The 60,998-nt window shown below is 36.3% G+C and overlaps 3 protein-coding genes across 3 annotated transcripts; 2 read left to right on the plus strand and 1 right to left on the minus strand.

Moving 5' to 3' along the window:
- The first annotated feature begins 10,026 nt into the window (after positions 1–10,026).
- Positions 10,027–20,252, plus strand: LOC146137003 (uncharacterized). The gene is made up of 10 exons (XM_083396312.1): positions 10,027–10,170; positions 11,481–11,571; positions 12,387–12,533; positions 12,938–13,118; positions 13,977–14,063; positions 15,035–15,203; positions 17,292–17,408; positions 18,075–18,211; positions 18,860–18,936; positions 20,026–20,252. The coding sequence occupies exons 1-10, from the start codon at positions 10,027–10,029 to the stop codon at positions 20,250–20,252; spliced, it is 1,377 nt and encodes a 458-aa protein (XP_083252438.1).
- Positions 20,253–29,994: 9,742 nt separating this feature from the next.
- Positions 29,995–49,873, plus strand: LOC146137004 (interleukin-1 receptor-like 1). Its single transcript, XM_083395534.1, has 16 exons — positions 29,995–30,100; positions 34,470–34,609; positions 35,736–35,876; positions 36,513–36,687; positions 37,169–37,308; positions 38,202–38,301; positions 39,926–40,070; positions 41,020–41,088; positions 41,516–41,620; positions 42,781–42,923; positions 43,807–43,905; positions 44,259–44,408; positions 45,820–45,929; positions 46,432–46,566; positions 47,321–47,450; positions 48,190–49,873. Exons 1-16 carry the CDS (start codon positions 30,019–30,021, stop codon positions 48,255–48,257), a joined length of 1,932 nt encoding a protein of 643 aa, XP_083251660.1. The 5' UTR covers positions 29,995–30,018; the 3' UTR covers positions 48,258–49,873.
- A 3,264-nt stretch (positions 49,874–53,137) lies between these two features.
- Positions 53,138–58,097, minus strand: LOC146137005 (uncharacterized). Its single transcript, XM_083395995.1, has 4 exons — positions 58,065–58,097; positions 56,587–56,742; positions 54,431–54,569; positions 53,138–53,289 (listed from the first exon to the last, which is right to left on the minus strand). Exons 2-4 carry the CDS (start codon positions 56,695–56,697, stop codon positions 53,138–53,140), a joined length of 402 nt encoding a protein of 133 aa, XP_083252121.1. The 5' UTR covers positions 56,698–56,742; positions 58,065–58,097.
- Between the last annotated feature and the right edge of the window lie 2,901 nt (positions 58,098–60,998).

Consider the following 60,998-nt stretch of genomic DNA (forward strand, 5'->3'; position numbering starts at 1 on the left):
CCGATGTATCACCTCAAGAAGTGGAAAGAATTTATTCTATAGCTGCAAAAATGGCTAAAAATGTAATGATAGATGTACCAGACGTATGCACTGATGTCTGCAAATTGTTTATCCAATCAACTATAGAGGAATTTGTACTTAACCCCAAACCAGAATTGCTGTACAAAAAATATGCACATGTTTGCAAAAATGCATGCGACTTTCTGGGAATGCAACAAGTTGTTGCAGCTCAGTTCTTGATCAAAATCTTCGATGCCATTATTGTAAATCAAGAAGGAAAAAGGCAAAGCACGCGGTGGCAGGTGTTACTACACGTGAAACAGGTAAAGTTGTATGGTTTTTGCACATGTGTTATTATATGTAGATGCTAAAATTGTACAAATTTATTTCAGAAATTTTGGAGTATGTTGGTAGATACGTAATGCGAAAAGCTTTTGTTAAATATGGAAAAGCAGTCCCTGATCTTCTGAATGGATTTTGCCAAGATGCACCTCAGGGAGAGTTTTCCATGTCAATGCAAAAACCTGGATGTATGTTACTCTACCCTTCTACCAGAATGTTAGGACTACTTTTGAGAGTCTACTACTTGCACAATAGAGAAATAGCTAATAAAGTGAAAGATATTAATTTTTTTAACATTTATAAACAACTGAACAGTGACCCATTTTACAATCGATTTGTTGAAACACAAAGTACCAAATTCGACACTTGTCAAACAAAAACAGAGGAAGTTGTAAGATATATAATGCAAGTCCTTGGACATAATTTTGCTAAACACTTACTTCAAAAGTACACGAAACAGTCAGCAAAACTTACACGTGGCTTAAGAGGGGACCTTAAAGTTCCCCAAAAATAAAGCATTTGTTTCAACATTGTACGTTTTATGTGTTTGTAACTCGAGTATAATAAATGCAGCAATATTTTATTCATTTTCTAATCTCTGGTGTTTGGGAAGAGGTTCATCACATACTGATGTCCATGCATTGAGTTTACCATAAGCAGTGATTTACTGCAGATATGTGATGCTATAGTTTCTTCACAAGCTCTGTGACCATAATCTGTAAATCCAACCAATTTTCCATACTGGTAAACCAAATTTTCCTTTACTGCATGTCAAAATGAGTAAAAATTAGCTTTTTAAGATTTAAAAAACACAAAACTTAGAAAAGTACCTTTCATTTCATCAATAGTAATGAATGCATCAACAGGTATAGTTAGCTTTGCTAGTTCCAAAAATATTTGTTTGTTTATACCAGCTGAACCCGTTCCAGAGATCCTAAAATAATAAACCAATTATGGTATATATTATACAGTTTAATTTTTGAAAAAATACCTATAATGGCGTAAAGTCTTTGCTGATGGAAGTACAAGTACTTCAGTCGTTGATAGATGTCTGTACGCAGCTGGAGATCGAGCATAAAGTTCAATTGCCCATCTGATAACATCAGGGTGATATCGATGACCATTTATTGTTCGGTTTGCATTGTTGTGTTGGATTTCCAAAAAACATTTTTTGCCATGCATTCATTTCTCCCACTTCTTTTTTTGATTAAGTCCTACAAATCATTTAACGTTTGATTTCATGCTTTTATAAATCTTAATGATACAGATCATTTTAGGAAACACAGAAGTGTTTTACCCCTATATCAGCATGAAGATCTTCAGTCACTACTACACCATTCTCGTAACTTTCATCTGGCACATCTGTTTTTGTTGCATATTTCCGGTTATATGCTGTCTTTACATCATACCTCATACAGTTAAAGCAGTTTTCCCCGAATTTTACTACATAAATACATGCTAAAAATATTTACAGTGTAAGAAGAACACAACAAATGCTTTACCGTAAACATCACAGTTTGGAGATCTAATAATCTTTTCTGATGCCAAGTGGTTTTCTTCCCACCATTGAAGTACTTGTTTAGATGTATTTTTTGTTGCCTGATTTACACCTTTGCATATGCTCATTTCTTCAAGCTTAACTGTACAAGTTGTAACGTTGTTGTTTGCAAATAAGGGTCATTCAAAACTTTAGTTATTTTAAGATAATACGCTGTTAAATGTCATGTATACCTACCCAGGAAAGAATTTAGGGTGGAATATTTAATGTCCAGCTTGGGAGAAACCAATCTTCACCCATGATATGCAATCCAATTTACTTATTTGATGGTGATATACAGACACTGAACAAAATCATTAAAATAAATTAAGTATGCGGTGAAGTAATATACAATTACAAATTCAGTGGACCTCACAAACCTAACACTGGGATGAATGTAAGTTTTTTCATGAAGTTCAATAAAAAAACATTCCTGTCGTGTTGTAAAATAATACTGCAAATAAACTTATATATTTGGGAGGTTTAAATTTACCTACCTCTAAATGCTTTTCCAATTTTTTTTGCTTGATAAATCTAAGTCATTTAAATTTGAGTGCCTAATCTTAGCTGAAGGAGGCTGTCTGTCTGTTGGTGGTTTTCTGGCTGACTAAGATTAATAAAAAAATAAAAGTTATAGACTACAACATTCAGAAGCACTTACAAAATATATTTCGTTATAAAACTTACCTTTCTTTATTGCAATAAGATTTTGTAGGCAGGAGCAATGTTGGAAGTGCCCCAATCGCTAATCGTTTTCTTGTTCCATGTGCAATAATTTTCTCTTTTTCAAAATGGGCTTCACAAATCGCCGCCCTGAATATATTATCATTTTCTTAAAACGAGCACTTATATACAGAAAAACAGCAACCTACGTTTCCTTATGTAACATGTGTTTAATTTTGTCATTTTGGCAAGGATCTCTAAACTGCAAAATAAAATGACGCAAGCTTGTCCTGTGCGCTTTTTCCTCTTCATTTTTTGCCAAATCTGGTCTTCCTATGGCAAACAAAGACCTAACAAACTTTGATCGGTTTGTATAATTGCACCCCGGAATGCAACAGTGTGTCATGTTCACTTTTTTATCCACTGCTGTATCAAGCGATATTGGAAAAGGTCGAATCTTACCCGGTTCATCCAAGCGTGACCGATCTGCCGATATTTACGAGTGTCGCCTCTAGTATTAGTGCTCTATGGTTATACCATCATTTAAAAAAGAAAACTTAATTTAAATAAAGATCAAACTACACATTTGTACCCTTAATGTCCTTTGATAAAACAGTTGGGAGAATACTATGCTATGGTCTACTATGTTTTTGCTGTAAAGTGACATAAAATTGTTTGAAACAAAAAATTTCCGTTTAAAACCTGTAAATTACCTCTTGGTGAAAGTTATTTACAATTTAAAAACACTGTATTTTCTTTTTCTATGCTGTTTTGAAATATTTATCTTCCAGCGATTGTTCTCTGTTACGTAACAATAACATATTTGTCTTCAATTTAAAACAGTAGTGAAAGTTAAGCACTTAAGAATTACAAAAAATTGTTATCTTGTATTTACGATTTACCACTTAATAAGTTCAGAATTTGAGCCTCAGATGAGTTACTATGATGATTTATCATTAAGCAGTCAGATTTTAGTGTAAGCGACGATAAAAGTTGTGTGTAATTCTGCTGTAGCCCTCATTACTCATGAAGACAAGTGAAACTTAGTTTATTTTATTTTTCCCAGAAGTCCTTAGCATTTGTTTCATGCACAACTTTAACAACTTTTTTCGATTTACCAAATTACAACTTGTTTAACTGTTTTGACTGACACTTATTATTAAAAAGCCGAATTGTATCTTAACCCTTCTCGCCTTGCATCAATAGATTAATAATTATCTTTTGAAGAGTTATAATTATAGTTTTTGCTACTAAATGACACCAGGGCAGCTCTTTTGAACAATGTACGGCGATTGCTGAAGAGGAATATCTACCAAGGAATTTGGGTATGATTTACTATCTGATAGTGTTGCGAATGTTTCATTTGGACTTGGTGTTACGTATTTTCGGAACTGTTATCTTGTTTTATAGATCTAGAGTTTAGATAAAGCTTCTCTTCGCATAGTAGCTACATGTTGTGAAATAACAAATACGCGCTGACGTTGTTACACAAGCTTATGGTGGAATATATAAAAATAAACATGATGGATATTTACTTTACTCTAAGCAATAAAACTATCTGGTACCAGGATGATACCTTTAGATTATAACTTGACATGCAGTTTTTTAGAATGATAACTTAAGTTCTTAGTGATGGGCCTGTGGCTGCAGCCCCCTCAGTCCCCGCCCTAATACGTCCCTGCTTTTGGGCAAGCATCCATGCCAAATATTTTTGGAATACAATCTGACCTGTATGTTAATATAGTTGGCAGAAGTGTGTTTTTGGGATGTATCTTTAGTTTACGTTCGGGTAAATATAATTTCAGGGTTGTTTTAAACACAATGTCGGATAGTATTTTTCTAAAAGGTGCATATTACGACAACTTTTTTGATAAGGTGCCAGAAATATCTGTACGTATTATTCAAAATCTATATTACTTTGGTTTACCAGTAGTCCGAAATTGATTATTAATTGATTATTTCCTTGAATTTACATTAACTTAATTGCAGCACAGTAATTAGGGATAGAATGTGTTTTATTAGTGGATAAGCTATGACATTTTTGAAGACTCCGCCTTGATACAACGGTTCAATGTAGGCTTATTTATACTCAAAAAGCAAAAGTATAAATAATACATGGCACGGTTCATGGTATGGATCACTCTGCGGTTTGTAAGATAGGAGTCGACGTTAGTTGAGTAGGAGTGGCGTGTTTGGTATAGTCTCAACGTGTTATCACAATAAAACCGCCTCCGTATATGCCACAAGTTTATTGGTAACAGCTGGCTAAACTGTTTTATAGCTTCGCCAGTAGATTAGATGTTACGAACGTGTAGCGTCGTATGTAAATTTGATGTTTTTTTCAGTAAGGTTCGACAATGAAATAAGAGCTAGCACGCCGGTTAGAATATGTGTTGTATAGACGCAAAATTATTTTTGAAAATTATTGATTCACAAAGTATTACTCTAATATTTTTTCATAGAGGGCTGCTGAATAAACTTTTTTGTTTAATTGTCTTTTAAATCGCCGCCTTTTACATATTGGCTTCATTTTTACTGGATGTTCTAATGAACTTAATATGTATATTCATGTTTGTTCGAACCTTATTGCTGGGAGTATAAACGTATTGTTTTGCAATTATGTTGAACCGATTCTTTTCTGAAAAACACAATGCTAAAAAAATACCTTTACAGTTGTGCGCTTGTTTTTCGAGTTGTGAGCTATTTTTATGATCTTTAAGTTAATACGAATGTCTCAGCGTTTTATTTGCTTTATATTATTGTATTCAACAAGCAGTTGCTGGTAATTCGAATTAAGTTGGAGCAAAAACGGTTGTAATTAGTGATATTCAAATGCCCATGCGCACAGCATGCAGCAAGCATTGAATCCCCCTAAAAAGAAATATACTTTTCGAAGCTGTACGATATAGCAGGCACATGCGCCATGCTTAAATATATAAAGCTTACGAGCCGGTATTTTGTATTTGGAGGGAAAGTCAAGAATAAACAACAAAAAACACGAAAAAAAAACGAAGTTGAACGTGGTTTTAGGTTTCTTAAATGGTTTAGCAAACTTTTATCCATAAAGGGCCGGATATAGCTGAACGATCGCAGGTTGGGTATAACATTTTGTGTATAACTTTATTGACTTGAATATTTTATCTGTTGCCAATACCTGGTATTCTTGACAAAAAAATATCGCGATCCGATAACACGTGACGTCATCGCTATACTCAAACAAGCAAAATAGGCGAAATCGAAACGTCCGAAGGGCTTTCCGCCAGGTATTTAGTCCAACCTACTGTTTTTGATATAGTTTTTTTTTAAATTGATTGGCTGCGTTGAATGGTAAATCATGGCCGATATCGGATTGGCATAACACCCTAGTATCGGACGAGTACCGATAATATCACTCTGTATCGGGTGTCGGCTCCGATCCGATAGTTTCGGACATTCCTATTGTTTAACGAACGAATTAACGAAATATAACCAAAAATTCACCACAAAATATGTATCTAAGCTTTATAAAACGTCGTCAGTTAAAAATTTTAATCAAAATTAGCCTGTACAAATATTTACTAAATAAACTATTAATGAAAAACTATGTCCGCGGACCGTAGTCTAAGCACCTCTGATATAGTGACATCTGTGTTGTAAACAAGTCATTTTGAAATGAACTTAAGTCATTTGCATTTGTAAAATAACTTAAGTCCAAGTCAAGTCACCATTAAAGCAAGTCAAGTCCTTGTCATAACAATTACACATTAAGTTATTAAAATTGGGTAAACTCGTCCAATTATGAGCAATTTACCTTAACTAAAAAATGCCAAAGAGGCAATAGATGGTAGGCGAATTGTGAACAAAAATTATAATAAATAACCCAATTTTACCAAAAAATGCTTATTGAAAGCCCTTAATTTCAACCCAAGTCATTTGTCAATAAGACTTGCGTCAAATCAAGGCATTAAAAAAAACAGTGTTTTAGGTGCAATTAAGTCATTACAACAAAGATTGAAATGCGAAAGAACGTTTACAGTTGGGTTTGGTTTAGCGACCACAGTTCACATCACTTTATTTTGCACGCGAGGCCGTTAAGCCCTTATATTCGGGTTCGTTGTCCGATGCAATTGTTATAAAATTTCAACTATCCATGGGCAAACAGTAGACGGACAACCACAAAGGGAATATACATAAAAAAGCGTGTCGCGCAAATATTTGCATTTCGTACTACGCTCAAGTCTCTGACCTTTTTGTATATCTCGTCACTGACGTGTGATAATGTCTTGACGGTCACGGAGGGTTTTTAAATTGCGCGCACAGGTTCGCCAGCTTGTTTTTTTTTACCAGAACTCGAGCGTTGGTATATATGTGCTTCAAACGTTGCTTTTTATCTATAATTACCGTATAACTGAATCAGGAGTGGTTTAGTTTTGCTCATTTTCCTCCATAGTATTTATTTTTCACGTATATGCGTCTCGTTTAAGGTTTTTGGGATTTGGGTTCTTTATCTACGACCTATTATTTGTACATTAAAAAATTTGATGCTATATACTATATACGTTGCGTAAGGCGTTTTTGATATCCTTTACTTGAGTTATTGCTCATATTCGGACGAGTTTATCAGTTAACGTTTTATTTTTATGACAAGGACTTGACTTTAAGTTGACTTGCTTCAATTATGACTTGAATGGGGCGACTGATGACTTGGACTGGGACTTGACTTGGTAATTATTAGAAAAGACCTGACTTGGAATTAGTCATTTTACGAATGACTTGTTTACAGCACTGCTTTTTCAACACGTGTTTTTCGCGAACTTTCTAAAGACTGTTTGGTTTCGTTGAGTGTTAAGTCTTTTTAGTAGTTAATTTATTCAGTAGTGTTTCCCAACCCCCTTTTAGGGCGCCCTGTTGAGTAGTGTAGACCTTCAAAAACGTGGTAACGCACCTCATAAGCGCGGAATTTTTGTTTTACCGGTATACGCTTGAGCTATACTTGCAATTTTTTTTTTATAACATAGGCGTCATATTAGCATATCTTAAAACTGGTGTGGGTTATTTTTTTTCCTTTTTGCTCGCGGCGCACCGGTTATAAAGCGCTGCATTGAGTGATTGAATGTAAGCGCATTTGATAGCTCAGTGATAGAAGAAACTATCATTTACAAGTGTCTATTTGCAGTGCAGGTTTAGTAAATATATATAACCAAGAGAAAATCTTTCTTTGGTCATTCATTGCCAAAAAACAAACAAAAGAAATAGTACAAAAAAAGCAAAAAAAACAGATACTTCTCGATTTTCGCCCTAAGGATTTGACTACTTAATTCTGCGCAAACAACTTTTATGCATTTAAAAATACATCCTTAATCCGCTTAATCTTCAGAATCGCATCTGTTAAGAAGCGGTTCAAAATATAGCTTGTTTGTGCAACTATACGTAGCAAAGAACTGTCATTTAGTAATTGAATGAAACAGTTTCGATTCTTTGAAATTTCTCACTGGTCACCAATGCCAAACATTTGAAAGTCCTGTTTATTTGTATGTTTTATAAAAATCGCGATAAATAATAATAAATTTAACATGTCGTACAAATTGTTTGTTTCCCATTTCTGGCAGGAATGTGATAACCCAGCCTTTATAACCTAATCCAAATGCCAAATCGAAGTTCGGTTAAATTAAACAAATACCAATGTTATTCTTTAGGTCAGTAGTTGTCAACCTACGGCCCGCGGGCCAAATCCGTCTTACAAACTGGGCACGCGACCATTCCTCATGTCTTTTACCCTTTAAATTTTTTTTTTTGCAAATATTGTTCCTCCATCGAGTGTAAATTGCAAAATACCCTAGTTTTATCCATGATTAACAGTCGTTGCGGTGATAATAAGATGCGTAAAATCTACACAGTTGAAATTTAACGGCCCGCAGAGACCTTTCTGAGTTTGCTTATGGCCCGCAACTAAAAAAATGTTGCCCCACCCTGCTTTAAGTGTTGCATGCCCTATCATTTTACGCTCCACCTATAGCCTAGCTAACTGTATGAGCAATTGCGAGTATAAATTCCCATCACAAACAAGAAATTACAGGCTTATGGCAGCCAAATAACAGACATATCTAGTCAGGCGCCTAAATGGGTGAACTGAAAGGCTCTATGCGTACGTTAGCGATCTCAAAACAGGCCTTGTTGTTGCAATCGACCGACGAATGGTTGTTTATTATTTCCACTGGCAACATCGTGGAGATTATGTTACAGTGTTGTTGCTTTATGTGACATCAGCAAACGTTTAGATTTTAGTGTCAAAGGGTTTAAATCTGTGGTATACAGCTATTGCTATGCGAGTGTTAAGTAATGTAAGGGCAATTTTAGTTAGTCTTCTCGCAACGGTCGCAAGTTATTGTCTATCTTTCTGTACCTGGCCTTAATTAGCCTTATTAGAAAGTTTTTTAGTTTCGTTTATGTGTCTTGGTAACCAAAGAATTCAGTCAATACTGTTTTTTCTTAAACAAGCTGTAGTAAGCCTAGTATGCGCAATGGTAGATAAACAAGGCCAGTGTGTTACGATGAGCGGCCGGCAATTTTTTCTTAAGAAAAAAACTATAGAAAGTTTTGCAAAATTGTCTTTTATTTAAAAATTTCACTAAAGGTTTGTCTGGAATTGCATCCAACCACTTTTCATCCGCTATTTACCTTCCTTAGGGGAATATGCCGGGGCCGGCGTAACTAACCCAGCTAGCCGTGATTTGGTGAACCCTGGTAACCCTGGTTTAAATGACAAATACACGTTTAAAACAGATAAGACCGCACACATTAAATCGTAAATGTGTAATATTTACGTTGCACCCCAAAGACTGGATTGCTGTGTAGTGTGTATACAACCTGTGAAATTCCTAGGAAAATCAGTGTTTTGCGTTTCAAAATAGAATCGATACTAGGGTGGTGTCAGTGCCGATCCGATGTCAAATCAGTATAGGAATTGCAGCTAGACTTGTCATCCAAAGTAGTCATTCTTATTTTTAAGGTAAATTTATAAAAACATAGTTATAGTTAACAACTGGAGGTAATTAAACTTCTTAACGCAAATTGTGGTCCAATATTCTGGATAAAAATACGTCTTGGACTCTTAACGTTTAAATTTCATCTATTTTGCGTGTTTGAGCACAAGAGTGACGTCATTTGGTATCGTATCGGACAGCGATGCTTCTTGTCCAAAATATCGGTTATCGGTGTCGGAGTTAAAAGGTAAAATATCGGTTAACCAATCACTACATATTAACATCAGCAGCCAGTCAAAATGATATGCTGAGAAAACTAGCAGCGGGACAATGCCGTTTGTGACGTAACACGCCTTCTGGAGAAAACATTGATTTTGCCTTGAAACTGAAACAAGGGCAAACTTACAAAAATCCACGTAGGTCTAAAATGCATTTAACGCAGCACGTTTTAACGCCGCAATGCAAGTCTAACCGCGCAGGGTGTACCGGTTCTAGCAGCTGTTAACTGACTGAAAAAGTAGAATGTTGTTCAGTGGCATGTTTCGCGTGGGGGACGAACTAAGTACAGAGAAAAAACGAAACTTGGTGCTGAAATTGCGTTATGGTCAGCAGCGGGTCAGGCCTGCACATCCTCTGGGCGGTTTGGTCGTCTTTGGACAACGCGCGGTAGGTTTTAGGCATTGGCTTGTGAATGCGTAATTTTTTGCTTTTACTTTTACGTGTAATGGTAAAGGTAGTTTTTGTTAGTAGCCGTGTTTGTTCAATTCAGGGGTTCTTAAACTGTTTATTTACAGTAGAACCATACAAAATATTTTTGATTCGCGTGGACCATTGTAGGTGAATAATTTTATAGATGACGTCATAAATTGATGTCACAATCCAAAAAGACTTTAAAAATCTGCTGTTTCCGTTCCGAAAAAAATATATGTATACATTCAGTGCAAAACGTTGTGTTTTTACTTCAAAACTTTTATTTAAAAAAAAATAAATACTTTTCAAATATACATCCTTTAAACTAGCTCACGTAAACCCAAGGGGTTTATAGACCCCATTTAAAGATCCACTGGTCTAATTCCTAATTCCAAATCTAAAAATCAGGTGGCACTCTTTAGCGACCAAGTGTATTAAAATCTTGACAAGCTTTAGCACAACCTTGCTTTTTTAGGTCAGAAAAGAAATGAAAGTAATTAAAATGTACAACTTAGAAGCGATTAATAAGCTATATGGCCTTAATCGTGAAATGCATTAAGTTTGCTATTTTCGGTAAATTAAGGAAAGTTTGTCAAAATCTATTCATATTTACCATAGTTTTGTTTAAGTTTCGGGAAAGCGTTGACTCACGCATCACTTGACGTTATACTTTCTTAGGAATAAAACAAATTTAATGTCAAATTTTACGGAATACTTTTAATAGTTTTCTTTTAGTAAATCCGCTGACTTTTTATTTTACCATTGTTTTGTAAGTTTATATATTTAAAGTAAGACATATTTTTTTTCGTTTGACATTTGTAACTGGATAAACGATTAAACTTATCCCGTTTCCCTAAAGTAATTTTAGTCATTTTTTTAAGTAAATATATTGTGCTTCTTGAGGTCAAAACTCGCAACTTTAAAACAATACTACTATTTGCTCGTATACCAAGCAACGACTGGTTATCGTTGATAAATGTCCTTTCTAGGCTATAAAATAAACATAAGATTAGATAAAGATGCCTTAATCGAATAACTTATTCAATAACATGTTCTGAAATATAGAAATGTTAAGTTTAATTTAAAAAAGCCCCAGGCCGGGTTGTATTGCTTGGCGGGCCGGATACGGTCCACTATAATAGTTGCAGTTTTTCCCAGGTCTGTGAGTATGGATCTGTGATATAAGAAGTCGAAAGTAACTTCTGCAATGTTATAGGCTCGTTAATGAGAAAAAAAAGTTTGACATAGTATTCGAGTTTTTTTTTAATCTTTTGTTTTCTTTCCAGATCAACAAAGCGCCCGCTAAAGAGCTCTCTGGTGCCACCTCTGAACCCCAACTGCCGCTTGCAAAGAAAACAAAGGTCACAGAAGTACAAGGTTGGAATGTTAGCACCTTAAATCCCTTAAGATCGTAAAAATTATTCCGAATTTTTTGTCTGAATTGGTACGTTTTTTGCATCTAAAATAATACCAAATACGAAATTTTGATGAATTTTAACTTTTTTTGACAGTTTTTCTGCATAATCACAAGTATGTTGCTAAAGTGCTATTTGGGCCCAATTAAAAGTCCAGAATTTATTTTCGTAACAGTTTACGAGGGAAAACATGAATAGCAATACAATGACACATTGAGGGAGGTATTATAGTTACTTTTTCAACTCCCATGTACACGGCCTACAGCGACACATAAACTACAGAGAAAGCATATTCAGAACGAAATTCTTAAGCGAAGCAACCTCTTACCATTATTAAATATCGCCAGAATACAAGCTGTTGGACGACAGGTTTGAGATTTAATTTAAACACACAATTTTTCTTTTTAAGTATGTCCAGGAATTTTTGAATGGTGTTATACAAAAATGCATTTTGAACCACGTTATGTAAACGAGCAAGCCAAAATGTCATTAAAAAAACAAACTGCTTGCAGCCAGTGCTTGTATGCCTATTAAGATGGCTGAAGAAAAAACTACAAACACGTTTAGTATATATCGTATCTCTGCGGTTACAATGGACCCTTCTTTTTTAATAAAAATCCAAGAAAGAACAAAAACTTTTTGTCAGGGGTGGCTTTAATAAAAATCGCTTGAAAAAATGAACAAAAATTATTGGCATGTTTTTTGTCTTGTTTGGATTAAATTTTTTCGAAAAAATATATACCTTTTTTAAATACAAATTTGCCTTCTAATTGACAGAACGCTGTAAATCCAGCCCGTCCGGTTCCCAGCTTCCTATTGGGCCGACTGGTTCGAGGCTAATCGGGAGGTCTGTGTCGTCAACAATGGACGAGCGCCGCTCAAGCGGAGACATTGACGTCACAAATCACCAGAGCGAAGCGAAAGGTTCGGGTGACAAACTTTACAGCAAAATTCGCGTTTTCTGCTCGCAAGAATTTGTGCCCTCGCACAAAACATAACATAAATGTTTCACTGATAAACCAAATATCAATTTTCGCGTATAGTATTTTATCTTAATGTCATTTGCCATGTCCAACGTGTTTTTTTATTCTTAGTACTAATTTCAACTCTTAAAAATTTGCTTTTACGTTAAAAGCTGGGTTATACTTTCGACTGGTAATTCACTACTTTTTGTAAAATTCCCTTTTCAAGGTCGAAAACGTTGGTTTCTATCACAAATCATGACGTTAATGAGATACCAGGCGTTGGGCGCTGGTACCAAATGGTCATTGCGATAACATCGGCCCTTACAACATTATCAGAAAGCCATAATACAAACCGTTTTTCAGAGACTGCAGCCAAGACGTCGATTTCCCGAGGCGACTTTGGAACTTTAGCGAAACCCGGAGCGGAAGGCAAGAAGTCCTTCGTCCAGTCGAAGCGAACACAAGGCATTCCCAACACTAAGGGAGTAGAGACAACTCAAACAAAGGACTCCTTGGCCAGACGCAAGCCTGGATCCGTCAAGAGGTTCCTGTAACGTTGATAAAAATGTCAAAAACACCTCGTTTCGAAGTCGTATGCAAAAAATGTTTCTGCATTTTTAAGTTGTTGCGAAAATAATTTAAGTAAATCCAAGGTATGTATAGTTCGCCAAATATCTTGATTCCTGGTCGAGTAGTATTTTATAACTCAAGTCAAAGTTAAGGCATTTGCAAATCACCTTAAGTCCAGGTCAAGTATAGCTTCCTCAAATTCAAGTTGTTTCCCAAAATTCAAGTCCAATGCATTTACAAAATGTCTTGGGGCTAGATAAGGGCGTAACTGCAAAACTACTTCAGACCAAGTCAAATAGTTTACAAAAGCTCGCAGGCCAAGTAGTTCGCAAAATACATGTATTCCAGACAAAGCAGCTTTCCTAAATGAAGTTTAAAAAAAGTCGTCTGCAAAAAAATAATTTTGCAAGTTTTATTGTAAGTCAAAAGTAGGCAAGCTGAGTCAAGTTCAGTTCTAGTTATTTGCTACTGAAAGTCAAATTAAGTTGGATAATAAACCTAATTTAGACTCGAAGCAATGTTTTCATAGACTCCTAATTGTTATTCAAGGTCAGAAAAACTGTTTAACATGTTCAAATTTAAACACTATTATGTTGCCTGCAAATAAGGTCAACAGAAATTATCTGATATAAGTCATTTTTCATCAAGAGACTAAAATTCGCTCTAACACCTTTGGGGATAAGCGGTATATTTTTACATAGATTTGTTTTGTTTTTCAAAGATATTTTTATACTTTGTAAGGAAAACAATTCAGGAATCTACAGTATTTTGTTTAATATTGATACATTTTTTACCTTCCTGTGCTTAACTTTAAAAATTTATTTTTTTACAGCACGTCTCCTGTCGTTTTAAATTCACCTCGTTCGCCGCTCGATACTGGAAAAGAATCACAAACAAATAGAGAACAAACGAATGGAAGGTAAGTCATACCAATATTGTCTAAATAGCACATTACCGTTATTTAATTTACATGCCGGTCACAGACTGACAGGTTTGATTAAAAAATTTGTTAAAATTCTTAACTTCGAATTATGAGAAGAAATAAACTTTGTCGCTATGACAAAAATAAACAAATCCAATGATTTAAAATGAGCCTTTTTTCGTTTTTTTTTCCTGTTTTTTTTTCGTTAATGTGTTACCAAGGTATACGTTCTTGTTCTTGTTGAATTGAATAGAAATATAATAAATTCAATGTACGGTATATTAGATTAAATATGGTATAAATTGTGTGCCAAACTTTCAGTACTCGTATAAACTATTTATGCAACGCAAGCTTAAAATGATTCGTCTCCTTTTAAAGCAATGAGAAAAAAAGAACCCGGCCAATATAATTTGTCAGTTTATGGATTAAAAACGTCAATTTTTATTCGCAGTCCCATAGAGCTCTGTGGACCGTAAAATTTCTTTAAAACAAGGAATAAAAACTGCTTATTTTGTTTGAAAGCAGTGGTCGGCAATCTGCGGGCCGCAGAGTCATTTTTGGTGGGCCGCGAGTTACTTTTGAATTACTTAGTGTTATAATGTAGTTGAGGGCCGCGTGATAATCGTGCATTCATTGCAGTTTATTTTAAAAGTTCTAGTGGCATGGGTTTTTCAAAAAGGCCTGCGTGCCAAATGTGACCCTGTCAGTGCCTGTCGAACTATATGCTTTGCGCCTATATTCTTTTATTTATAGTATGTTTTACATTATAGCATGGCAGTGTTTTGGGCATCAAGGCGCCTTGTAATAATTCACCTTATAAAAACAAATATCCTGTGTCCGCCACTGTTTTCGTAGTGGTTTTACGTAGTGGGCCTTCAATAGATCTGAATAGAGTACTTTGGGCCGCGACAAAAAAGTTTGCCGACCACTGTTTAAAAGCTTACTTTTTTAACTTTATATTTTGACAGGAACTCCCGTCGTTTCAACACCACAATAGCGGCGTCACGCACCAACGGAGAAAGGCGCCTCTCGGTGGGGAAAGTCCTCGGAACCACCGGCGTCCACCTGGGTCGTCGTGCCAGCAAGGACGGAAAAAATCACAAGGGGTCTGTCACAAAGAGAAAGGCCTCACTTAAAGTACGTTCAGTAGATGTCTTATTTGTGCATTGCAGAGTGGTTCCCAACCGGTTCTAGGCGGACCAATGAACGCCAAGTTTGGGGTGTTTAGGGCAAAATTTCGGGTATTTGGAGCAACGTTTAGAACGTTTGTGGTATACTTTGCGGTAGTTAGGGTAAATTCAGGGTGTTTAGAGCACCCCTGGTGGAAACTTGGCGTACTCAACCCCTCTAAAACAATAATAAATGCGAAATACTTTTTTATTTCTGTTCATGCGTACGATTTAAGGCCCCATTTTCACACGAATTTCGATGGTTAGTGAATTGTCTCACATAACTTGGAAGACTCTTTCACCACTCCGCATGTAAACTAATGTTTGTAGCGCAAAATTTTGAGCACCCCTGTCAAAAACAAAGTCGTCGTCTGTGCACAGGACTTCTTTCAAAATATTACCAAGCTTATGTATGCCGACTTTTCAAAAAGTTAGTATAATCGAATTTTCGAAAAGTTGATAGTGTGTTGCTGCCCGCCTTCCAAATTCACCTAAAGCCTTTTAAATTACATATATATATATTATTGTAGGCATCACAATGCAGTTTATTCGTTTAATAACAATCAAGTCAAAAAAATCAACACACAATTGAATATCCGATCCATTATGAAAAACGTTCGGTGACTACTGGGTTGGAGTAGATATAGTTGCTTTGCAAATGCGGCCATCTTAAAAAAATAAAGTTTTTTGCAGCCGCCGCATCCTGTTTGTGGCACTTCAAACAAGTCGATGGCTGCTAAGCGATTTTCCGCGCCTGTCTTTGAATAGCCGCATTGTGTTGTATCTATACACACAAAAACAAGATCGGGTGTCAATGTAGGAATGCACGATTTCTTTGTTGAGGAAAAAACGCGAAATAGGCCGCTTCTCCTTTTGCTCGATTAAAATAGCCAAACATAGCATCATATTCCTTAAGCGATTTTTCATGTTAGAATATATAAGTGCACGGTGCTTATTGTTGTACGAATATACAGCTTACATTAAATACATTTTTGTTTAACTTGGTTATGCATTCAATTCAACTATTTAATATATAAATATTACCTTTTATATTCTGATTTTGTTTGTCTGCGAAATGTTGTCCCAGAAATCCAAATAGAACGCGTTTACTAGTTTTTGTAAGTTAAACATTTATTTTCGATGCGAAATACGTCACTCGGACTTGGTCTGCTATGTAATTACTCTGACTGGGACCTAATTTTAGTTAAAAAAATGCGTGCCTTGGACTCAAGGTATTTTGCAAAAGAATTGACTTTGACAAAAGTCATTTTCAAATGATTTGTTTTCAATACTCGAGGGTTCTGGCCTATTTTTTGTGCCAATGTCAAACTGAGAAAAACGTTTTACTTTAAACACTCAAACACCGAGTTCTCAAGTGGCCTCACGTGAACTTAAGTTATTCCACAAATGACTTGACTTGAACAAAAACGACACAAAAACAGGGCAATTAATACAATACAATGGAGATTTGGTTCGGCAAATACAGTTACCGCTAGTTGGCGATAAAGATAAACTTAATACGAAAATGAAAAAAGCAGATTGTTGAGATGGAAGACGATACATTTATTTCACTCTTGTGAGCATCATCAGCATCTTATCCAAATAGAATCAAAATGATATGCAAAAAGAATCGTTTGTTTTTCACCATTCGGATTCAGGCGGATTTTTTTATTCGAAAAATAATTCTGACGGGGATGTACCCATATTCAAATCTCAAATCTCAAATGACTTGACTTGAATTTAAGTTATTTCACAAATGTCTTGACTTAAACTTAAGTTATTTCACAAATGACTTAACTTGAATTTAATTTATTTCACAAATGACTTGACTTAAACTTAAAGTTATTTTACAAATAACTTGACTTAAACTTAAGTTATTTCACAAATGACTTGACTGGGAGTTTAGTCGTTTCAAAATGACTTGTTTACAACACTGCAATCCTATCCCAATATCAATCCATCAAAAATTAAGTCAAACACTCGAACATCGAGTTCTAATCGCAAAAAACACAAATCATTCATTTATCGAGGCTTCGCTTTTTTGACGTCATCACAGATAGTGACGAAAGACGAGTCGAGCGCGATCAGTGACGACGATCGTGACGTCACGGCTTACCGGAAGTTTCAAGAAATGCCAAAAAGCCGGCCCAAGACGATTTGCTTCGACTGTCCTGTGAGTAGAGGAAATTTTAAACTTTTTATAAATTCAGCCGTGAAAAACTTAATAATTGCAATTTTTAGATTCGACAAATGAGAATGAAATACCGATATTCATCATTTTCTTCTAATTTGCAAATAACCTGTGTTCTCCAATGTTAGATATCGCGGCTTTGTCCTTAAAATGATTCCTATTCCTATTGAGATAGATTTAATCTGCGACAAAATAAGACGATTTATGAAAGCTTGTTGGAAATAAAAAAGTCGCGGAAATATGTCTAGTTAACAAGTAAAAAATAAAAGAATGTTCTCATGTGATTGCGTGAGCGGTGTTTACAAACTTAGGGGTGATTTTTACAAGGCGGAATAGTGGCGACCTCTTAATTTCTTAGCGGTCGCCATAAAAAAAACAAAAAAACTGCATGAGTATAAAATACAATAGGGAGGTAGGAACACGTCTAAACGACGTCACACATCGGCCCAGGTCCTAATTCAATTTCTATAAAAAAACAAAAAAACTTTTAACCACAGAACTGCCGCAAAATTCCACTGATTCCGAAAAAAGCAATACTCTAAATTCTAAAAAATATTTTTATAAATCAACAAAATATTTTTATAAGTCAGTCTATTCATTTCCTCGCAAACCTTACACTCACGCCGATTCGTTGTTATTGCGGGCCAGGGGATCCACCTGACCCACTTGGACGTGAAGCGTGCCATAGAGCGAGTGGTTCCAGACGCTTTCGACGCCGGAAAAGTGACGTCACTGCTCTTCGAAAACGTCAACGTCAAGCTCGGCACCGGGGATCTCCCTAATAGGTGATGTAACCATACCAAAAAAAATAATTAACTTCAGAATAAAACACAGTTCGGAATGAGACCAAATGCGGCTTAATACCAATAATTGTCGTAATACCGTCTAAATCGGAATAAGTCCCAAATACGTCGCAATATAACCAAAATGGTCAGAATCAGATCTATACCTTTTATTAACCCCAAACCCCGTTCCTAACTTTTGCACTAACTATTATTTTCGTGTTGAGCCTGAATAACTATAAGCTGTGATAAGGCTAAGGGCTCCAGCCTGAAACCGAGGTAAGAACAACATCAACGTCAGAATAAAACACAATTCGGAATAAGGCCAAAATACGACTAATACATAATGGTATTTGTACCGTTTAAATCGGAATAATCCTAAACCTGTCGTAATATAACCTGCCAGAATAAGGCCTGTAAGTCAAAGGATTGTGTCTTGGTTTCTTTCGTGTTTCATCCTTAATTGTTTTATTCTTTTATCATAGATTATAGTTAAGGCACACTAACGTCTATAAATTTCGCTGGTGTTAAACTCTCTAGGATAAAACTACACTTTCTATTTTTGTTTCTTTTATTTAAAGCCTGTTTGTTTGTTTTTTGAAAGCTATAGAAAACTTCCATGCACTGTATTGATACATTTTTGCTTTTCAGGTGGTTTATCGAGCTAAAGGACTTTACCACGCGAAACCGACTTATAAAGAACGGACTGAATCTAGTCGATATCGGAGGTGAGTGGAAAACGTTTTTTTTAACCTTATAGCATCAGAATAGTGGCAATCCGTCCAATATTAAGGCTTAGCATCAAAGATGCAGTTTTTCCGTCATGAACTATACGAATGTGGTCCAAATTCGTCGGATTTTAGAAGTTTTTATTTGTCAAAGTCTGGCATGTAGCCATTTCGTATTCGCTTGGCTTTTCCTAAATGCGATGTGCAAGCCACACATTCCAACCGAAACTAATCGAAAAACACACTAACGGTTTCAATCCGTCTCTCCGCACCCTGACTTGGGCAACAGGATAATCCCATTTGTCTAATTCGACCAATTGGAGCGATATGCTGCTATTTTTAATCTATTGTGCGTTCTAATTTAAGCTCCAATCAAATTTCGGTTTCACCATATTACTACTCTTCTAAGGTCGTTTTGCAAATTACAATAGTCGTAAAAACTTTACTATTAGATATATTCTAGATTCAATAATGTTGCCTTAACAAGTATATGTTTCTTTAGTTTAGATTTTAGTTTATTTTCTAGTTTTGTGAATTATGTCTTTATAATTCTTAACTCATTAAAAAAAAATGAAAAGCTCCAAATTTACTTCTAATCTACTTTAGAAAGTCAAATTTCCTCAGGAGTCTAATTCCACCAGCAGGCCTAGAAAAAGATTTTGAGGCATAGCTTAGATTTTAGCAGTTTTTCTAGTTTCATGCAAATTGGGCAATTCTACTCCAATCCGTGGACCCCTTGGGGGTCCGTGAACTAGTTTTAGGGGGTCCATGAAGGCCTAATTAAAATACTAGGGTATACTTAATCAGTAATTAATTTTCAAAGAAAACAGCTTGGCACTGAATGTATAGATTTAACTCATTTCACTTTCACATTTTTCGGACCGAAATAAACAGATTTACGAAGTCTATTTGTATTGTGATGTCAATTTATGACGTCATTTTGAGCATTTCTTGCTTACCGGGGTCCGCAGTTCAAAAAGTGTAAGACCCCCTGAATTAAAGAAAACTGAAAAAGTTTTAGTTTGACTTTAAACCTGGCTTAAAAAGATCGAAAAAATCCTAGTAGTCAAAGTCTCTCTTCACCTGCAGACCTCACAAACAGCAGCAACAGCTTGTCGCCTAGCAACGTCGAGCCACGCCCACGCCCCGCCTCCCCGCGCCCGGGCTCGTATCACGTGACCCCCAAGCTGTACGACATGGTCGCAATGGAGGAATACAAGCTCTTTCTACGCAAGACTGCCGCCAGTGAAAAACTGCAAAGTGTTATTCTGCTAAGCGCAGGCCGCGGTCAGTCCTTGCTGGCCAACATGCTGTGAAACTGAATGGTCGATCTGTCAGTGGGCCTTTTTCTTTTCGTTTTTGCCGGTTTTGTGAAAGCTGGAATAAACGAAATCTTACGCCTGTACCACTTGAACATTGTTGTTTTTAATTTTTTTGCTTCTGGTGCATACTTATATGGTCTGTAAAGCAGTGGTTCTCAGCCAGCCACACCAGGCAAATTGAGCAGTAAAATTTGCTTTTGCGCACTTACATCATTCTTTTCCGCGGGATCGCTTTGTTGCCATATTCTTAAAAGTATTCAAACCCGATTGCAGTTGCACATACAAGTTTCTTGAGAATATTTGTTACATGACGTCACGCTTGGTGACGCCATCTTTACAACTTTTACGACTCAGTTCAATACAAAAACATTGATCTTTCGCGGGCCCCTGACAACGCAGCCTTAAAATATTCTTGCGCACTACAAAAAAAAACTTGCGCAGTAGAAAATTTGGGGACACACTGGTGGCGATCTGAAATTGGGTCGCCGGCTGCAGCATATTTCGATATATTGAGATTTGTTCGGATCAAGATTTCTTTATAAAAACAAAACTGTGAAAGAAACACAAAGGCTTTGGAGCCTAATGGTTGGAGTTTGTAGTTAGACGTGTAGGAATACCACGCTGTGTAGATGTTACGTGCTTAATTAGCGCTACACACAGCCCATACAAAAGGTATCATTTTGAACGTTTTGAGTATAACTCTTTATTGATTTTCAACATAGGGTTCAAAAGGATGCCTATTACCTATTCTGTATGGACTATAAAACACAAAGACGTTAGTCATATCAATCAAATTTGAACTTGTATACTAATGTCTTTTGTTTTGTTCTTTCAGAAAAACTTTAGTTAGGAGAATTAGGCTGCCCTAGCGTAGTCATATTAAAACCTGGAATTTGGGTCACCGCAAAAAGGTTGAGAAACACTGCTTTAAAGCCAGTTCATTTTGACCTATTACGGTCCTTGGTTGTGATTCTTTCTGCTCGTTTTGTTTGATTTTCGTATAAGTAACAGAATCCTCCTCCTGCGCTTTTATATAACGGTTTTTATGTAATGTAATTTATGACTCATCCCGATTTTAAAATAACTTAAACGTACATTTATACACAATATGTATTCTGTGATCAAGTCCTTCTTTAGTCGACAATGATAACGGCACCCATATACGGTCCCGCTTTGGCCGGAGGTCGTGAGTTCGAACCTCACCCCAGGCTAGTTGTTCTTTCTAGCCTGGCCTTGCTTGTTCTACAATCCTGATCAGGCTGACTCATTTCGGTAAAACATCTTGTGTCAGCCCGATTTAAACTCGCAATGAAGTCATACTGAATATGTTTCGTCAACATTCCGTAAAACCAGTTTGGGGTGACTGTATTCTAACCGTTTGTGCCTTATCTGTGTGAAAAAAAAACTAATTTCTTGTCGGCGCTTTAATGTGTTTTTGAATGAATATATAAGGGACGTGACTATGGTGAAGCTCTTTTAAATGAAGTAACGCTTATGTAAGGCTTGTTTTGAAACTTCTTTTTTTAACGCAACTACGTTTTGGCTGGTCTCACTTCTTTTTAAATCCGCAAAAAAGACAAGTAAAAATATGCAAAGTTTAACCATTTTTTTCTATAAAACCCTATAATTGAACTAATGCATTTATTTTAATCTCGAGATAGCCATGGTCAGACAAACCAGGCACTACACCTTTAGCTTAACTGTTATAACTTATTTTACTTTCTAATGTTTTTATATTACATTACATTTTACTTCAATGTTCGTTTTGCGTGTTTTTTTACATATAAACGTTTGGTAAAAAACGGTATAAATATCGGTGTATGCTAAGTGGTGCTATTTATGTTGTGTCAAGCAGTTAAACTCTGTGTAGGCCAATTCGCATTTACAGATACGCATTTCTTCTAGATTGATTTCTTAATACAGGCCGTAAATAAATTTACCATTTTTAACGGAAGATTTAGCTTTTGCTCTTAGTAATTGGGCATTATTTATAAAAACGCAAACGTCACACTGGTACCCACTTGGAATGCAAAGATAACGCCGCAAAGGTATGAATGATTTTACTTGAAATTGCGAGAGCCTGCAATTTACGTTTTAGACAATTGTGGATTCCTGTCCTACAGAAACTTTTAACTCAGGGGTCCCCAAAGGTATTTCATAAAGGGTCGAATTGCTCTAAATCTGAAGACTGGTCATCTCGGTCCGGATAACTGTTAGGATTTACGATCGCGGGTCGTATATAAAATTTTATGTCGAACTTTATTGAACTTTATCATCGTAAAATGACGGAATTATGAATATAGTTATATCATATAGTTATCTGCAATGAAAAATGTTGGGAGCTTTTTCGTACAGATTAAAATGTCATCAAAATTTAGCCTTGAATTGCATCTAACAACATTTTCAACTCTATAACCGAGTGTTGCTCGGTTGAATTGATAATGGCATATCATGCAAGACAGATTTCTTATAAAGCGACAAGTTGCAACAAATACACAGCAGCAATAATCGCAGGATTTGGTATCGCTGTTTAATATGGATTGCAACTTCGCTGTATAGGAAATCTGTATAATATTGCATTATCCTGATAAAAGCGTCTTGTATAGGACGTTGAAACGTCGATTGATTATATAATACTGCTGGATGAGCAACACTCGGTTATACATTATGCCTGGCAGCAATAGCTTGTTTCACTTTCAACTCGAATTTATTCTCATTAGGAAATATGCCGTGGGTCGGATTAATTAACTCGACGGAAGGAACCTGGCCCGCGGACCGCAGTTTGGTTACCCCTGAACTAATAAAGATCTTACAAAACTTTTGTCGTGGTCGTGGATAGTTTTCTGCATAAAAAAAAACGAATTGGCTGGAGTCTTGACTTTCATTCGGGACCTCCTTGTTACACAAACTATATGATTTGGTATAGTACAGTGGTTCTCAACCTTTTTTTGGTGGCCGATTTACGTTGCAAAAAAATTCTGTGGCTCAATAAATTTGAATGAAAAAAACTATAAAATAGGTTTAGAACAAATCACAGCAGAACATAAACAATAAATTTACATTCCTTTTTAATTCCTCCCCGAGCCATTATTCCTCTAAAATTAAATATAGTGACACAAACGAAACTAAATCTCCCACCTCAATTGTTCTTATGAGCCATGCCCCACTGGTTCAGAACCGCTGCTATAGTGTATTCGATGGCAGCGTTTATAGTTGTAGTCTAACTTTAGATTAAGATTTTGTTTATACTAAACACCCTGAGCTATAAATGCAGCTTAAACTCAGCTGCTTGATTGCTGCAAAATTAAACCACATCCAGCCCTTGTCCGTATGGAGCATCTTATTTAGTCTTGACTCTAATTATAATACAATGCATAAGGCAATGCTTTGTTTAGAAAATAGTTTTTCAAACTTTTCCAGTAGACTCCTTTCGATCGGGCTTTTATTAGTTTTCGTTCCTTTGGATTTTAAATGGTATCAAAAATTATGTTTCCAAAATACTTTTCCCTGAGTGTTTGATAATGCTGTTTACCTTCAAAATTATTCAATATACATAGCGCCTATTGTTGTAAATCGTGAAAAATATTCGTAAAATTTCTCAAATTCACAAGTTAATGGTAACCCACTCTTTTGCGTATCGCAGCTTTGCTTTCGGGAAATGTTTTTCTTTACAGTTTTTTTTTTGTGACAGGGTCGCCGGGTAATTAGGCCTAAACGTTGCTTGCTCGATGTGCCTTTTACCGGCTTATTTTGCGACTTCAAGCAAATTTCAAACTAACAACGTTTAACCAGTCATTTTTTAGTTAGCAATACAGTATTGGCCAAAAGTAGGCTTACAGTTTTTCCACAGCGTTGGCTTGGAAGAGGAGGTAGCATTGAATGGCCAGCATGCTCACCTGACCTGACACCAATGGATTTCTTTTGGGGGGTGTTGTAAGAACAAGGTTATGAGAAGAACCCAAAAACAATAAATTTACTTTTAGACCCAACCCTACTTTTTATGATGTAAGCCTATTTTTGGCCCACTCTGTATAGAGCAGGGGTGTGCAAAAAAACGAAAATATTGTAAAGGGTACCAATTGTTTATGAACGTTTTTCTATTTTTCTGTTCTTTATTTCGGCCAGCATTTCGTTTATGACGTAACACTAGACATACAATCCCAAGAGTTAGTTAATAAAAAACTGATATTGATAAATATTGTGAATTTGTGCGTGCTATTTTGTTATTACCGTTATTATTATTGTGTTAACTATTACAGTTTTGGTATATAAATAATTATGGTATTATTGCCGAATTTACTGGTTTTGTATTGAAATAACTTTGAGGCTCTCTGTTACTTGTATTTTCTGCAAATTAAATACATTTGCCCACCCCTAGTATAGAGCGTGCTGCATGCACAATAAACAATCGACCTATACGCGGCGGCGGCAAAGAATAGAAGGAATATATCGGCTCGCATGGAGAGAGTCCGGCCCCCCGAAAGTCAATTGTTCTCGGGAAAGGTGTTGTGTTACTGAATGGCAAGTCAGCGAACGCTTTTATTGGCTAATCACGGCATCAGCAAAAAATGGAAATGAGCCCTTCGCTTGTTGCCGCGTTTTGCAGCCGCACAATGAAAGCGCCGATCTTAATTGCGAAAGTTTTCGTCCGGTCGTTCGATTGAATCTTGCACGGAGCGGTGCTTTCCTGCTGGAACTTTCTTGGCTCCATTGTGTGCCTTTGCCGAGACATCCATTTGCTGCAAAGATAACGCCGCAAAGTGTCTTCTGGCTTCTGAATCTTGCAAGGGCTTCTTCTGGTTGTTTTTTGTCAGATAACCAGTGTTGTAATGACTTAAGTCAATGGCTTGCTTAACTTAAGTACACTTACAAACCCTTTTCAAATGACTTGACTTGACATAAGTCCTTTGGACAACTTTCATGACTTGACTTAATCTTTTACCAATTTGAACAGTTCAACGTTTAATTTTATGACAAAAACTTGACTTGAAATTGACTTGTTCTATTTACGGCTTGACTTGAACTTGGGTTATTTTTGCAAATAACTTGACGTGGACTTCAGGTTTAATAACAACCGTTAAACGCCGGTTATAGGACAAATATTCGTTTGTCGAACGTCATCTGTTTGCCAACGTGATCAACATCTAAGGCGTTGATTTCTTTTGGCCCGAACCAAAGCGAATACATTTTCAACTTTAAATAAAAGTACTCATTAAGCTTTGTCGACAGCTAAAAGGGTCATTGTTTTAGAAAAAAGTCTATAGGCTGCAGCTAAACTTTTCTGTAGCATATAGGAAACGAATACACGCCTCTGGTTCAGAATCAAAATTCGCTTGTAACCTATATTACACTGAAGCTGAACTCTGATACCGAATTATCTTAAACCTCCAATCCAATTCCTATTGGAAATAGCACAAAATGGCGTAAGGAGATACACTTAGTTTACTGATAAGAGAATTCATATTTGACGTAAAGATTAGTTAACTTAAAAGACTTAAACGTCCGTTTTTTTATTGATGGTTTCCCATAATAGCAAGAGCAGTTTAAAACATTTATAGCTTTTAAGCCCATAAGTGCATATTTGGCGCAGTGCATACTTTTTGGAATATTGATGTGTATGCTTTTTGGCCATTTTATTTACGAGAGAAAAATAGAATGAATACCAAAGCCCATACAGAAGTAAGAAACACATTCTTAAACGTTTCGAATATAATTCTTTATTTATTTTCGACATATGATGCTCATGCTACGTCTATTACATCGTCGGGCTATTATGTCCCCAAAATGGTGCCTACATGTATCGACCTTTTAAGGTATGTTCAGCACAATCAGCAGTGTTGTAAACAAAGTCCAGTCAAGTATTTTAATAAGTCCAAGTCAAGTCTTTTCAAAAAATAACAAGCAGAGTCCAACCCCAAGTCATTAGTTGCCCAAGTCAAATTACCGGAAGTCATATCGGAGTAAAATTACTGATAAATAAATCGATAAACTGTCAGAGTTGCAAATCCTGTCCGATTATGAGCAATAATTCAACTAAAATATAACAAAAACAACTTTCCTTGAGTCTTGTCTTTCATTCGGGACCACCTTCTTACACAAACTATTTGATTTGATATAGTATTAAGTCAAAGTCTGGTAAATTGTCCGAAACACTTAAGTCAATTCAAGTCATTTAAAATCAGTGAAATTGCATTTAAAGTCAAGTTATTGACTTCAGGCATTAAAACGCTGATTTCCAGCAGGCTGAGAAAGCGCCGAAATAGGTTTAAAGCGAAGCTGCAAAAAAGCAAAATCCGAAAACAATGTACTGGCAACAGAAAAAGCCGTGGGAAAATTGCTCAGCGGGGAGATTCGAGCCCAGGGCGTGAAAGTTTGCGGCGTGAAATCTCGCGCGTCGCTTGTTTGCGCTAATTAGCGAAACGCTTATCTTCGGAACGCAGTGAAAATCGCAAATTTGCTTAAATCGAAAAGTGCGGAAATTTTTCGCTGAGGTGCTTTCAAAACGTGTCCGACAATTGTGAGAGTTTGGCCGTTTTATTCAAAATCTTCTGCTTTTCTGTAAACACGCGGTTTATATACATATGCACGTCGATTATCGTCTGTGCTAATCAGAGATAGAGCAACTTTCTGTCGTTGGATGAACTTAGGCGGTTTATCCAGGTGGCACGATTTCGTGTTACAATGCTTGAAATGAAACTTTTTGCCAATTATCGTGAATAAAACGTAAAAATCTTAACCTAACTGGGAAAAGGCTTTAAAAGCAAACATGATCTTTGGTTTTATTTGGTGAAAAAAATCTAAAACCTTTTACCAAGCAATATTTCCATAGTTCATTTAGATAAATGTTTTTCCCGCAGGAAAATCCATAATTTGTGACATTTAGACCATAGGCTGCTTTCAATTTATAATCTAAGCAGTTTATTAAAAATTCTGCACCTCTAGGACAACTTGATACGCAAAAGTAAACAAATACTTTTATTTGACCCCTCATTAATCCTTTAACCCTAACGTTTATGAGCCTATGCATTGATTCTTCCCCAATTTCGCATATACGCAACAACAAGCCTATGGTCAACAGACCATACGGGGTACGCCATACGCTATGCAAATGGACTCACATACATTGTGATGGGCAAGGTTTTTTTCAGGTGGTGATGCAAATTCGCTTCCTTGTTTGTCTTCCTTTGCATTTGGATTCCATTTGCATTCTGTATTCAGCACCGTTTAGCTGCTGTTTGGACAGAACGTTAAGCCCTATAACCAAGTGATAATTTGCATTACACGTGGTCGCGCCTCGTGTTTGACCTTGATAAGAATGAAGGTCACCGCCAGACGAACGCATGTCATGGGAAAGTTTACGATGCCTTAGGTAAAGTTTATGTTCCCACAGTGCGTAAGTTGTGTGACAAAAATGTACCTTTTATTGCTGCTAGAACGTACTCTGAGGATGACGTGGAGTTCTTATGCATTGCGGATGGTCTACGGGCACCCTCGAAGGTGGTTCAGGTTGGAAGCGAGGTCATTACGCCAAACAACCTCAATGTTTGACATGTCACCGGTTGCCTGAACAACACTGGCTTCCATCGGTGCAGTTGTAGCCTCCTGTGCTTACTTCTGCTGTTGTTGTGTTGAGAGTTATGGACGGATATGCTTCGTGGGCTGACAACAAAAACATTTCATCTTATTGTGTTATAATTAAGATAATTGAATCGCAACGTAGCTTTCCTCTTGTTTTGCGCAGAGATATCGACCTTATGATGAAATGCCTTATTTACAAGCCTTCTACTTTGAATTTGAGTATGTACTTATGCTTTTTATAACTTAATATTAATTTGGTTTGTTGCATTTCAACACCTTAATTTAAAATAAGTCTTGAATGCAATGTAAACCGTTTTGCGAATCCATCATGCCATTCTTCGCTGGATCAGTGAAATAATTACCGATTAAATAGACGTAACAACAGTTGCACAACTTAAAACATAAAATGGTAAACTAGGTTCAAAAAGGAAACTTTTAAAAATCGCTGATTTTAATAGCGAACATTTTAACGGACGCAAAAGCGTCGATCACAATCGAGGAATCAATTTGCAAAATATTCATCCTGAAGACGGTTCAGCCAATGATAAGAGCGAAGCGCAAACTTTCAGCGATAATAAGATTTGTTTAGACGGCAAGGCGGCAATTTAATGCTACACTTTTGACGGCAAACGATATGGTGCTGCAATAGAAAATTGCCTGGTGTATCAAAAGCATCGCGAAAAGCCGCAAAAGGCCAAAGCCGTTGCACATGCATTGCGTGCCGGAATCTATGTCCTTAGGGGCAAAGGTAAATTCGAGCACTTATGGACACAAATGCATTTCGCTTCTGCAATCAATTGGGCCTTTTATGTGAGGTACGTAGGGTCCTGGGCTATATTTTGTGCCGAGTATCAAAACTTGCACTGAAATAAAAAGCGCTGGGCGTTTTTTTGGCGCGACATTTTTAAGTAATGCTCACTTTCGTATAGTTAAGTGGTGGCCAAACAGTCAGAGACCAATAGTCCATTTCTTACCTGGTTATTAAAAACCGCTTTTAGGTTGCAGATTTTTTTTATTTTTTTTTATTTCGGTTGCAGAAAGTTGAAATATTTTCTTTAACGCTTTGGGTTAGAAACGAGGAAATTTGCCGTTAACGCTGGCAACGCTTTATGCGCCAGACGCTTACGCTAGAAGCAAAACGCGTCTCTAGTGTAAACCAAAATACCACAGAAACATGAAAACACTATTTTTCAAACTAACATATTGACATAAGTCTTGGGCATAATAACTTAAGCCCAAGTTAAGTCATTTGTCCGAATAAAGACTCATTGTTTTGACTTGAGTCGTTATTGACTTGGAATTTGGTTTATTCTATTGATACCTCAGTTTACAGAAATAGAGTTGATAGAGGTATAGAATGTTAAATTGTATTTTAATGACTGTGGTGAGGAACGTTTTCTAACCACAGACGAACTTTCAATTTTTTACCACAAACCTCTTCTATTAGTATTAATAATGGGGCCGTGAAATTATTGCCACGTGCTCTGGAGATTTAAATTTACCACACTGTGTTAAATTAGGGTTGTCATTTTTTATAACGCACAATCCCGGACAAACAGAATTATTGTTTTGGGGCACCATCGTGCAAATGATGTTTCGCACATTACTAGATAACAGTGACGGGCAATTATTTTTGATTAGGGCCCGCATTTAGCGTTTTTTTCTGACGCAGATTCCAACACTGAATTCCCGAACGTGTCAGTGAAAATCCTGACAACCCTATGTTAACAGCAAAAAACTCTAGCAAAGCTTGCAATTCAGGTACGACACATTTAACAGATCTTAAAAGATTTATATATATTTCGCCAACAAAGGCATCGTTAGCATATCTCATTCAAATAGATTCCATTGGTGTTACCAATCAAGGATAAAGGTCGATATTTATCTTGCAAGAATCAAGGTGATTTCTATTATCACACATTCAGTGCAACAATCCTATATTAAATATTGAATTAGATTTGAAATGCGGCTCGCGAACTAAAAAGTTTGTCCACCATAGTTATATGTATTTATTAAAAGACTGGATCACAAGGCGGTTCAACTATACTGAAGATAAAGGGGGCGACACTGGTTCTCTGGAGAGAAAAAAGAAAATTCTCCAAGCTAAGAGAGTTATAAAGGTCGCTCGCGTCAACACTTCTAGCAAAACGGGTGACAACAAGGCGGCTGGCAGCAAAGCAACATGGAGTTTTTTCGACGATTTCTTGCGGCGTTTATTGCCTTGTGTGCCGCGCGGCATTGCACATTTGCACAGGTGGAAACAGGTAAGTTGTTGTTTTTTATTTGTCTTGATTCCAAAATAAATCTTGTCATATTTCGCTTGTAGGGTTTTGTAAGCATTACAAATAAACTAAAGGCAATTGCTGGTAAAATAGTATATTATAATTGTTTATGTTGGTGTCTATGCCTGTTCCAACACTGCAATTTTCTGACCTTTGTCCTTATCATATAATATCCATGGGAGGTTATAAGATCTAAAACAGCTTACCTTGGTTTATGATAAATAATACAAATGTTTGTCAAGGTATCTTAACAATTTGACGTAACAGTTTGTACTTTCTGTCATTTAGATTTTAAGTCGTAATAGTAAAACTCTCGCATAAAGCGTTACGCTTGGTGAAACATATTTATATTTTAAACAAAATGTAAAAAAAGTGTTCAAGCCACAACAAAGACGCTTTCATTATTTATAGCTGTAGCTGGTGATTTGCGTATATCGCCATTTTTTAATATGGTTAAATACGACAAGCAAAACGCTAGGAAAAATGTTGTCTTCCAGATGTATATAAATATGAAATAAGCTATTGCTGCCAGGCATAATGTATAACAGAGTGTTGCTCTTCCAGCAGTATATATAATAGCTCTGTATAGCACGTCGAAACGTCGATCTATTATATATACTGCTGGAAGAGCAACACTCCGTTATGTATATTAATATATTTAATCCATTGCATGTTTTCATGGCAAATTTTCGCTGCATTTCTTACGATCTGACAGCAATATGTTAATAGTTTGTTGTTCAGGCTACAGCCGCTGAACGAAACAGAAAGCCTATAACTCCATGGCGCGGTCTCATATTCGCTGGCTGCGGGATGTTGCCGCTTAAAGGCAGGCGGCCGCGCACCACGGTTGTTATTCTTTTCGCACTTGGCTTGCGCAAATAAACTATTCGGGCGTCCATTGCGAAATTGACCGCAATTATTCGGGCTCTGTATATACAGTAGGATGTGTCGTAATGCGAAATGGCAAGGTTAGCGAATTCTGTCTTCAAAAATCGGAATCAGATTATAAAAGATGCATCAATATGTCGGATCGCTGCCTTTATTTTCAAAATATATGATTACAGATTAATTCGTTCGAAATAAAAATATATAATAATCGTTCCATAATAATAGGTTATTATTGGAAAATTTAAATGAGCGTTTTATTCATATTTGAAATACAACTTAAAAAAACGAATACATTTTTTTCTAATGTAAATTGTGACTTAAAAGCGTATAGTTTTCAAAGTGTGCGGCGTTACTCCCTGATGCGCCTTTTTAATTTCCTGAAGGCGTCGCAGGAAAAAAAGTCGATTTTTTATAAACTCGATTTCGTTCTTGAAATGATTTAAATAACTACATCAACTGAATGTGCTATTCTAAATTAAACAAAAAATCAATTTAATTGGGTGTAAAACTAATTGTCAAATGAAATTTCCATCTATTGGTGCTTCGCAAGTCGAACAATTGTCGTTACAAAATAAAAAGTTTGAGAACGACTTGCCTTAACATAGCCCTTTTAAATAAGTTTGCACCTTAAACGAAATAATGTTAAAATTTGCGGAAAAAAAATTGGTTTGACGTTTTGTGCTGTTGAAACAAAATGTTGGAGAAATGCAAAATTTAGGAAAATGAATTGTTGCGAATGATTTTTTAGCGAGATTGCGAAAGTTTCAAATTGGTAGGATTTTCATTTTTTTAATTCGCTGATCTGATTGCATTTTGCTTAAATTAACACAATCCTTCTGCAATTTGGGTAAAGAAATACTTTTTCGACGATAGTTTTCTCGTAATTTGATATCAGGTCGAAATTAAATAAAGCATCGTACAAAGTCTTGGCTAAAAACTCGCGAAAAAAAAAGGCCAAACGCGCAAATTTTAACGTCGGACCACTTCAAATTACACGAGTTCTTGAGATTCGAAAGGGATAAGCAGAAAAGAGCGCAGAGGCGGATCTAAATTTATCGTAATGGAAGAACTAGAAACACGTAATCAAATCCCCGAATCCCAAGCGTTTACGACTTTTCCAAAACTGCCGAAGGGCAAAAGCTGTAGCAAAGGCTTGAGACCTCGATGTTCGATGTTTTGTTCTCACACTTACACGCGGTAATTTTACCTTTTATGACCGCGTATAGCGCCTTTGACGTTTACTGTCGCTTCGTACAACCTTTTGTTAAAATACAACATTTTGCTGAGCTTTATTTGAGCATAACATTGAAGTCAGATAATGTGATAAAAATACTTTCTCCAGCGCTGTAATCGCAACTCCATAATAACACTAAAGGGCTGCTTATGTACCACTTTAGTTGTGTGGGAACCTCAGTTTTGAAATCACTATTAACAACTTTGACACAACCACAGTCAATTTTTTAATTGATTCAATTCAAGGATGTTGAGCAACCTGAAAAGAGATTTAATAGTGGTTTAACATAACATTACTTGAAAAGCCATGCATTTACTAAATGACCAGGAATGCTGACTTTTTTAGATTTGTTATTGATTGTACCTGTAATTATGAGCAACCCAGTAAACTATTTAGATTATGATTTTCATATGTCCGCGATGCTATCGGGGAAAATGGTGCGACCTTGATTTCCCCGTGCGTGTTTTCTGGCTCTTTGCGGTTCAAATATACAGTTTAAGGACTAAAGAAGGTTATTGTTGTCAACTTGTTGATATACGCCACACGGTTAAATCCCGACCTTCGCGATTTTGAGATAAAATCCTCCCAAAATAAACGCGCTCGCCATTCCCACAGTTTCGCCTCCACGCGTTTCAAAACATCGCGTTTCGACCCAAAACGTTTGCGGCCTTCGCTCACAAAAGTCGAAGGTGAATTCCGAGCCTGCATAAATAGCGGCGCCGTTGGTCGTCACAATGCACGAACGCCGAGCTGAACATTCGACACCGGCCAATTTCGAAAGCGGATTGCAGCAAAGGAAAGACGGCTTCCTTGATAGCCAATCGGCTCCTGCTATAGGGAGAGAAAAATTTAAACGGCCTTGGATAATTCTCAAGTTTACAAACTAAGCTGCAGTTCAGAAATAAAACCGAATTTAGGACAACATCAACGTAGGAATAAAACACACTTTGGAATGAGACCAAAATAAGAACAACATCAAGGTCGTAATAAAACACACTTTGGAATAAGACCAAAACAGGACTAACACCTGATAGTCGTAGTACAGCCTAATTTGGAATACGTCCTTAACCTGTAGGAATGAGAACTAAAGCGCCAGAATCAGGCCTATGCTACAACTTTTTAACTAACCCTAACCCCCAACCCAAAGTACGTCACCAGCTCCCCTAATAATTTCAACACTAACTGATTTTCTATCCCCATCCATTACCCACCACCAAATTTAAATAGGGCTAAACAATCCGGTGCCAAAACAGCGGTGTTTAAACTAGGGCGCCCAAACGTGGGCACCAAAACGGCCGATGTCAGACCGCCGAGAAATCTAAAGTTTACAACCAAAGTAAAAAATCAAACCTTTGTATGTTTAATCACATTGCGCAGTATAGCGACTCCTTACTAACAGGAATGGTATACAGCGAGATTCATTCACTTTACAACGTTTTCCGTGTGGTCATTGGCCCTATTGTTTATAAATACTCAACTAATACTCCCAATATGAGTTGACACACTATGGCCGCGCCTTGTACAACGTTGACTGTTGTTTCGAGGGTGAAAGCTTGCAAAAAATATAATGTTGAACAAAGCTTGCTATAACCGAGTTTACAGTATTTTAGAAGCGTATGTCCAGACAAAAATAATATTTACTTTGCTGCTGCATATCCGCAGTTGTTTTTATGCACATTTTCAAAGATACCAGCAAAACTAAAGGACTGGTTTGCTCAGGCAAGCTCAATGGCGTATATTTATGCCAGGATCTCAGTGTTTCTCTGTCACTATGAAGGTGTGCGCAAAGGTATAAATGTAAAATTCCTCCGATAATTCAATAAACTCCATGTCAAAAATGTATGTTTAAGGTAACGCAGTCGTCGATTTACGCTGATAGCTAGCTAGGGCAATCTTTTCTGGGAGAAGATAGTCGTATGCGACCATAGAGCCCTCGTTTCATGATCGAATGTTTGCAGAAATGTTCTGTACGTCGTCCCTAAAATGTATCACCGCCCTCCAGGCCGAATCTTCCGTGAACAGAGTTGTTGAATAGTCGGAAAAATACACCTGTTGACAAGATTCCAATACCTGATATTTTTAAATCGCGTCAAGTCATTTAAAAACATTGACTTAAGTCATTACAACACTGGTATCTAACTATATACCTTGACCTTAAACATAGCTGTGACAAAATCGTTAACAAACGTCGCAACTAAACAAAAAATGGCGTTTCATTCATTTTTTTAGTGACCAAGTCGTGTTCTAAGGCTACAACGTCAACACAAAGCGTTATCAGAGGTTGGCCAACCAGCTTCACTTGCTACTCATTGCTGGAGTATTCCATTGACGAGCTTTTCGGAAGCGGCGAACCGCCTTTTGCCCTAACAGTGAGTTCGTTCTGCACCTTGAATGTAAATCGCCGTTTTTCTAATCTGACCGTGTAATCGCCTGCATTAATTTTGTACCAAAGTCGGTTCTCGACATCCGGTAGTGGTGTCGTTACCTGACACTTATTTAGGAAAATAAATTTATTTTAGATTTTGTTTAAAATGTTCTTGTCCAGTTAATGAAATTGAGTCATCAAAGCTTCACTGTTCTATTTACGCTTGGTATTTAGTCGCGAACCACCTTGAATCCCAATCGATGCTATATAGCGCTTCCGACGGTCTGTTACAGCAGTTAAAGTCAAGAAAAAGGTTGATTGTTTGAACAAGTAATATGGTCTTACAGCGATATACTTTTGTATTTCAGCAATGTTCAGCATTTCTCACCCTGCATGACCTTTATTTTAAAACATTTCATTTTTCAGGATAGCTTAACTTCCTAGCGTTAAAAATCTTTCAGGCTTAACAACCCTCAAAATATTAAATTCACACCTTTTCAACGATAATGTGTAGAAAATTACTGTTCAACTATACAATCCAAAAATGTATGCCAAGCCTTTATTTATTTTTTTTTTACTTGCTCTTCATTTTTTTTAATTTTTTTTGCTAACTAAAAGAAAGTAAGAGTAAAGTAAAGGTAAAAGGGTAGTGGCTTTGTCCCATTGGCCAAAAAGGAGGCCGGGAATGTCTGAAATGTCAGTAATGGTTCATGTCCTCCTCCGGACAACCATTCCCAAAGGGAGATGGTGCCGCCACAGGGAGGTAGGGCCCGAGTTATAACTGCGCACTGGCAGAAGGTCAACTTTTCGCCTTTTTGTTTTGGTGTAGCTAATAATAACTAGTATCAGTATTAGTAATAATTTTAGTTTTTATACTGGCCAAAAAAGAAAATGATTTTACCGGGGGAAAAAATGCCAGGACACAGACCCCGCAGTCAAGTATAATATTTTTTAATAAGTTTTATGATCGAAGGTTTGTTCTTCCTTCAAATATATACACAGATAATATTAAATTTTTTGGAGTTTAGGTTCGCGTCGGCTTAAGAAAGAAGCTTTTCTGATAGGATAAGGGTGCCAAACCATCATGTTTTTTTTTCAATTTAAAATAACGTTACTTTATCCGTTTATAGTGTCTTGTTTACCTGAACGACAGCCTTGTCCATCAAAACAACTTCACTTTCGTCATTAGCGAAAATGGCGAGGATGTGGTTGGCGAGGAAGCCTACGTTTTGTCAAGCGTCGAAGAAAGCCAAACCTACCAGTTGGTGTTGGTAAGTAAGGGTTAGTTGGAAATGCTCGATATATTTCACAAAAAGCTCTTTGTAATTTCCGTAATGGAGAATAATTCTTTATTTATGTCAGGGTTTCTTAAACCCCTACATTTTTTTTTGGCTTCGCGTGGACCACGATAGACAAGTTTTTATTGCTTATTAAACAATTGCTGAGAATTGGAAGAGCTCCCCAATTTGAAAAGTTTAACGTTTTATTTTGATTCCAAAGTGACGATTTACACTTGCCTTGCCTTGTCAATACTTCACTTGATAAACTGGAGACATGGGCTGTCACTTTATTAGCTATACGTTTTGCTTCGACGTGGCTTGTTCTTGAAACTTGAGGTACTGTGACATGACTTGGACTTGAATTGACTTGAGGTACTGTGACCTGACTTGGACTCGAATTGACTTGACTTGCATTTGAAAGTTAGTTAAAAATAGTTTGACTGGGACTAGAATCATTCAAAATGTCTTGTGTACAACTCTGGTTTTTTTTCATGATTTGCATTGACGTGACGTAAATCATTTTAAAATAATCTTCCCAGGGACTTTTCAAAATAACATATATGAGCATACAACAGTTTGAAATAGCTTGGGTTAGGGTTAATAATGCCTGTTGATGTTCTTGTTTAGGTTTCGGGTTCAGTTTGTAGCACCGGCGACTTGCAGCTGACAGCACTCGATCCCTCGAGTAGCTACGAGTTCAACACGGAGTGCTCAACATTCGCTGCGGAGGCCACGAGAGTCAGGGACGTGGTAAAAACACCGTTTACTTGCGATGAGAATAATCTGCATCTCGATTGCATTGGTAAGACACTGCAGCTTTACATACTGGCAAAATTTACCCTAAAGTCTGTTAGATGTATCTCATAAAATACTTGGGCAACTCGCGACAAGCCGCCATGATTTTGTGAATCTTTCGACTGAATTTTAGTATTGTATTCAAAATATATACAATTTTGTTGTTTTTATTAATATTATAAATCATTAGCAAATAAAACATTGTAAGGTGCTGGTGCTTAACCTTGATAACCGCCAACACACCACTTTCTTATAGTTAAGTTTGCTCGCGCAAATGCAACCAATAGGAAATTTTAACTTCTGTTCATATTTTAGTAAAATAATTGTTCTAATCTTTTAACAATTTTTAAATCTATTTGGGACCCTGCTAACTAAGGATTATGCTTATTGAAACAAGATTTGGTCACCGTAAATATTTCTTTGATGGAATACTGATTAAAACAACCGCTGTTTAGTACAAGATTTGATGCATTGAGTTTTCCGCGCAGTTGGCGGCGATGAACTCGCCTTCGAGAGGTTCAACTTCAATTATGACGTCACCTGGTTTCGCGACTGCGTCGAAATGACGTCACAGCAATATTCCAGGCTGGCCAATGAGGAGGCGGGAAATGTTGTGTCCAAAATTAAGGTGAGGAAAATTTGAAGTGAGTGAATCGGTAAAAAGTTGTCTTTACAATTATACAGTGATCTCGTATTTTTTAAAGAGGCACAGTGTTGTAATGACAAGTAACTCCAGTACATCTAAGTATTTGTGACTTGCCTTGGCTCAATTTGAATAAATAACTTGACACCTTTGGCGGGTAAAGTGAAGTGTTTTTAATATTTTTTTTGTAAAAATAGAACTTTTGCACATAAAACAGGTTGTTGTGTATTGCGTTTTTGTCATTTTTCCAGTAGGTGATCGGCAATGAAAACGTTTGTCAAATTTTAATAGTTTTCAAAAAAGAGTTTATCAAATTTTAATAGTAATAAAAAACTAAACGATGTATTTTTATGTCCATGACTTTACCTGGACGTTTTATTTTTTTTTACTTGACTGTAAATGACTTGTTTCCAACATTGAGGAGACATAATACACCAATGTTTGCAAGTTGAAATATTTCAACTTACGCAACTGAATGCGTTTTTTTTCAAATCGATTTACGTTAACGGCAGACGCATCTAGTGTGAACCAACCTTAACGCGAAGTACCAAATCTTGGTGTCTTTTCCCCATTAATAAAGTTGGTTATTTATATTTTGTGTTCGTTCGGATAATTGGCTTTTACGACAGTAAAAGATTCTGTGATCTTTTATAGAAATATATATCTGCGTCGTTTCAAAGTGGCGCTATTTGTACAAATTGAGTTTAAAATCTCGATAGATGCTTTCTATGAGATTATATCTAGTATCAGAAAAGCGAATACATTAAACTAATTTATTTCACCCTAAAAAAAATAATGTAATTTTTTGTTAACTTTTTTTTCATGACTAAATTTTTTCGGGTTAGACAATTTGCTTATTGCATACGTACACTTTGCAGCTGACAGGAGAATATTCCACCTACGCTGGAAGTTATTCTTGCATGGTGAAGTACAACAACCAAACACGGTTCATAAGACAGCAGACGGTCTGCGTTTCAGGTAGGTTATCGATAAAGTTAATTTATTACAGTCAAGAAGTCCTAATAAATACAAAGAAATTTTATAATATTGTATATATATATCTAAGGGCGTATCTTTATGAAATCCAAAACCATTGGCAACAGGTTTCTGCTTGTCGATCACTGTTCCACTGACGCGTATATTAACAATAAAACTTAAAGTTTAAAATCCAAGAGAAGCCTAGGGCTAGACATTTTTTAAGAATTATGTATTACTTTGCTATGTAATATGTACTTTACTTTACTAACAGGAACTGGCTATGTCAGTTTAGGCGAAATATTTTCTTCAAAAATGTCTGATTCTTTGTTTCACGAGTTTTAAACTTGGGAGTTTTATGTTTAAATATATATATATATATATGGTTAAAATGGGTTGCGAGGACGATTTTAAAGTTAGAACAATACCATTTTTAATGTAAAAACCCTTTATTTGGTGTCATTTTTCTTAGGTATTGGTTGGTTGATTTTCATAGACTACCTCTTTTTGAAATCAGTGTTTGAAGTATATTTTTTGTAACAACACGCTCGTTATTAAGGCGAAACCCAAAAGTTTTCCAGGCAAATGTCTTTAGTTTTATGAAAAACCTAACAAACTAATGTTAGTACACAAACTAACTTGCAATAGCGTGCGATTGTCAAGCGTGATAGTCAGTAAATTGGTTAAGCTTTGTGCCTCCCTTTAACTGATTTTCCAGACTTGCTTGTTTGACGTGCAAGGCCTGGTTTGCGTCAATTCGCACATGGTTTATAATCGGCCGAGCGGAAATAAAAATTGACGAACAACAAGCTTAGTTTGAAGTTGAGCTCGCGTCGAGGCCACATTCCTTTCCCCTGACGTCATAAAAGCTGCTCGAAGCGGCCGCGAAACTAATTGTGATGAAGAGCTATTTAAATAAGCTGTCGGTCGGACGTCGGCCGCTCCACATTAAACATCTTCCTTAAACATTAAACAGAGACGAAGACTGCCTTCTGTGAAAAACGCTTACCTACTTTGACAAAAGGCTTTTCTGATTTTTTAGCTCTAAGCGCGATCGTTTTCGCAAACCGAGGGTCGTAAGTTCGAACCTCACATCAACACAGTTGTTTGCAAATCTATATCTATAAATGTGCCACAGATTCTTCAGAGTTTGGAAGCAGTTTTTCTGTAGTTAAGAGTTCGTAGCGAAGGGCATTCCAACTAGACGCCACCAAGGGCAGTTCCAGGATTGTTTGGTTGGAGGGGGGTGGGCAATCGGAAAACGGCTTTCAAATTGGATGACATCACAAAGTACGTCATTCCGTTACCTGAAAAAGTCCAAAAAAGTTATTCCTGAAAACACTTGCTGCCTTTCTCGAGCGAATTCATACGCGCTATATATTCAACTGAAATCAAGTATTTGTGCGTGATGGTCGAGAAATGCGTATGTTTGGTTTAAATTCGCTAAATTTTATTTTAAAATGATGCATTGGGCACATAACTGGATCCGCCCCTGGTAGAAATGTGGTTGGCCGTTTAATTCAATCGGCCCGCAGCCTGAATTAGTTTATTGTTGGATTTTATGAACCTCAAATAGCATAATCATCTTAATAATTTTACCAGAACGCTTTCCTTAAAAACATTACAGAGCCGGAACCAATCAAGCAGAACCTAATTGCGCCCAACTCCCACACGGTTGACGTCACTCTTGGTGATGACGTCACGCTAGAATGTTCGGGATCTGGAGCGCTCGGCCAAAAGTTCAGCAAAAGGTTCGCGTGGAACAAAACCGAGTGAGTACAAACTGGCGGCGTTTTTGTATTACTTGAGTCCGAGTCAATTTTTAGCTACAAATTTAGGTTCAATTTAATTCATTGATTGCTTGCTGTAATTGCCAGCTCTATAATATAGATCAGTGTTTCTTAATCATGAATGGTTCACCCCAGGGTGAATAAAATTTTTGCAGGGGTGAACCAACCAAAAGGGGTAAATAAGGGTGAAACGTCAGAAATGGATGATAGCTTGCGAAACAACCTAAATCATTTTGTTCTGTTATATATATACGAGATAGTTTTATCATATCATGCGACAAGGGTGAGTGAAATCTGAAGATATAAGCTAGGGGTGAACAAAACTAAAGAAGTTTAAGAAGCACTGGTCTCGACATCAATTGTTTGTTAGGAATAAATCCATTCTTTATGGAGCCAAGCAGTGCCAATAAAGTTTGTGTTCAATAGGTTACCTCTACTTTCCATTTAAGCAGTTTTGCACATGGAAAATCACCATTTGTTTTGAGTCGCTTTTTTGAGCAAGGGTTTGCTCGAATGCAGACTTCGATTTCAATATAAAAACAAGATTTTAAAAATAAGCAAAAATTGTGAATACGTCCCTGGTGCTAAGTTATAGAACAAGTGATTAAATATAACCACCCATTTGGTAGCAAAAAATATTTAAAATTAGTCTCTCATGCAGGATGTGGACTCTATTTAAATTTTACTGTTTTATGTTTTTTTTTAGGAATTTATTATGCAGTAAAATACCCATAAAATATAGTTGCTTATATGTGCACTATATTGTAAATTTTATAGTTTTGTTTGTTGTTTCTTTTAGGAATTTATCATGCAACTTTTTACAAGAATTGGTGCTTAGTAAACTAAAATATCAATCGTTGTTAAAATATCATTTTCCAACTTTTTTTTTCTTTAACGTTTTTATAACCGAAAGCGAATTATTTATTTTTAGTACGATCTGCAAGATTAATCAGAAAATCGGAGGGAGCATGGAGAGTTATGAGAAGTACACTTGCATGGAGTGAGTAAAGTTTTAATGTTTGGTTTGAACCAATCCAACTATTTTAAATACACCAATTTGGAGTTTACTATCTAAAGTGTGGTCTTGGGTATAATGGGCTTTGCAGTGTTGCAACAAGTTATTTGGAAATAACTTGAAAAAAACTCCAAAGAAAAGTTATAAAAAATAAGTAAGCAATAACTCAAGTAAAAAAAAAATATAAGCAATAACTCAAGTAAAAATAACAATAACGCAATTTATTGCTCGCAACATGTTTTATTACTGCAAAAAAGACAACTTTAAGTTAAGATATTTAAAAACAAAAGACTCCAGTCAAGTCAAGTAATTTCAAAATATTAACGTAAAATTACCAATAAGTAAATTTTCGATTCAAGTTATTAGAATGCTAAGGCTTAGTTTAATTTCACCGTATATTTTGTTAATGCAGAAATTCATCAGCTCGGGCTGCTTTGCAAGTTTGCGATGAAACGCCGAGATGCGCCGAATTCAACAACTCGATCGGCGAAAAATTTACCATCTCACTTTTAATCAGGTAATTGGCCAAATTCTACTCGCGAGTTATAGGATGAAAAGGCTTATGACGACCAGTTATGCATGTTGGTCCGGTTTAGAGGTGTCCGATGACTGGGATTTGAGGCCAAATCCGATATTAGGTGTGATTATAGTCATCCTATACTGGTGGTGGTTTTGGTGCCGATCCGACATAAATTATTAGAGATTTTTCGGGCAAGGTTTGTGATCTAATGTAGCGTTTCCACCACAGATTTATCAGAACACTGTAGGTTCACGGTAGACAAAGAGCGGCCCAAATAAATAACAAAAGATTCATTCTTTTATTTGCATATGTTTCGGCAAGTGCTTATGCAATCTTCATAGACGCTCGGGCGTTTTAGAAAGCTTTAAAAACAGAAAAAAAAGCGAAGTAACGGTGATAAGGACTACATCGGAAAAGTACACCTGTAGGTTTATAACTGGAAGTAGCTCCTAAACGCCAAATTTGGCGTAATAATTTGGAAAAATCTGCCATTTAAAATCTTAATTTTATCTGTTTTGCTTGTTTGACCATGATAATGACGTCATTTTCAATCGAATCACGATAATTTGATTCCAAAATATCGGGTCTCGGAATGAAATGAAGCGTCGGACATCCTGATAACGAGTATCTATATGTGTTGTGATAACCATGCTATCAAGGATTTTGTTTCTCAAACTGGCGCCTTTGTAGTGGGAAAACGTTCTTGAACAGTGTTTTGCGCCACTGCTTGTTTATTTATCATTGTGCAGCTTATTTATTTTTTTAGGCTTTGCAGGAGTTAACCGCAGATTTAACATCCAAATAGCATTTCAAACGTTCAGATTTGACTCCCAATAGCATTTCAAACTAGAACCACCACGTTTTTTATGAAACATGTATATTTTTCAAATTGCTCAGGTTTGCTAAAAGTAAACCGTCATGACAAATAGGCAAACGATAACGACAAATATGTTGGAAATGAAAGGATATAAACACCTTTAGCTTTTGCCACTTATTTAAGGTTGGTCTCGTAATCTTTTATTTTTACAGTCACTTATTAACCCGGCGCTTGTTAAACAATATTTTTAAGATAGAAATGTGTTATTAGGAAAGCGTCATCCCTAACTAGGAAAAAATCGTACACAGAATGAAAACCTTAAAAACACTTTTTCTTGTAGAAACGTGAGTGAATCGGACCTGGGCGAGTACGATTGTATCGTGACCAACCAGATCTCGCAAGCCTCTGGAAGGCTTTTGCTTGTGGAGAAGCAGGTTCCACCACCGAGTACCGCACTTGAACTTGTGATTGCATCAGTTGCAGGTAAACCGGGCAGCTGGGTTCTAAACAAGTCATTTGCAAATTACCTTTGCCTATTAAGTATGTTTTAAAAACAACAATTCAAGTCCAAATCCAATTCATCTGTTGCACAAGTGAAGTCCTCGATTCATTTTAGAGCAAGTAATCTTCCAGTTAAATGACTGATTTAAAACTTAAACGATAAACCTTTAAATTGGTAAACTCGTCCAAACATGAGCAATAAATGTACTAAAAATTATACATAAAAAAAACACACTTTGTATAGCTCTAATAGTCCACGTGCAAAAATTGAGATAAAAAGCTCAATTGCATAGAAAAAGGTTAAATGAAGCATTTAATTTAGACCAAGTCACTCAATGACTTGAGTCGAATCAAGTTATTTGTCCTAAAGATGTCAGTCAAGCAAAGTCATTTAAAAGCAGTGACTTAAGTCATTACAACACTGCCAAATTGCGCTGATGTATATAACATTGTCGATTTTTGGAAAACTTGGTTTTTCTTTTGTCGAAACTATTGTTTAAAAGTAAGTTTTTTCAACCCACCAGCTCTCTTTAACTTTCCGAAACATTACTCAGAAACGTTATCCAAATAATAAAGATTTGCGTAAAAGACAGACAAATTTTACAGAATTTAAAGTGCACCTTGCTTTATTCCATTCAAGTGTGTGCAACTATTTAGTATACAAAGAGATTTTCAGTCTGGAAAATTTGAACAAAGGCCCCTTTTGTGTTCAATAATTCAAACAAAAATGTCCTTACGTTTTTAGCCCGTTCGACGACGTTTTAATGTTGATTGGTTTCTGAGTAACGATATGATTTAAGTGAACATTTTTATACATTACACAAGAATTGCTGTGCTGTGCTATTATTAAGGTTTTTATTTCAAGGTGTTGTGCTTCTCCTGGTTTGTGGATTTTTGGTCGCTCGCTGTTTTTGGATTGACATTCTGCTTTTAAGGAAGAAATGGCGCAAAAGTTATTGTAAAGGTATTTCAAACTGGTATTTGGTAAACAATTTAACGTTTGTCATGCCTTATACACAGGTTCAAATTAACCCCTTCTGGTGGCATAAGCCATTATTAGATATTGGTGCCCAATGTAGATCTAAAGATCTAAAATATAAATATAAAAAGATAAACAAAAAACAGCAGATGACCTCATAAATTTATTTTTCGGTACATAATTTTGATGATATAAATTATAAATATATTATAAAATAAATTCATTATTCATTTTTATAATAATATTGGTGAGCTAATAGTGACTTAATGTCGTTACAACATTGCTTTTGTTTGCCTAAAAAAAAATGCTGTAAAAACTTTATTCGTTTGTTTTATCAGAAAAACGCAATTACGCTGCCTTCCTCACGTATTCATTCGGGCGTGACGACGCCTCCAGTGACGACACAAAGGAGTTTTTGCACAGCCTCCACAACTGGTTCGACGACAAATGCTACCGGGTGTATGACGAGCATTGCAGGGTAGCAGGAGGTACGTCACAATTAGCCTTTGTTTGATCAGCTTTGAAAGATGCAACCGCTCGAATATGAGCAACATATACAGAGTGGGCCAAAAGTAGGCTTACAGTTATAAAGATTTCAGTAACACAACACCTTTCCCGAAAACAATTGAATTTCGGGGGGCCGGACTCTCTCCATGCGAGCCGATATGTTCCTTCTATTCTTTGCCGCCGCCGCGTATAGGTCGATTGTTTATTGTGCATGCAGCACGCTCTAAACTAGGGGTGGGCAAATCTAACAAAAAACATGCCTGCAAGCCGCAGTTTGCACACCCCTGCTCTATACAGAGTGGGCCGAAAGTAGACTTACAGTTATAAAAAAGTAGGGTTTGGGTCTAAAAGTAAATCTATTGTTTTTGGGTTCTTCTCATACACCTTGTTCTTACAACATCCCCCCAAAAAAGAAATCCATTGGTGTCAGGTCAGGTGAGCGTGGTGGCCATTCAATGCTACCTCTTCTTCCTAGCCAACGCTGTGGAATAACTGTAAGCCTAATTTTAGCCCACTCTGTAGTTTGATAAAGGCAGTATGGGTTTATGTGGGCGGACCTAGGTATTAAAATTGAAACTATAAGGTGTCTGATCCAGTTTTGTTCGAGACTGATGGCCGATGCTATCAATAAAAACCACTACCATTCAAGCTGATATCAAATGACGTCATTATTATGCTCAAGCAAGCAAAAGGATAAAGTTTAGACGGTTAGAGGTAATTTTCCCCGAATATTACATCAAAATTTGCCTAAGCTTTATAAAGTTCTAGTAGATCCAGTTGTTAATCTACTATTTTTTTAATAAACTTACCTTTCAATGTAATATTTGCTGCGTTGGGGTGCAATTACGTTTTACCTAACCCCAAACTTTCCGATTTTAGTATGACCTCCACCAACAAATTCATCCTTAACCCAATCTGTATCTTCTTATCCCTAAACAAGGATGGACGGTCCAAATCAAGTTGGTGTCCGACGTCCGTCCAATGCCCAATCCTTTAGTAATTTGGGGTTTTACAGGTTTATGACTTATTTAGATCTCAACCTAATAATACAACCACGCTACAATCAACCTTTAATTAAGACGCATAACACATAATAAAACCACAATAAATAAAACTATAATTGACTTTTTCACCTATCGTATGCAATTTTAACAGGACTTTCTTTGATACAATTCTTAGTAAATGTTCCTTATAAGATCCCGTGATTCAAATCCTGTTTCTTGAATTAGGCTTAACAAATTATAATAAGGTCGTTCAAGAAAGTACTCAGAATGAATTAAGTGTTCTTTATAAGATCCCGTGATTCCTAATGATGTCGCTCCTTTTTCGTTATATTGCCTCGCTACTTATAGTTTTAACGTCAGGTGCAAAAGGAGCTACGATTGTTTGCAGGGTTTCGGTGCGGTGAAGTGAAGCGTGCAGTGGCGGAAAGTCATCGCACAGTAATCGTCGTAACTCCAAATTTTCTCAAAAGTGATGAGAAAATCTTCGACACACACTCTGTGAGTTTCTTTTGCAGTTGTCAAACTCGTCAGTTATTTTATGCGTTAAATATTTGTCAAAGACCGATTTTTTTTACGTGGTCTCTACACGTCCGTTTAATTTTTTTAGTCACAAGACATTGACCAGTCAGAATAAATCTACCCGCTTAGGCGAAATTTTAAAAGGGCTTTACTAAAGTATTTAAAAAGCTAGGAATTTCGAGTTAAAAATGACTTTCTGTGCGTTTATGTTTTCAGCAATGCCTATAAACCGCAACGAAAGACCAAAATATTGTTACATCGCTTTGCAATACACGTATCACATTTGCACTTTAAATATCAGAAATTTCAAATTAATGAGGTAAAATATAAAACTGGGCTAATCTAGAAGAACAGTTAATTAAGTTATTTTCCAAAATAATATTTTCAGACTCAAAAAGCGGCTCTGTATTCATTTAAACTGTATATAGACAATGCTGGCACAGCAAGGTTTAACCCAGCAACTTTCTAACTTCGCTTTCAGGGAATTCTGAGCGCAGTTGAAGAGGGTACGCGGCTGATCTTTTTGGTGACACCGTCTGCCAGAAATCTGATGCAAAAGGAGGCTGAAAGTAAACAAGAAACCTTGGTTTCTCTTAAGATGGCCATGAGGCAAAAGGTATACTACAAAATCTTTTTGTACGTTTAAGCTGCTTCAATTTCAACAACGGTGTCCTCATAAGTTCAAAGACTAAATAAAGTAAATTTAAGAAGTACTAACAATATTTTAGGAACTGTAAACTTTCTGGTTTTAATTTGTATGCTCTTGGGTTTTTTCAAGCTTAAAATTAACTTTATTTTTTAAATAATCGGTGAAATATATTTTCGTTTTTTGACTTTTTTCAAAACGATATTTGTTTGTAAAGGTTGTACTACGCGTAGAAATACTCTGGAACTGTCTGCACATTTATCCTCATCGTTTTTACCGCAAGAAACTTGCGTTACTAGGTCGTGGGTTCGAACCTCACTGCAGGAGAAGTTACTGTATTGACTTGTTTCGATATAAAAAGCTATGACGAAATCCGAGCTGTGACCTCTTCCCAAAACTTGGCAACATGTTTTTTTTTTCAATGAAACGAGTGGTATAAGGCAGAGTTAGATCTTTTACAGTAATTCAATTAAATTACAATTACAATTACTCCCTTAAATGTTTCAATTAGCTTACAGTTACAATTAAATCAAAAACTGTAATTAATTACATCAATTACAATTTTCGGCATTAAAACTTCAATTTTCTCAATATTAATGTATTAAGCCAAAATTTTTAGCCAATTACAAATTACAATTGATCCGACTCGGGTATACGGTTTCTGTTTTCTGTTCTTGCAAAACTACATTGGTTCGATTAAATTTTACCAATTTTGTTGTTACAGCGCAACAGCGTCATCTACTGGCAAGGCATGAGTCGAAAGACGAGGTTTTTCAAGAAGCTAGATGTCGCTATGCCCAAGCTCCGTCCCGAGTCCTACACCATCAAAAACCCATCGGCCTTGTCGGATAAAAGTAAGTATGTGACGTCAGCACAAATGACGTGTACATACGTGTATACCACGAAGATAATACTGATGTAACCGGAATCTAAAAACAATTTATTGTTATAACATGGGCAACTATAACTTTGCAACTCTTCTGATAATGCCCTTCCTGATCGTCACTGTTAACATTAACAGTGAGTTTGCTAAAGCTCATTTTGATATAAGTGCTTTATTTCTTATTCAATTGTGTAAGCATTCTATTACTTGCGGTCAAAGGTCACTGAGCACATGGTGCCTTGACATTGTAGTTGTCCTTACGACAGTTGGTGTTACTACCTTGTAGAGGTAGGAGCTCAAATAGTTAGTTACTTGTAAGTGTTTGACGATTATTTTTAACTTAGACTGATGCTGTTTTTGTTATAATAACATTGTTTTGTACTCATTCGAATTAAGATATGAATCCACGTGTGTAAGTTTTTGTGTTTATTAATAAATTCCTGTACACTGATAAAGACTTCAGTATCGGTTCGGATCCATTAGTTTTCAGTTAAGTTTGCTTGTAATATCGTTGCTAAAGTTAAAATCCTTTGGCAACGTGAATCTTGTTTGTAAGTAAGTAAGGTTTATAACAAATAAGCAACCGTCGAACGAAAAAAATTAAAATACATCCTTAACATTGCCGGCACAGCGAGGAGCCAAAAAAGATCTTCAAGTCAGCTGTACAGTTAGAATTTTAGGCATAATAATGATTTTATGTTTTTTTGTAGGTAAACGCCACTCCGAAGTTCCGTACCAGGGACCCGTGAAAACCGTGAGTGTATCCAACATTGTGTGACGTCACTCTTCTAACATTTGTGTGACGTCATTGCTGTGTTTCCGTACGCTTGTGGCTGCCAAGCATTGAAGTTAATTGAGATTTGTGTATTTTCTTTTCTTGAAATTTTTTTTTCATTTTTTGTATTAGCCTTCTTTACTTGTTATAAGTTCCATTGAATTGCCCCTTTTTCTTGTACTTTAAAACAGTGTTTCTCAAACCAAGAATGGCCGTTCAATTTAATTAAGTCGCCGACTGTAGTTCGCATAAATTTATTAAGATTGGTTTTAAACAAGATTTCTTCTTGACGTGAAAAATGCGGAACAATACAAGGTCATCAAACTCAAGATTATTAATTCATTTTTTTACCGCACAGAAGATGGCTCTTTTATCTAATATTTCGGCCACCCTTTTTCTATTAAAGATTATAAACAGATCCGTGTTTAGTGTTCCTAAAATTAGTAAAGCTATTGTCTTATTAGGGCTTTGTTCACGCCGAGCTGATGGAAAATTACATATGGCCCCTGAACTTCGTAGTTAAACGTATACGCTTACTATTTGGGTCGCCGCGAAAAAAGCTTTACAGATGATATGCGACGAATAGGAAATACCTAACGCTTTATTTTTCTAATAAATCGCTTTTATAAATGGCCTTATTCGCCAAGTTGTACAGAAAATATTTTGCATATTGATCGATATTCTTGTGTTAAGAAAAAATAGCTCAACATCATCGGCAAATCAAAATATCTTACATTTGTCATATAGGCATATAAACCGTGGCCACATTATATACCTAAAAAAACATTCCAAATGTGCCTAATAGAAGTTTTGCTATGTCGTCACGCTCATAACCAAATTGCCCGAGTCATTTATACTGATTTTCAAAGTTTTTGCTTCAGTCACTCCTTGTTACCACCACCATCCATAGAAAAAGTGCTAAGGTCATTTTTAGGTCATTTTCTGCGATCTGAACTGTTTAAAGGCATGCAAGGTGGTCGAAAAATGTTTTCAAAATTTGGGCAACAGTGAAGTTATTAGTATGGTACTTCGATTGACAAAAATGGTACTAAAACAACCGCCAAATTGTTTATTGGACCCTTGTCGTAATTTATGTTTTTTTGTAGATCGAAAGCTATATTTCTCTGTAACAGACTCCATTATATGCGGACATACTGCCTACACCAGAATTGCGAAAACTTACGTTGTTTTCATCGCCTTATTTTTTGTTCTATTTGTCGCGTTTGTTTAAATCTGCCTATGCTTTGCGTTTTGAGTTCCACAACTCGTTTGACCAAAGTTATTCGTCGTATGCGCTGTGCTGCCTTTACAAAGATTTGCATTCTACGCTCTTTAACAATAAATCGTTAAACCATTCATTAAACTGCCAGTGGCATTTAGGTGAAAACGAAAACCTTGTCCCCCCATTCCAAACAAATATATAATTATATTTATATTTATATATTTACATGTATATGTATGCAAACATAACATCATAACATCATGATTAAGTAAGTTTACTTTGTAAAAATCATCAGTTTTCTTTAAAGGAAATCATTCCCAATGTTGAATAACCCCTCTTTTGTTTTCACTGTTCTAATTCCTTGAAATTTGATTCCTTAAATATTGGGGTACTTTTCTTTTCTGCTTTAAACTTGTACGCGGTTTACGATAGCGTAAATGTGACAGCGCTTATTACAATCATATGTGAACAATGTTTGTTATGTGACTTGATATGCAAAATTAAAATATCAAAATTAAAAAAAAAAAATATTTTCAGAATTCTAACGAAATCAGTCGTTTCCAACACTGCAATTCATCAAATAGTCTTTAGGAAATGAAAATAAGGCTTGCAAATAGTACATTTCAGTTCAAATTTTAAGCAAGAGGGTTTTAAAATAATTTCATCATTGTAATTCATTTGACTCAAAGAAATAGTTATGTGTTCTTAAATTGACGATTGTTGCCCTCAATACGAGAAAGGCTTTGAGAAATGAAAATAAGGCTTGTAAATAGTACATTTCAGTTCCAATTTTATGCAGAGGGTTTTAAAATAATTTCAGCAATTTATTTGACTTAGTTCTTGAATTGACAAAAAAAAACCTTGCCAAGGAAACTGCTGGAAATTGATTAAAGCCTTCGTTTTTTTCAAGCTACATTACCCACATAGACAGCGTAGACCGCGTTAATCAGATTAGCTTACCCAATCAATAAGAAGCAAATAGTAATAACATTTAAGCCAACACTCTACAGTTGATTGTTCTGTTCATCGACGAAAAACTGGTTTGCGACTAAATTGATTTGAGGTTAATAATTGCGAATATCACTAAAATATCTACTTGAACTAGACCACTGTTCTTAAATTGTGGTACACATACCACTTTAGTCGTAAGCAGAGCTCGGACTCGAGTAAACGCAAAACTAACCGAGTCCCGAGGCGACGTGCGCATGCACAGCACGAAATTGAAAAAACATATTTAATATATTAAATTCCTTACTACACACAACGTTACATTCTGACATTTACGCGCGTTTTGACAAAACAAATATGTTTATATGCGTTTAACTTTATCTATAGTTGTTAATGGTAAGTTTTACATCAGAAAAAACGCGGTTTAACTCCCGATAAACCTTAAAAGCTGGGCTGCAAAGTCGGTTAAAACAACCGAAGTCCGACTCCGGCCAAAAAAACACCCGAGTCCGAGTCCCGAGTCCGGGAAAGTTTAAGATTTTGTCGAGTCCCGAGTCCAGCTCTGACGCTACAGCCTGTATTTTACCCATTTACGCAACTAAATTTTTGTAGATTTGCTGCAATCCACTCATATTGGTGTCATAATTGGTCCACCTGCATTACATGGTTTAAAAATATTTCACAATTGCTATTACACTTTTACAACTTACATTTTGCCGCCTTAACAGTTTTAAAATTAGATACTGCGCATGCGCACGTCGGACTCGGGACTCGGGTAGTTTTACGTGGTCTTACTCGAGTCCCGAGTCCGACTCCGGCAAAACAAACCGACTCCGCCGAGTCCCTAGTTCGACTCCGCAGCCCTGCTTAAAAGTACAGAATATTTACAAAAAACGAACTTCTTTTATTGCCATTAAACCGTGAATCGCCAAACCCCCTTAAATCAATCATTTTTCTTTAGAATTAGGCACTCATGAAAATGAACCCCTAAAAAATAATAAAAAAATGCACCTCCCTAAAATAGATATCTCGCAGCCCCCGTCGCATAAATCCATTTAATGTTTTTAACCCCCACACAAAAAATTAAACCAAACCCCAGCAACTCCACCCCCAGAAAAATATCCTTTAACCTTCGCTGGAAAAATAATCTATGTTAAAAAAAATTGGCTTGATAGCACTCCCGACGAGAAAATAAAACTAAAACAATGGAATCATGAAAAGCTTCAATGGAATTGCATGGTTAGGGTTCGGATTTGGAAAATTGTCAAGGCATTGTGGAGGGCGCGAGCGAATTTGGACAAAACGAAGTCGTTCGGGTTTTTTGGTCAAAAGTGTGATGGTTGACGGTAACAACAATAGCACTAGCAGCGTATATCGCCATTGATTCTTCATACGATGGGTGAAACGGTATTATATGACCTCGCCCCTATATTATTCTCGCGACATTAAATTCAATTACGACGAGGTAATTGCGGCATGTTCGAAAAATAAATTTGTTAAATAGACTTTATGTAGATAATGCGTATACACTGTGTCATATTACTTAACTGTATAGTTTTTATTTATTCAAACTATAGGTTTCTTCCATTCTTTATTGATTTCCGTTAAAAAGTCATACCAAGTATTACATGTTTACCACCGAATTGTGACTTTAACGATCGTTACGTACTGCAACAATAATAAGGGCTTCACAGGATTTAGGTTTAACAACATTTAGTTGCAGATTACGCATTTAAATTTGCGGCGGTCACTTTGCACAATGAACGTCGCACGCTCGGCTTATTTCCCCAGTAAGAATCTCGCAGCACGGTGCCAGTCGCTTCTTCTTGCTTAGCTGAAAAATGCAAGCGAATATGAACGAATTCTATATTTAAGTTTTCTAGCGCTAGATAGGAGTCGATACTTACAGAGAAATAAAACAATAATGTCACACTATTTTAGTTATTTGGCCCCCAAACATAGGCCCCTAGGGGTACAGACTTATAAACCTATTATGTGCACCCACATGCCACTCTACACCAAATCTGAAAACCAAAAAATTTTACGGAGTATAACGTAATAAGAATATCAAAGCCCATACAGAAGCAGGTATCATTTTGAACGTTTCGAATAACTCTTTATTCATTTTCAACATAGAGAGAAGGCACTGATGTGTATTTATAATGCTAAGGCAGACGTCAGATAGAAGGAAACGCTAAGAGATACGGAGTATGCTTTTGTATAAAGCTCCGGACAAAAATCTATCTGAAACAAACCAAAGCAAACCAATAATTACTTTGCGTACAGAGATAGCTCAAGTTAACTTTTGGCCCAAGTTTTAGAGGTAATAGCATGTAATCAAGGTGGCTAGGCGGCTATCACAAAATTGCAAGCCATATCGAGGTAAGTATAAGCGCAACATTAATCCACAGCAAAAAGCATCATTGTACAAATGGGGTCTTGCCCCAGCAGAAGACTGTGACTATGTGAGTGCTGTGCAGAAGAACAAACCGTAGATCACGCCATTGGGGATTGCCTCATACTAAGAGCACCGCATGGAGTGCATGGTGTGAAGACCTTGGACGATCAACCAATATACTGGCTGGCAAACATATGCCCAAAAATCCAGCTCGAAATATTGGAAAATCTTGGCTCACACGAAACAAGAACAAGCAAATAAGCAGTGTCAAGTTTTAGTTCAACTCTTAGATTCAGCTTCAGAGTGTTGAGAAGTTCAATAGGCAACGAGAAATGGCGGGATCTCAGTCGCTTCGGCTTTTAAAGCAGCATTCCATACTTTGATAGAGTCTGATAGTTGACCACCTGCTTTCATGATGTTCAAGCGGTATTGCGTGTGCTTGGCTAACTTGTTGTAAAGCTTGGCACCTGCACAAACGAAGTACGATTACATATCCACGTTCTTCTTTGCCCAGTGGTTTCCAAACTTTTTTAATCCGTGGCCTAATTTTATTTCATAAAACAGTTTGTGGCCCAACATGTGTCGTTAGCGGTTTGTAATACCAATTTATATTCCCTATAAATACATTGACTCGAACAACATCCATTGTAATCCCTTTTTAGTTGCGGATCATGTTTAGATTGGAACTAAATATCTTGATGACAACAAATTGAATTTAAAGTGAACTGCCGTGCTAATTGCGTAGCGAAACAAACATTTGTGGTGAGATTTTGCCTTTACGTATATAGTTTACAAATAGCCAATGGCCTCGTTATTACAGTTTTAAATTTGCAAACAGCTATTTTCGTAAAACATCATATTAGTTGCAATATTTTCAAAATTGGCACCTGCACGAACCAATACACGATTACAAAGGCGGATCTAGACTTTTTATTTTGGGTTTGAAAAAAAAACAGATGACGTCACACAGTTACGTCAAACATGACGTATTTATATTTTTATATTGTAAAGACGGGAGACACATACGCGTGTGGTGTCAAAAATGCCTTGGAACAGTTTATTTATTCTTTTTTGGTAGACTTACGGAAATACTATATTTATGTCATTTGATGACATTTATTTATATGCTATGCATATTTATACCGGTATTAAAGTTTTAGACCTTGCTGACTGGTTGTTGTTCGAAGCAGTTCGCTTCTTAAGCTTTTATAAAATTCTAGAACTGTTATCGTCGGCATTATGTGTCGTGTTGGTTATTATTCATTACCAACGTTTCGGCAACCTATGCAAGTCGCCTTCGTCAGGGTGAATGACACAGGACGCTTGCACAATAAATGGAAAACACACAAAGAAAAAACAAACAGGAAAAAAACGCGAGCAAGGCTTGAATAGGTTGCCGAAATGTTGGTCAAGAATTACAGTCGCCAGAGGAGCTGTATTTTGATTTGTATTACTATGCCTGGTAGCAACAGTTTATATATTATGTATTTGTTTTATTATTCAAGTTGCAAACCAAAGACATACAGCTTTGCGGCACATATAGATGGGTAAGTGGCTTAAAATAAAAATGATAAAAATAAATTTACGCGGTATACTTCATGTACTTACTCTTTTTGCACTTTACCGACTTTTCGGCCCAGCCCAGTTTCAGTTGAATTGCAAGGACGGCGCCAGTAACTGCTGGAAGGATGGTGGCTAATGCTGCTTTCGTGTTCACGTGAAGTGCAGGAAATTGGAATAAGATAACCTAAAAACAACACAAAAGCATTGCACTATAACAGAGGTGGGCAAACTGCGGCGGGGCTCTTTCAGTCGAATCGTAAAATTAAAAAAAAATTGTGAAGGCTACCAAGGGTACCGTTCAAGAACGTTTTCCTCTTTATTTTCTCTATTTAGGCCAACATTTCGTTTAACGTAGCACTAGACATAAATTTCGAAGAGTTATAGTTAACAGCAAATTAAAGCAATTTCATTTGTTAATTTTGAGACTCTTTGGTACTTGTATTTTATTCAAATGGTACAATGGTACAAGTTCCAATCCAAGTCAATGTCATAGCAAATCAAGTGGTTTCCATCAATGAGCCCAAGTCAATTTATTTTGCTCAAATACTTAAACTAGGCCAAGTCATACAAAAACAGTAAAGTGCACTTGCGTAAAATTATTGTCTGGCTCAAATATTACAACGCTGTTGATAAAAAGAGTTGGGATAACTTCGAAAAGACAAACTAATATTAAATGGAGTTCGGAAGATATTCTTACATTGCAATCAATTTGCAAATTGAAAGGCGTCCTTCAATACCTTTCTATTAAAAAGGTCAATCACGTCGACGTTATGACTTGAGTGTACAGTTAAATCAGTATATTTAATTTACATGACTTATTTAATTGACGTAAAACATACTTTTTTTTTTAGTTAATTTGTAGGTATTTTGATTTTTGTTGCACTTTAAACTTTTTACTCGGCGATTTTCTAAAAAAAAACTAGCGTCTTGATTTTCCCTGGCATTTTCACAGCTGTTTGTCTTAATTTAAAGAGTTGTGCATAAACCCGAAAATATACCTGATTAGTGTCACACTGGCCGTCAGTCATTAAAGACAAGTGACCGACGGAAAGATGCTAATACAGTACTTCACACAACAATGCGGTAATTACACCAAATATATTCCTAACAGGTCAAAAGTTTTTAAAATAAAATATAGGCCAATATATGTCAATTGTTAGGTCTAAAAATGTCTCGCTCTACCGATAAATTAATCAAATCGCTGAATACCCAAATATCGCTGTTATATAAGCCGACCGCTAAGTGCAGTGAATCGCTGTTTTCAAGAAAAAAATACGGTTGATACAAGTCATTAAAGCAGAAAAACAATTTTTTTATCTTGAAAAGATCTCCAAATGTTTATGTTTAGAAAATGTGTCACAATTGTCTTATTATCCCGAACATTCACAAACAAATCAGTTTAAATGTCATTTACGACGTTTGAGACTTTTATAGTGCTAACTAGCGCTCTAATTGATTGATTTAGGCCTACCAATCTTAATATTTTACCTCTATATTTGCCTATGCCTTAACCTGAGTTTTACTTCTCTAAAAAAAAACGAAACACAATGGACATATGATAATTTTCATGAATCTTCGCAAATGGATTATTTTGTCTAATCATTCTTATCGCCTTTTACTCGCGCTTGTGCTTTTAAGTGCTTTTTAATTGTTTTCATTTCAACTTTGACCTGATGAAGCACGGTTATGTGAGAGCTTGTGGAGAATACAATACAATTGTCTTTATATAGTGCTACGTGATTTTGTTATACCTGAACTGACATGTATAGCCGTTTCGAAGTTTTCTACGCGAGACTGGTGGCCCCTTTGAATCTCTGTTCGCAGGGGCGAAGGTAGGAAAATTGTCATCTCGAAACGCATGGAAATTTTTAAAGATGACGTCACAAGTTTACGTCATAGCAAAACGTCTAAAGCAAGTATCTTAGGAAACCTGACTCTCTTACTTAAAAGATAACCACTGAATTGTGCATTGTAAAAAATGTGCATTTATCGCTTTATATTTTGAACGTTGTTTTATCGCTGTGAATTTTGAACGCGTCTCGCGCATTTTTATCTCCTTTTTTATTTTATTTTGATGCGTCCTGTTGGCTATGTGTGCCATGCAGTCCCTGATGTCGAAGGCTTACCGTATAGTAAGCCGAAACGTTGGTTGAAGAAATATATGCCAGAGGAACCTGTTTTAAATAAACTGACTGTCTTACCTGTGCGACTTGCATCCCAACGATGAGCAGGGTGACCAGCATGTTGGTGCACTTGAATATCTTGGCCTTGTGCTTCCAGCGTCTGAACTCGGCGTCGAAGCGGTCATGCATTTCTTGCAGCAAGACCTGTCCGTCTACGTCTTTCGGGTTGTCGATCTGCCGAGAAGCTTATTTAGGGCTGATTAGCTGTCCCAGTGAAAAAAAATTCAACCATGCAAAACAACGGGCTGGTAAAATCGGGAACACACAATAAGACCTACAAGGCAACAATATCTATAAAACACAATAATTTATCATAACTTTTTCGATCTTATGCCCGGAGTCCGTAAAAACTTTGTTAAATGCCTAAGTTTGGAGTAAACTGTATTGAAACCAGGTTTAGAAACAGCAGAACGTTCTGTATTTTTATAGCCATGAGTGTAATTGTAATGTATTTTAAAAACATTTAAATTTCAAATTTTTACTACCAACTTTGTACTGTACGACATTTTTTGGCAAATTAACCACCAAAAACTTATTATTATCGGTTGTTTGATTTATTAGTTGTTCAATATGGCAGTGTGTTAATCTTTCAAAAACTGTACCAAGATGTTCTAAAACTGTAGATTCCAATCAACCATCAAAGCTTTAAAATAGTTTAAACAAACTTTTAAAAAATGTTATTATATTTTCCTTCGTTGAAATGGTTTTAGGTTTAGAATATCGTTAACGAACATTTTAAATCATTTTTCGTTGTACAATCTATTTTTTAAATAAGCATGTTGAAATTTAAAACATGGGAGTTAATGTATTATTTAAAGACTACAAGGGGGTGAATTTGAGAAAAAGTTGAACTTGGGATCCCCTACATTACACCCAAGTGCAGAATTATTTCGCGTATCATTAAAGTTAAATAAATTATGCATTTAACGTAAAGAAGATGCGCCTATTCATGCGTAGAGTCTCTGCTAACTATTGTGCCAGGAGTCCCGACTGCATTCCGCCATTTTTGCTGCGCCAAAATGTTTTGGGTCAAATCCTACGCCACAATAGGACTATATTTACGCCCAAAACACCTTTTTTGATTGTTAATTCGCAAGACCTGCGAATCAACGTCCTTGGCGCGCTTGTCAGGCAAACATTTTGCGACAAAGACTTTAGGCGGAAAGCACTGGAGTGCAAACTATGTTGTATGGCTAAATTAGAATTTTTGGATGGAATTTAGCTACTTCTGCTAACCTAGTTCCTTGTAACACGTAAGCCGGCCTATGAAGTCTCTGAAGTTTAACTTAGGAAATTAAATCCAACCTACAGAAGTAGGTGTGATTTTAAACGTTTCGAATAACTCTTTAATCATTTTCAACATTTTTTCAAGATGGTAAATTGAATAAAGAGTCATTCGAAAAGTTCAAAATGATATCTACAGCAGTGTGGACTTTGATATTCTTATTACGTCTTAGGCTACTACAACCTCCAGCCATTATGCTCCAAAAGCTCACCTTGATTTCTCTTTCCCAAAAGGGTGGTTGCTTCTTTTTCCAGTCGCCATTGCCTGGTACAACTGCCACGCTCGTAAGCTCAAAATTCTCTGCAATAAATACTAAAATTGAGGCCAGCATAAACCAGGCACAAGTATTAGCAGTTTTTTCCTCGGCCTTTAGTACGACAACTAATAACGCCTAAGTGTCAAATCCTTGGTAGAAAAGCTGTACAATTTGTATGTTCAACTGTACAATGACCGTTGCTAGTTGAATTTTAAACTACGACGATTGTCAGCCCTGAAAAAATTCATAGAATCATTTGACTTAGACCAGCGATACTAAACCATTTTGGGCTTACGGCACCCTTCGCAAAATGTAGTTAGATATAGGCATCCGTACTACAGTATTTTTGCAACGTGTTTTACTGTGATGTCATAATAAACTAACTTGAAACTGTACACCTCAGATGTACTATAAGATAGTTGTTGCTTACCAAACTTTAACAGAAATATTGTATTAAGAAGATCACATACATGGCAAAAATTATAATCCAAAATAAATGAACCATTTCTCGGCACCCTTGAGCATTAGAAACGGCATCCCGATTGGGAAGCTATGACTTAGAAACAAAAGGTCAAACAACGTTTCGACATGGTAATGTCTCTTTAACATAACTTGGTTTAACAAAAAAACAGCTCCTATGCGTAATTGTAATTGTTAAACCAACATTTCGGCAACCTATGCAAATCTTCTTTGTCACCAGAAAATTACCAGAGGAGCTGTTTTTTGATTACTATTGCTATGCCTTGTAGCAACAGTAAAGCTTATATAGAATATAGTTAAACTTACGTTTTTTTGTCGCGTCTTTTGTCATTTCGGACGTCATTGTGAACGAATGCAACAAGCACAGAAAGCTACAACCGCAAATTACCGCCCTTGAACTAGATCTGCAACCTAATGCATTGCCGCGTTAAGAAGCATTATGCAACCGCTGAACCCGCAAAGCTTTCTCAAACTTCTTCTACACATCGCCCCAATCCCTTTGAAAATATGCCTTAAAAAGTGTTTATAGCGAAAGCCGAAATGGGGCCAGACTGTGGTTAACCAGGCCTCGAAAGCAAAAGCTATAGGCTGACTTGGCAGGGTAAGACAACACCGGCAGTGATGCGGAACTAAATCGCCGCCCACAAAAATGCAGGCAAGACAAATCGCTGCTAAATTTGAAATAGGTTTCATTTTAACTTAATAATGATGTTTGCAAAGTAATACGAAACTCAACATTGTGTTTTTATAAAAGTTCATAACACTGCTTAAATTCGTGCATTTGATTTATTGTGTTGCCCTATTTTCGAACATTTTAACTTAATACTGATGTTTGCAAAATTATAACAAACTTAACATTGCGGTTTTATAAAACTACCTAAAACTGTCAAAATACGTGCTTTTGATCAGTTATGCTGGCCTGATGTGTGTGGTACACTGGCAGATTTTAGACTGTGATAAAGCGCTAAAATCCTCGTTTGGTCTGTGAATTCGGAAGTAGGTTGCGAATTTTCGACCGTGCAAAAAAATACGGTTTGCACAATCGTTCCAGTTGTTCTTTTTCAAACGGATGCATAAATTGTAAAACGCATATTTTGGCAAAAAAGTAAAATGGCAGTTAAATTATCGCCATATACCTAGAAACCCTGTAGAGCGTTTTCTTCATTTTAAAGCAGGGGTTCTTAAACTGGGTTCTATGGACCCCTTGGGGGTCAGTGCCCTAGTTTTAGGGGGTCCATGAGGCCTAATTAAAATATTAGTGTATATTTAAAAAGTAATCAATTTTCAAGAAAACAGTTTTAAAAATGAAACGGTTTTGCACTGACTGTATTTAGACTCCATTTCACTTTCACAATTTTTCGACCGAAATCAAAAGATTTATGAAATCTATTTGTATCGTTACATCAATTTATGCCTTCCATTTTTGACTTTTTTGTGCCTACTTTGGTCGATGCGAAGCTAAAAAAAATGTAGGGGTCCGCAGTAAAAAAAGTTTAAGAACTCCGGTTTTAAAGTAGTCTATTTTGGTGCGTTCTTAACCATCAAATCTACTTCCGTAAAATTTGTGGTTATCTGGCGACTTTCAATATTTTATAAGTTCCCCTTTATACGGAAATCCGGCGTTTTACGATTAACTCAAATGCTGATTTAAAACACAAAACAATTTATTTCAAAAACACAAAACAATTTATATATATAAGTGCAATTTCTCAAATAAAAACCTATGTTAAATTTAGTTTTTTTCTCATTCATACATTAAAACACAGCCAATCTGTAATGCAGAAGATCAACAACTTTTCTCATCCTGCAGCAAAGTTCTATTAAGCATTGGATTACCTGTGAATTGCCTCCAGCATTTATTAAGTTAGCTGCGGTTCGTTGGTTGTTATTTACGCATACAAACAATACTTGCATGACTGTAGATTGCTGCCATTCAAATACTCATGCCGTATATACCAATTGCATTACAAGATAAAATTGTTTTGAAACTTTTTATTTTTTTTTAAATCCATGGTTTTACGGAATCTTTCGCGTTATTTTGAAAAATCTTGTCAAGTTATTTTGCCTTATTTCTTTAATGCACTGATTGGTAAAAAAATCTGTAATTTGATCCTTGAAACCGATAGCCTAAATTTGGCGGTTTTACTATCCTAGAACATATGCCGTGCGTTGATATATGTATTTTTAAACAACATGAAATTTTAAGATAAACTTGACAAATATAATTCTAATGACAATACAACAAGACTATGATTAAGTATCACAATAAATCAACAGGTTCATGACCAGAGTGACTGGGGTGTAGGCTACAATACGTAGCACAACATGGATTTAAGTGTAGGCCTACACATATAGCTTGTAAGGTACTATATTTTATTTGTGGCATCATAACCGAATGTTTCTCTTGAT

The sequence above is a fragment of the Ascidiella aspersa genome, chromosome 8, assembly GCF_963924565.1.
Source record: "Ascidiella aspersa chromosome 8, kaAscAspe10.2, whole genome shotgun sequence".
NCBI classification, from domain to species: Eukaryota; Metazoa; Chordata; class Ascidiacea; order Phlebobranchia; family Ascidiidae; genus Ascidiella; species Ascidiella aspersa.

Excerpts from the sequence above, each read along its gene's own strand:
- LOC146137005 (XM_083395995.1), bottom strand. The coding sequence starts at position 56,697 with ATGCATGACCGCTTCGACGCCGAGTTCAGACGCTGGAAGCACAAGGCC. Across the intron at positions 54,570-56,586 it reads TTGGGATGCAAGTCGCACAG|GTTATCTTATTCCAATTTCC; the intron begins GTAAGACAGTCA and ends TGTTGTTTTTAG. Across the intron at positions 53,290-54,430 it reads GTCGGTAAAGTGCAAAAAGA|GTGCCAAGCTTTACAACAAG; the intron begins GTAAGTACATGA and ends TCGTTTGTGCAG.
- LOC146137004 (XM_083395534.1), top strand. The coding sequence starts at position 30,019 with ATGGAGTTTTTTCGACGATTTCTTGCGGCGTTTATTGCCTTGTGTGCC. Across the intron at positions 35,877-36,512 it reads AAACCTACCAGTTGGTGTTG|GTTTCGGGTTCAGTTTGTAG; the intron begins GTAAGTAAGGGT and ends GTTCTTGTTTAG. Across the intron at positions 37,309-38,201 it reads ATGTTGTGTCCAAAATTAAG|CTGACAGGAGAATATTCCAC; the intron begins GTGAGGAAAATT and ends TACACTTTGCAG.
- LOC146137003 (XM_083396312.1), top strand. The coding sequence starts at position 10,027 with ATGTTGTTCAGTGGCATGTTTCGCGTGGGGGACGAACTAAGTACAGAG. Across the intron at positions 13,119-13,976 it reads AAGCCTGGATCCGTCAAGAG|CACGTCTCCTGTCGTTTTAA; the intron begins GTTCCTGTAACG and ends ATTTTTTTACAG. Across the intron at positions 14,064-15,034 it reads AGAGAACAAACGAATGGAAG|GAACTCCCGTCGTTTCAACA; the intron begins GTAAGTCATACC and ends ATATTTTGACAG.